At 40.6% G+C, this 71,371-nt stretch overlaps 5 protein-coding genes and 1 pseudogene across 5 annotated transcripts; 3 read left to right on the top strand and 3 right to left on the bottom strand.

The window, feature by feature from the left end:
* The first annotated feature begins 977 nt into the window (after window positions 1-977).
* On the top strand, window positions 978-2,873 carry LOC149281432 (gap junction alpha-8 protein-like). The gene is made up of 2 exons (XM_089499258.1): window positions 978-2,112; window positions 2,743-2,873. The coding sequence occupies exons 1-2, from the start codon at window positions 978-980 to the stop codon at window positions 2,871-2,873; spliced, it is 1,266 nt and encodes a 421-aa protein (XP_089355384.1).
* A 3,256-nt stretch (window positions 2,874-6,129) lies between these two features.
* LOC149281431 (large ribosomal subunit protein eL8 pseudogene) lies at window positions 6,130-6,820 on the bottom strand (annotated as a pseudogene).
* Window positions 6,821-10,832: 4,012 nt separating this feature from the next.
* LOC149281430 (aquaporin-3-like) lies at window positions 10,833-13,497 on the top strand. The gene is made up of 6 exons (XM_089499290.1): window positions 10,833-10,940; window positions 11,560-11,686; window positions 12,075-12,212; window positions 12,766-12,884; window positions 12,953-13,170; window positions 13,314-13,497. Exons 1-6 carry the CDS (start codon window positions 10,833-10,835, stop codon window positions 13,495-13,497), a joined length of 894 nt encoding a protein of 297 aa, XP_089355416.1.
* Window positions 13,498-14,926: 1,429 nt separating this feature from the next.
* LOC149281429 (GTP-binding protein 8-like) lies at window positions 14,927-19,382 on the bottom strand. The gene is made up of 6 exons (XM_089499289.1): window positions 19,059-19,382; window positions 17,986-18,084; window positions 17,282-17,412; window positions 16,264-16,363; window positions 15,672-15,790; window positions 14,927-14,999 (listed from the first exon to the last, which is right to left on the bottom strand). The coding sequence occupies exons 1-6, from the start codon at window positions 19,380-19,382 to the stop codon at window positions 14,927-14,929; spliced, it is 846 nt and encodes a 281-aa protein (XP_089355415.1).
* Window positions 19,383-21,850: 2,468 nt separating this feature from the next.
* LOC149281428 (Golgi pH regulator) lies at window positions 21,851-32,727 on the top strand. The gene is made up of 14 exons (XM_089499275.1): window positions 21,851-21,892; window positions 22,612-22,671; window positions 23,262-23,365; window positions 23,890-23,996; window positions 25,324-25,425; window positions 25,832-25,952; window positions 26,457-26,537; window positions 28,165-28,274; window positions 29,486-29,574; window positions 29,786-29,878; window positions 30,685-30,780; window positions 31,185-31,274; window positions 31,633-31,698; window positions 32,521-32,727. The coding sequence occupies exons 1-14, from the start codon at window positions 21,851-21,853 to the stop codon at window positions 32,725-32,727; spliced, it is 1,368 nt and encodes a 455-aa protein (XP_089355401.1).
* Window positions 32,728-34,086: 1,359 nt separating this feature from the next.
* On the bottom strand, window positions 34,087-41,196 carry LOC149281427 (Na(+)/H(+) exchange regulatory cofactor NHE-RF3-like). The gene is made up of 10 exons (XM_089499288.1): window positions 41,187-41,196; window positions 39,064-39,275; window positions 37,778-38,044; window positions 37,421-37,546; window positions 36,672-36,867; window positions 36,236-36,432; window positions 35,623-35,880; window positions 35,185-35,472; window positions 34,743-34,849; window positions 34,087-34,237 (listed from the first exon to the last, which is right to left on the bottom strand). Exons 1-10 carry the CDS (start codon window positions 41,194-41,196, stop codon window positions 34,087-34,089), a joined length of 1,812 nt encoding a protein of 603 aa, XP_089355414.1.
* Between the last annotated feature and the right edge of the window lie 30,175 nt (window positions 41,197-71,371).

The following is a 71,371-nucleotide window of genomic DNA, read 5'->3' as shown; positions in this document are numbered from 1 at the left end:
ACAATATTTTTTTCTTTCTGGAATTAATTTTTCCTTCTTGAATTTACTATTTAAATTTAGCACCAAATTCCATGGATTTTTTTTCCTTCTGGAAAGTTTTTTTCCTTCTAGAATTTACTGGTCAAAAAAGACAAAAATAGTTTAACCAACATCTGATCATTGTTTGTCTGTAGAGATGTGTTTTTCTTTGTCTTTTTAACGTCATGATGGCAAGAGATATTTGATTTTTTTTAATTTTAATATTTACGTATTTTATTGTTTTTTTTGCCTGTGATTTGAAGTTTCTTGACTATTTAATTTGTATGAAAATTTTACAAAGCATGACTTTCCATATATATGTAATTGGCTAGACTATGTTTTTGAATAATGTAATTAATTATTCCAAACATTTATGTACTGGTTTTAAGAATTTCATGAAAACGCATGTGTTTATTTCATCTAAAAGCACTTGAAGTTGTGTGTTTAAAAAAAAGTGGAGGTGTGAGTTTTTGCAGAGTATTAAAGATGACTGTTAATACTCATATTGATGCGTGTAACTGGCAAAATCATTTTAATAATAATTTGATCATTAGTCAAATTCAACTGATGTCTTTAAATATGGTCTGGATGATTTTTTTATCTATCGAAATATCAATATCAAAAACTATCAAAATAGTAATATAATTGGTTATAAGGACATGATTAACTATAGCTTGTTGCTCAAATGAGGGGATATTTTGGACTGAAGAAGGATTTTTTGCCCTCACGGAGTGAGGTTCATATTTTTTCCCGACCTAAATTCATAATTCAGAATAATTATTTGGCTATAGAATTTTTTTCACTATTTATAAATAAGTTACGATAAGGAAAGATCCTTCTGAAAATGTCACTAAGAGGACTAAGTCTGTCATTTTGATGTTTTTACTATTTTTTTTTTCACAATTGTAAACTTGTTCTATGTGGACTGACATCACTTTTTCTGTTGCAGATTGTAAACGATGGGAGACTGGAGTTTCTTGGGGAATATTTTGGAGGAGGTGAATGAACATTCTACTGTGATCGGTAGAGTGTGGCTCACGGTCCTGTTCATCTTTCGCATCCTTATCCTAGGAACAGCCGCAGAGTTTGTTTGGGGCGATGAACAGTCCGACTTTGTATGCAACACCCAGCAGCCCGGTTGTGAAAATGTCTGCTACGATGAGGCTTTTCCTCTGTCCCACATCAGGCTGTGGGTCCTGCAGATTATCTTTGTCTCCACGCCGTCGCTGGTGTACGTGGGGCATGCCGTGCACCACGTACGAATGGAGGAGAAGCGAAAGGAAAGAGAAGAGGCGGAAATGAGTAGGCAGCAGGAAATGAATGAAGAAAGGCTGCCTCTTGCCCCTGACCAAGGGAGCATCCGAACCACGAAAGAAACCAGTACCAAGGGTACAAAGAAGTTTCGCTTGGAAGGAACACTGCTGAGAACCTACATCTGCCACATTATCTTCAAAACCCTTTTCGAAGTGGGATTTGTGGTAGGCCAGTATTTCCTGTATGGTTTCAGGATCCTTCCCCTGTACCGTTGCAGCCGGTGGCCTTGCCCAAATATAGTGGACTGCTTTGTGTCCAGACCGACTGAGAAAACTGTGTTTATCATGTTCATGTTAGCTGTGGCTGCGGTCTCGCTTTTTTTGAACGTGGTGGAGATCAGCCACTTGGGTTGGAAAAAGATCCGCCTAGCGTTCGGGCGGACAATTGATCATCAACCGCATCAGCTGCTGGGAGAAGTTACTGAAAAGCCCCTACACTCCATAGCCATCTCTTCCATTCCAAAGTCTAAAGGCTACAAGTTGTTGGAAGAAGAAAAGGCTGTCTCCCATTTCTATCCAATGACTGAGGTGGGATTAGAAGCAAGCCCGCTCCCTACCCACTTTAATGGTTATGAGAAAAGCAGCACTGGCTTCTTGGAAGACATCTCCAAGGCTTACGATGAAACCCTGCCATCCTATCGGCAAGCTGAAGAACAAGAGGTGGTGAAAGTGCAAGTGGCTGAGACCCTAGAACAAGCTCCTTCTGAGCGTGCCCCCTCAGTGAGGGCTCCTTCGGTGCGTGCACCCTCTGACCGTGCACTTTCTGAAAGAGCAATGTCTCGTGCTGTTTCTGACCATGCAGCTTCAGAAAGAGCTCCCTCTGAGCGTGCGCCTTCCCTCAGAGCACCTTCGAATAATGCCCTCTCTGAAAGAGCGCCTTCTGAGCGGGCACTCTCCCGTGCTGTGTCTGAACATGCCCCTTCAGAGCGAGCGCTCTCTGAGCGAGCTCCCTCTCGTGCTGCCTCTGAGCAAGTGCCCTCTGAGCGAGCTCCTTCTCGTGCTGCCTCTGAGCATGCACCCACAGAGCGAGCTCCTTCTCGTGCTGCCTCTGAGCATGCGCCTTCTGAGCGAGCAGTTTCTCGTGCTGCCTCTGAGCATGCACCCTCAGAGCGAGCAGTTTCCCGTGCTGCCTCTGATCATGCACCCTCAGAACGAGCAGCCTCACGGGCAACCTCTGAACATGCACCATTTGACCCAATACCATCTCAAACGCAGTCAGTTCCTGAGCAGTTAGACAGTTCTTCTGACCTTCCACCACCAGAAATTATTCCTACTGAACACGTGTCCTCACCATCAGCCCCATTTCAGCCCATTTCTGAGCAGACCCCATGCGAGCATGCTCCATTCAGGGCTTTCTCTGATCACACTGGCCCTGAGCATGGTTTTCCAGAACCTATGCCCTTAGAATCAGGTGTTTCCGATCCAGAGCCTCCAGGCCCTGACGTCCCACTTCTATGTGTTGAATTAATTCCAGATTCCAGATCTTTGAGTAGATTAAGTAAAGCAAGTAGCAGAGCCCGGTCGGATGATTTAACAGTATGAAGCAATTAATTAACATCTTGATGACTATAAGGAGGTGCGAGGCACACAAAACAGGCTAAACCATATTGGATATTGAGTTGAGGAGAGGTCTACACAGGTACATTCGTACAGGCTATTCTTCAGGACCCCTGTACTTGGATAAAATCATGTAAAAAAATTTACACTACAGTTACATATATGATTTGTAGGGAACAAAAAGGGTTAATTCTTATCATGTTTAATATATCAAAACTACAGTTGTTTGTTGTTTTAAATAATAAAATTGAGAAGCAGCTTCACTCAATCCCTTGGACTTTGGAAGAAAATATCCATATTAGTTATTGCGATGGGCTTTAAATAGTCCTTTTAACACATATTATTATTTTTTTTAAATGTAGTTTTGGGGTCCCCAGTAACGCAGGATACCTGGATCTCCTCACTGGGGTACAAAATTGGAATGGGCAGTTTCAGAGTTCATGAATGATTTGTTGCTTGTGTGAGCGGATCTCGATAACCTGGATGGTTTGAGGGTCCACCCTCTGGAACGATTTAGATAAACAAGATGATAAACATTTATTACAGATCAATGGAAAGATAATCATAAGCTTTACTGTTAATTAGCTAATGTTTACAGTACGACATTTTACAGGATTTCTTATTGATCTAGCTCTAAAAATCAGATCTATTCTAGGACCAACTACAAAGACCGGAAAATTAAACTAATCAGTTGATAAACTTCATTTTTAGCAAATATTTTTATTTTAAGAAAAGCCATCTTTGTCATTTAGATCCTCTAAATTAATGTTGGAAATTAATGATCATTTTGTAATAACTCCAAGCCCCCCCCCCCAAAAAAATGTTCTTAATCCAAAGAAGTTTGTGTTCTTCTCCGTCGGAGAAGAGTGTGTTGTTTTTGTAAAATATTATTGTTACCAAAACATTTTTTTCTTCTCAGTGGCTGTAATTGTCCTCCGGAATCCTGATGTTACTTCCAGTTGAGTTCACTGTCAATGTAATGCAGCCCAAAAGGAAAAAAAGAAATATAGAAACAAAAAAAGGTATAGGCAGACAAACGCCATACTTTTTCGTGTTAAAAAAAAAATAAAATAAGAAAAAAAATAATTAAGTGTAGAGTTTACACTAGTTGTGGGTAGACCCCATTTACAATATTTCTTTTACAAGTTGCAGAAGGTTTAAAAACCCTAAATGTGTCTTCTCATCGAAAACAATAAGGTGAACAAATATATCTGTTTGTATTGTGAAGCCTGTTGCTATACTCGGATTTAGGGAGATGGCTATTTGATTGCGGATTTAGAAATGTTTACAAAAAAAAAAAAAAGCAACAGGCGTGGGTGCTGGCAGAATTTTATGTTTACATTGAGTTAGAAAAGGGCAGAAAGGCATACATGCCAGCCAATGAGTAGGTAAGAACCTTAAAGACACTTCCGTTGAATGTCGTAATGTATTGGGAAAAACTGCGTAATCTTTTAATTTTTTTTAATTTTTGGAAGGTACATTGAAATCCATGGTAGAAAATACAAAAAGGATTTGAGGGCATACAAGTAGAATTACCCTACTAAGTAGAATAAGGTTAGGTGATCCCCATAATATGACGACCATACATACATGTATATGCGTGTAATGATACTTAACATTTTTCGATACCAGCCTAGATGCCCAGGTTATACCATGAGACTTCGCTGTGTGCAGGAGAAGCAAAGAACCCAGTATTGGTGTAATGTGTTGGGAAACCTACAATCCTTTTTTATTATTGAATCTGTTATTGAATGGCAGTAGATGACGGGAACTATAGTCCAGCCACAGCTGAAAGCTTAGTCCTAGTAGACTCTAAGGATTTAAAAGAGGGTTAAACGTCTAAATTTACCCCTAAAACATGACTTGTTTACCAGATAAACTCCATGTTCTGCCCTCGGCCAGGTAGGAAAGGCCATTTTTGTGTAAGAGTGTCACGGCAGACATTGAGTTACATGTTGTCTCTAATCACTCTGTCTTTCCTTGTCTTTTTGGCTCCATCTGGGGAAATCTTTCATCCTTCCTATGGATGGCTGTGAGCTTTTAACTTAAGGTAAGTAAAACTATCCATTGTAATTAATACAAGACTAGCTACTTACTGTATTAGTTGTATTTTTAAATATTAAATCATAAGAAATAGGGTTTTTCAAGTAGGGCGCACCGGAAGGCTACCTATGACCCAATATCATTTGGTTTTTGTTGTTGTTGTAAATATTGGTTTGCGTTGAGCTTTGTTTTTTTTTTATTTTACTTTTAATATGGATAGTTTTAACCCTTTGTGTCTTCAGAGCTCTTCATGCCATCATGAGGATAGTGGGTTTGATTTAACTTCTACTATGGCGGCATGGAACATAAAGTAATGCACGTTCCAGTGCAAAACGCTAAATGCAGGTACCCAAGGAACCAATGGGAGTAGGCCATAGTCATGTGATTCCGTCATCACCAATCACAGAGATCACATGCAATTATGTCACAGAAGCATGATTGTCATTAGTGTAGAAACTGCCCACACCGTTAAAGAGTCAGGCGTCTACTATTAAAAGTCTTGCCCACTACCCACCAGGGCGAGTACCATGGCTGCCTCCACTCAAATCTTCTTCGGCTAATGGGGTGAATTATACTATGTGTTATGTGGCAGAATACATCACTTCATTCATTCATACAATACAATACATTCATTCATAATTTTTCAGGGAAAGTTTAATTATCATGTGACACAAACACAGGCTCTGATAGGTTGTTGCAATAGAATGTTTAAACGGACCTTTTTTATTTTATATATTTTATAATTTCTTTCCCAAATGCAAATCCAAAAACCAAAACTCTCAGAGAGAACTGAGAGAGAACTGTAGACAATTATCTTTTTTTTTTCATTACGGAGTGCTGGTACATGGCAAGCAGATGTCAACATGCGCATCATTCAACAGATGTTATTGATAGGAAGCGACAAGATTAAACAGTAACAAGGCTTTCGTAATCTGGTTATATACAACCCAATTGTGTCCCGGCTTTCTCTAGGATTGTAACGTGCATCCCCCTAGAGCTGTTCAGAAAGAAGGAAGGTATTTGCTGTGGTCAGCGTATTGGGGAAGCCAGGCTTCAGGGTGCGTCTGCACTGTCATTTCAGCCGGTACATTTCAGATATAAAGTTCAGAGATCATTTGGTGACTAAATTGCGTGTTATGCTTAAGGCCAATTATTAATTTTTTTAGTTCTTTTTTTGGTTTTTGAAAGTTTTTATTATTTATGTACAGAACAAAGAGGACATTTGACCCAGGTTTGTGGCAAGCTTCTCAAGCTTGGCAGTGCGGGCAACTGATTTGGGAACCAAGATCCCACCACCCCATTGATCTCATCGTACCTGTCATTGTAGTTGGTTTTGACAGCTTCCGCCAGGTTAACGAGGGCTCCCTTGTTCTCACGGTTGACTTGTGTGAATGCAATACTGGTGCAGGTCTTCCAGTGCAACAGATGGCCCAGTTTAGTCTTGTCCTCGATGATGCCCATTTTATGGCACAAAGGAGGCAAGAAGACAACCGGCTCAATGGGACCCACATCTTGTGCAGTCACAACAAGTTGGGCCTTCTTGTTCTCCACCAGAGTGGTGACACTGTTGACACCTGCACTGTGGACACCTACAAACAGCTTTTTCTATTTCTCCTGCTTGGTTTCAGGTCTGTGGTTGTGACCCAGCTTAAAGAGCTGAGTGACTGTCTGGTGGTCTAGAGCCTGGGTGATCTAGTTGATTGAAGGTGGAATCTTAAGACATTCAGATGTCAGAGTCAGATCCCTCTTGGGCTGAGGTCTTGGCCAATGCCATGGTTGTTTGGCCCCTTCTCAAGAAGATGGTTCACCACTTTCTTGGCCTGTGCCTTCTTCAGTATGGAAAGGGCCAGTGCCACCTTCTTACCCTTGGTCTTCTTTACTTCAGGCATGGTGGACAGGGGCAGAGAAAAATAAGTCTATCATGTTCCCTAATTATTCTTATGTCTTTTGGTGTTCCCTTTTTTTTCTCTTTGAGATTTAAATGACTTTTCATCAATTTAACTATGTATTATACAGGATCAACTTGGCCCTTCTGGTTGAAAAAGAAACCTCGCAGGTCGGCCCCTTAGAATGTTTCAATACTTACGCAATCTCATGGTTTACCAAAGAACTAACAGAGCGGATATTGCCATATTTGTGCCGGATTGGTGCAAAAATAGAAGATGGTTTGGGTCAGTGGTCTAAAATGCCTGCTGCACATACTTTTTTTATAGCATCATCATATTGTGCAGCGCTGTACAATATGGAAAGAGTACATAAGTAGTGCATAACATTACAATTTTGACTTACAGACTCAAAAGGTAAGGGGGGCGCTGGTCAAAGGAGCTTACAATCTAGGACGCGGCAGAAAAACTAATAAATATTGCGTTCTATGAATAAATATGGGTTCTTAACTAAAGTGCTCATTGTCCGGAAAATAATATATAATTTGTGGCTACACTAAACGAGAAAGAAAGAAAATCAGGTCGGAGGAAAAAAAATGAAAATATCCCTGATCATTAAGGGTTTTACATGAAATTAAGAATACCTTAAAATGTTACATGTCTATATATATATATATAAAAAATTGAATCCATAGATAAACATTATTATTATTTTATATAGCGCCATCAAATTCCGTAGCGCTGTACATTTTAAGCTTTATTGATGAATGATATTGCCGAGGACAAAATTCTAAATGTAATCTTCTATTCAGAATGTCTTCAAAATATAACTATTTTCTCATTTAGTTTTTTTTTTCCCCCCAACAGATTGTCTCTTCTGTACCCTGGTTCTGCTAGCGTTCTTCTAGTTGTGGTCAGCCTCTCACCCCGAGAAGCCCGAGTCGTGATCACCGGGCAATGCCCTTCTCCAGGAGCTTGTCCAGAGTAGCGAGACATGTTTAGACGCTCGTTTCCCGGTTCGGTCTGGACTCTGCGTTCTCTAGGTCTCCCATCAGCAAATTCAAGAGACTTATCTTATTGGAAAAAAATCAGTAAAACATTTATAAAATATTCACAGTGTCAAATGGGTCGCTATTGTTTTCTAGAATTGAATATGTATATGGGACCGATATGCTAATCAGGGCTGGCCCTTGGATTAAAACTCCTCTATGGATCAACAAGGCTCCATCCAACAGGAAGCCAAGCCAACAGCTGCCTTAGCAAATTAATCCTTACTATTTTATGACATCATCAGAGCACACTCTCAATTAAGTATATGATGTCACTTCCTTGTGTCGGAAAGCTTTCAGCTAATATTACCTATTCCCTCAAATTTACCCAAGGCCAGTCCTGATGCTAATTTTTTTAAATTTTTGGCTGTTTTATAAAGAAATATTTTAAGAATGTGGGTATCAGGCAACATGGTATTTATTTAATAAATGTTAATATACGCATTTGCCGACTAAGGTATTCCAAAGCCCACAGAATTAGCTTTATAATATTTAATGCTATTTGGGATCTTGAAGGTTACAATGAAGAATTTAAATCTAGAGAAACGGGGAGACTAGATGAGCTCACTTTATATGTTTAAAGTTGGGGTATTCTAACCAAAGATGAAAAATTTAATTTGTAATTAAATGCAATTTTAATGCATTGGAGAAATCCCCTAAAGTTTATTCCAATTCTGCAGTTATTTTATGTTATGCCTTATAATATTAATTTGATGCCTGAAGTTTTTTTTATATTAATGAATTAAAATACACTGAAATGTGTAGTCTTCATGGAACAGCCTTGTTAACTTGAATATACACCAAAGATAACCTCTGTTTCTGTATGTTTATTAATAAAAGTCAATGTTTCTGAAATAATCACGAATTATGAAGCATTTCATTCGCCAATTACATTTTACAAGTTTGTAAGGGGCCAGTCCCTTTAATTAAACCACTAAACAGCCAATGCAGACGTGAGGACCCCTTTACCGGAAGCAATACACGAAATATATGCGTATATATGTCCTCTATTGTTAAGTTGCTGATTGTTGTTGATTGGATCTGGCAGCCTTTGTAAGAATAGATGAGGAAAAAGTAAAGAATGTCAGGACAGGAAATTGATTAGATTATGCTAATTATGCCACATTAAGACACAGAGCTCAACTTTGATAAAGTGAATTTTTAACCTAAATATCTCCTAAGTGATTAAACTGATTGAGAAACAAAGAGCTCAATCTGCATGTAACGACTGATGCTGTGATACTCGATACTTCCTCCCTTGGACATTTTTGTTTGATGTAACCAAAATGATATAACCATCCTCATCAATAACAATACCAATTGTCCACAGAAATGAACCCCAAGAACAAGTATATAAAGGGGACATCTAAAAATGTCACCTTCTAATCTCTCCCTGCCTAAACACACACTAAAACTGAATGGAGGATTATAAAGTTCCGTGAATAGTTTTCAATGCCGAGAAGATGGAGGATTAAGAACAGAGTGCTCTGCCAATCACAGCTGGACACTAAACAAGCAAGCAAGCAAGCAACAGTCACTCTATTGCCTGAGACACAGACACACGCTGTTTGAGGAAGCACTCCCTGCTCAGGCAGGAAATGCACCTGGAGCAGACCAATTTAGGGATCGTGGAACAAACCATTCCTAACAAGGGGAGGTGAAATTTAACTAACCGGCATACTTAGAAGCATCCAGGAATCCCAACGCATCTAAGGGCACACTTCATTGTGATATAAGCCTGGTTATCAGGACTTTGCACCGCAAATGCAAGGCCACAAATCTATCATTAAAAGGCAAATACCGGGCAGTTTCACACCCCCAAACTTTGACGTCTGTACACTGTCCTAAAAAACTCCTTTTTTTCAGGGGCAGAGGTGGCACAGGCAGGCCTACCACGTCAATGTCTGGCTTAGCGTATAGCGATAGAGGTTATGAGGCACTACCGTCAATGTCTGGCTCAGTTTATAGTGATAGGAGTTATACTGTACCATACCTGATCACTAAATGTTATTTATTTAAGCTTATTTAATTTATTTATAAGTTTATTTGTTTTTTTCAGATTCCTAGTTTTTTCCAGTTGACATACAGTTTGCAAATGTGTGAAATTATTTATTTTGTGTGTGTGTGGGGGGTGCCACATAAAGGACCCACCCCTGGTGCCAAATAGTCTAGGTACGCCCCTGTGGGTATCACTGTAACTGCATGAGCATACGCAGAGAGATGAATAAACTCCACTGCCGCTCATACCCACCCAACACACACACAAAAAAAAAATAGAATAAAAACATTGCAGAAACAGAAAGAAAAATGATGTAGCAAAAAAGTGTTAAAATACCTCTCTTCCCTGCCCCCAACCCCAAAGTTTTAAAAATAAGTATTGATGTAGTATGTAAGGAGGTGTTTTGATCCCCCAAAACATAAAGATAATCATGCATTTGGGGGATTGCTAAACTTGTGTTAGCGTTTGCCCTGCAATAGTACATAAGTCCTAGCTAAAATAGGCCAAAAAATGTTTTTTTTTAGTATTTTATCATTAGTAAATAGGATATATTGGATATAAATATTATATTGATAGATATAGAGGCAAAAAAATAAATAAATATATATTTAACTTGTGTGGGTAAAAAAAAAAAAACATGAAAAAGTGAAATAATGGTCAAACATAGAACGTGAAATACCCTTGGCCATGAAGTGGTTAATAATTTAATTTAGTTTTTAAAGCTGTGACGTCAATGGTTTCTGGAGCATGAATGTCCTGGAATTAAATAGTTAAATGAACGTCTCTCCCATATTTGGGGAAATGAAACATCTCCCATCAGTACCCAGTTGATTGAATCAGGTTCTGTGTATAATGCTAATCAGCAGTCCCAGCAATAAAATGCAGCGGCTGGCGGGGAGCTCGATGTGGCTTTGCTGGGCTCATTGTGTTTGGGAGGCTGTGGCCAGTGGATTAGAGGCTCTCGGTCGGTATGGAGGCTCGTGTCATGCTGCTGAAAAAGTTGAAGCTTAAGTTGCGGACTGAAAACCTTTACGTGCGATGCGGGCTGGCTGAGTTCCTGGGAACGCTTATTTTAATTGTAGGTGTTTTATTTTTGGTACTCTCTATGGAAGTATTTATTGTTTTTTTTTTTTTGTTTTTTTTTGTATAAGAATCACTAAATTTTTTGTGCACCCGGGGTTGTGTTAAAACTTTGCATCTTAAATAATTGCAATGTATTTGTATCAAGCCTTTTTGCAACATTTAAAGGCAGATTTATCTGAAATGCTTCCCTTACTTTTTTATGTGGTGTGTGTGGGTTTTTTTTTTTTTTTTTTAAAAAGCTGTAAGTATATTGCCCTGATAAACCTGTTCTAGTATCCCTGTGTATGTGGATCAGAACAGGTGTGTATGTTGGGGAATGGACTGGTGACCATGAGGTGCTGCTGACACTAGCTGCTTGCATTTAAATCGGGTGAAGCTCCAGGAGTCTATTTTGCTTCGGTGCAACGTATTTTGTTGTGATGGAATCCTACTTAACGTGGCGGAAGCGTGCCATTAAAGTCTCAGAAGCTGGGTTAGAGTCAACATGGTGGCTACTGTATGGACTGGGGCCAGTTACTGACCAGTAATACTGGCCAGCACTGCCGCGGGTCTGTTTAGAGGGCAATGCTGTGTGTTAATGTGCATAAACTCAGAATAACGCTGTTTGCTTCTAGCTGTTTGGCTGTGGGTCTGTGGCTCAGATGGAGTTGAGTGGTTTCGCTAAAGCCCAGTTCCTGAGTGTGAATATGGCATTCGGCTTCGCTGTCACTGCTGGAGCCTATGTGTGTGCTGGAGTATCGGGTAAGTTTGTTTTTTTTTACTACATGCTACCTTCTGCCCTAATAATATTACTTATTTATTACATCTGCATGTTGTAATTAACACCTTAATCTGGTGATGTCTTGGGATATGGAGGTTGGTCCTGGCTTTCATGGAACCTCATGTCTGTCACCAGCAGACAAGTCTCCCTTATAGGTCACTGAAGGTTGCTAATGTTCTGCCAGAAAATAGAGCCCCACATTTAACATTCTTACCCCTGTGGCATGCAGAGGTTGACCGTGTGACTGGTTGGGTTCCTTGGGGATAGCACCTACTGTAGCTGCTTATTCATGTGGAGCTCTTACCTTTGCGTGTTGGCTCTGCTACTAACTATACCGCATCGATACTCTATGCGTGTTCTGCCTTACAGGTGCCCACCTGAACCCTGCTGTGTCTCTCTCAATGTACTGTCTGAGGAAGCTGAGTGGGAGACTTATGTTGGTCTACTGGTTGGCTCAGTTCCTCGGAGCATTCTTTGGAGCCGCATTGGTCTTTGCCTTGTACTACGGTAAGGTCTTTAGTTTGAAGCTGGTGCCAGATCCACACACTGGTCAACACTGCAAGGTGTTTGTGTTTTGCCATGTAAGTGAAATTTGTCTACAAAACAGAATATATTCCATGATCTTAGAAGAAATGGCCAACAGTTCTCATGTTGGAAGCTACATCTGTGAAGTCCAACTTTGAGGCCATTGGGTTTCCCACACTGAAATACAAGAAACCTTAACGTTTGGGCTGGATTTGCATCCCAAGTGTATTAAGTGACCATCCTAAACTTGGATCGTGGAGGGGGAGATCCAATTCTTTAATGCATTGTAATCGTTCTACAAACTTACAAGGTGGCTTCAATGACTTGTATTGTCAACTTGCGTGAGTGGATCAATCCTTATCCACAAATTTGCAAACATTGAGTTAATGAAACTTCAAGCATAACAACTTGTTGCAGTAGACTTCTAAATGTGAATCAAAATATGGCGACAGGAGTTTAAATCTAACGGCACATGTAGCTGACTTGCTTTAGTGAATCGGCCGTAATCAACTCTCCCGAAACGTCTGGTTTTTAGATGCCCTGTGTGTGTACAGCGGTGGGAATTTCACAGTGACTGGATCTCAGGCCACAGCTGGTATATTTGCTTCATACCCTTCAGAACATCTGAGTGCGATAAATGGATTTACGGACCAGGTAAGGACAGAGTTTAAACCTTTGCACAGATTGTATAAACGCAGATACAACTTGTCGTCTGTCCACAGGTGATTGCTACAGCAGCCCTGATGATTGCTATCCTGGCCATACTGGATGAAGAAAACAACGCACCTCCTCGTAGTATTCAGCCCTTTATTATTGGAATATCTGTGTTACTGGTCGGTCTGTCAATGGGCTTCAACTGTGGTTACCCCATAAATCCTGCCCGGGACCTATCTCCTCGCATCTTCACAGCTATGGCTGGTTGGGGTCTTGATGTGTTCAGGTAAAGAATATACGGTAGTGGATGGCAAGCTTGCTTGGGCTCTCCCTTCCATGACGCATAGATACCGTTATAATGGTGAGATCAACATGCTTAGATTATATCTGCTCCCTCAGGGTATTCACTAATGACTGGTGTTTTTCCAGGGCTGGAGATAACTGGTGGTGGGTGCCGGTGATTGGACCTCTAGTAGGAGCACTGGTTGGAGTGCTGATCTATGAACTTTTTATTGAAATCCATCACCCGGCGAGCAAACAGAAAGATGACCAAGAGGAGGAAGAAGAGCAGACCCATCCACCTCAGTATGAGCTGGTTCAATCGACCGCATAGCCCTTAGTTTCTGTACTGCTGGTTTTTTTTGTTTTTTTTTGTCAAACACTGAGGTTTTGGTCCTTGTTTAAAATGTCTAGTTATTTGAGAGAGAGACTAGTCTTATCTTCCATTGTCTCCACAGCAGTATTACTGTATCGAGTCATGGTCAACATCTGATGGGGAGTTGTATGCCAAAACATTTTAATATGGTTTGTTGTAGCTGCTTTTTTTTTTTTTAACCAATAAGTTTCAGTGCATCTCTAACCCATCTAGGTTTTTTTGCACCTGTATAATTTTTATATGAAATAAAACCAAATCAACCCTAATGGTGTGCGATTCAATGTTGCCTACAGATGGTGGAAAGAAGCTTCAATAAGATCTTTACTGAATATTAAATGTTTCCGTGGGATTTACCCTCTGTTTTGTCTTATTATTTTTTTTTTCCCTTAACCGCAATGCATGTTGGCATTGACAAACCTGGTTTTATCTAAGTTTGCTCCAATAGATGCCCTTTATCTGAAGGCTGCCATTAACAGCCATGTGATGTTTTGAGGTATGCTAATGAAGTCCAATCTTCCATAGAATTTAATTAAGTAGAGTGTCTGGGTGTGATTAGAACAGAGCAATTCTATAGCTTGCCACCACAGGCAGTATAAGGAATCTGTGACTGTCTAGTAAATTGGAGCTCAGATAACAAATCGAGATCTCATACAAACGGCTAATATACAGCTGCCTTAAAACTGAGCCAATCACTCCATTGCTTCCCTAAACCCCCACCCCATGTCTATACCCATGAAACTATGCTTCCACATTGCATAGTCTCGTCTACTGCTGTCACCCATTCCCATACTGGTATTGTGCCATACCGCTTGTCAGTACTTCTCTACCCTGTTCCGTTAGACTTTTTCCCTCTTATTCTAATTTCAAATGCCCACTTATTCATTGCCTCATATGACCTTCCCTCTTAAAGCCCACCATCTGTCATGCCCACCACACACTCCTCCATCACCCTTGCTATAAGCGACTTGTTCTCAGCCAAGCAGTTCTCTCCTGTCTTCCCCCCTCAACCACCAAATGGATTATAAGGCTGTAAGAGCAGAGCCCTCTTCTGTACCAGTATGTTTAACGTCTTCAGTTACAAAAGGGATTGCACATTGTAACAGCGCCACAGAATCTGCAGGTGCTATATAAATGTATTTTTTAAAAAAAAACTGGTCCCCTCACACGCCACAACTTTCTAGCCATACTTGTGAACATCTGTTTCTGGGCTTTCCAGCAAACCACCTTGATATTTCAGCATCCTCTCGGCTCCTGTTAATTGCCCCTCAAAGAGGGGTTCTTAGGGCAGTTAAGCAAAAAATGCACAAGACAGCCAGGTGGCCCCAATCTTACAGTTTGATCGGAAGGGTGCCATAGGGACGTATTCAAGTCTACAATAGCAGTTTATTCAGCCGGTTCGGGTCCCCGTAACGTGAGCAATGAAGCATCTGAGCAAGTGGACCCCAGCAAACTGGACAGAGCTAAAAAGGGGAGGAAAAAAAAAATATTCACTTTGACAAGAACTCTTCCAACATAACTTGTCAAGGACCTGGCTTTTGGGTAGTTTACCTTATGTTTAATCATTTCCCCTTTTCTATGGCACATAAGGCTTTTATTTGACACAATTTGTATTGAATGTTTATATACAAAATAAGTTTCTAGTTAAGATGTCTTCCACAGGTTGACACTGCTGCATTATTTAAACTTATTAAAAAAAAATATATATATATATGTCCAGCAGGATCCCCCAAATACTGTCCAAGTACTCCCTTGCATGCATTAAGGTTTTAAAACCTGTCATTTGCTTTTTGTTTCTTTATTCACTATAGAGGGAGTCTGCAGTTTCAGCTCCCTGATTCTACTGTAAATTATAAAGAACCAAACCCAGGAAGCTTCTCCTGAAAACCGGGTTGAACTGGCCCTTCACAATGTATAGTAAAGCATACGAGAGCTTTAAGACATTGCCCTCGTTACTTACGTATTATACAAGGCCGACCCATACCTTGCAGAGGCAGCTCACTTCTTAATGCATAACAATCTGCAGGAGACAGAACACTCACCTCTCCCGTAAAGTCTCTATTTAGTGAATAAAGCCCAAGGTTACATTGCTCTAGTTTTATCTTGATCCGTGTTCCCCACCCCCGGTGTTTTACCTGACCAGGAAGGGTTGGGGGTAACATCCATGGGTTTTCTTGGCAATAAATTCTTGGGTCTCTAGCAGTCTTGTCAGCAAGACTCCGACCGGGGCTCTGTCTATCTTCGTCATCACGAGCTCCAGAGAAAGTGAAACGTAGAGAAACAAGATTACTTAAACAAATATTTGATGGGAACAGTTAAACGGTCATGTGATGCAAATGCAGACACTGATAGGCTGTGAACATTAAAACTCAAAAGAACTCTTAAAAAAAGATTTTGGTTTTTTTGTGAATAATACACACATGGGTCACAAAGTTCTCCATGCTTGTGTTGTGTTTGTAAACTGGCAGCTTGTTCTAAATCAGTATAAGATGTTTATATCAGTGGTTACACATGCATGGGATCGGCATACGGCTCCTGAATCCAAGACAGGACCAACGACTGATTAAGGTCTTTACAGCAGGAGAAAAGGTGGCCGGATGGGGCCGATCTGCCGGCAAATTTTGTTTCCATGTTTCTAACATATGTTTTTGTTACGTGTATATAAGTAACTACTCAGCTTTGCTAAAGTAAAACCAGTATTGATTAATTTAGTCGTTTCAAACTTACAACGTACGGTTTTCCAAATTCTTCACACATTTCCACGGCTATCAAATCTGCCTTCTGAATTCCAATTGATCCGTCTAGCAGCAGAAATATTCTTTTTAAACTGTTCGGTACAAAAAGATCCACGAGATAATAATCGTTAACTAATCTGAAGAATATTGGTTGTTTTTTTTTTCTTCAATAAACTGAAATATATAATATTTTTTTCCAAAAAACATAAATGAATAATATTACTGAAAAACTACGATGTGAAACTGAACGCAAACATTTTCATGCAATACAAGGATTTATTATTACTTTCTTAGATGGAGATACACAATGCAGCCAACGCACAGACCAGAGCGTGCCTTCAGCATCTCCTCACAATGAAGCAGACGACAGAGGTGGACTCGCCTGTTGTCCACGTGGGGAACTCCTGAAAGTCTGCACTGCTTGTGGAGCGTAAGCTACGGTTATGCATCCGTATAACACGTAAGGAGTTATAGTGAGGTGGCGTTGGGACACAAAGAGAAGAAACCACCATATACCATCTCTACATATCGCTGTCCAGCGTGTGGAGGCTCAACATGATGTCTTCCAGCAGACTAAGCAATCAAAGCGCATGCTTTATAATAAGAGCCATGGTAGTTTTGTGTGATGAAATCAAAGATTGGACAACCTATAGATTTCAGGGTCCCCTACACACGTGCGCACATACACAAATCTGATTACCTGCCTGGCACATGGGTCTACACCCCCCCTTGCATGCAGCAGTAGGGGATGGGTTATCCATTAAAGCACTGGGGTCTCCTAGGCAGGTGCCTAGTGTACCTAACTGATAATCCACCACTGGCTGCACTTTATTAAAGCAGACCACTAATATTAGATAGGATGCTTTGAAACCCAGTTGCCCCGTGGCGATGGGAGGGTAACCTGACACGGGCAGTTTGTAGTCCCTAGTCCCTAGTCCCTAAAAGCTTCTCAGTCCCGGGTACAGCTTTCTAAAGGAACAACGTGAACCTTCCTCCGCGACTGGACCTACCTCTGCCTGTGTAGGAGATATCCCTCCACCATTTCAGTGAAGTCTGCTGGAGCGTGATAACCATAACCTGGCATATCCACCAAGGTAAATGCTTTCCCTACATTGAAAAAGTTCAGTTTCTTTGTGTGACCCTGTGGAGGAGAAAAATCAAAGTCATCTATGTCATTGGTGTAGTCTAATGACCGTCTATGCATATTCTATTTATTTACTTAGCACCTAACAGATCTACTTAGCATTCTAGATATGCGGAGGTATAGCGAGTTCTGTAATTGTGCATAAAGGTGCAGCAGGAATATGTAACATTAGTGGTCCTTTAAATTAGCTTGATATGGATGCATTACTACATGGCACAACTAACGTAAAACATATAGATCCAGTGGATCCCGCAAGAATTACCGGATTAGCGGATTACCCTTATAAAACTGGTAAATGTACCCGCCATGGCAGCACTAGGCTAGAATAACAATGTATGGCAGCGGAACGCACGTCCCTTCCCGAGAGGAGATTCTATAGGAACCCTCATGCGCAAACTCACTAGGCGGTTTGTTCCATGTGATCTCTTTTTATCCTCGAAGCAAAGTCCAGACAGATAAATGAATGCTCACACTAAGAGAAATTTGAAACACACATCTAGAACTCTTTGTGAGTAATTCACGGTGCAGGAATATAAAGTGGTCTCGGAACCGATGTATGGCGTAACTTACAGGATTTTTGGACACTCTGACTTCAATTTCGGGCACCAGTGAAAATAAAGCCTTTATCAAAGACGACTTGCCGACGTTACTTCTTCCTATGAAGCAAACCTGCAAACATAATACAGAGCGTTTTGTAAAGTCATGGTGACCGATTTAAATTCTAAAACGTAAGGGACAGCTATGTACGGAATAGTCTGCTTTGAGCAGGGCAGTCCCAATTTTGCCACTCTAGGCCGCCGAGGTCTTTGTCCTGCTTTTTGGGACAGCGGGATTTGGGACCTCGATGGAGAATGCACACTGAATGGAGAATTAAATCAGGACTGGGGGGATTGTGATCACCATTCCCGAAAAGCCTGACAGAGTTTGGGAGGTACAGTGTCACTCACACCGGAACATGAGCAAATACACAGTAGCGCTGCCAGTATGAGCGACACTCTACCTCCTATATAAAAAAATACATATAAAAAAGATAATAATAGTAAAAAATAAAAGACTCTTACATCCCATTGCCCTAACACAACATCCAAAAAGTATACCCCTCCTGCCCCCGTTCACAACCCCCAAACCCATTAAGCCATAAGCATAAAAATTCTAATGTACATCTTATTGTATGTTCCCTATAAGTGCTGGGAAAGTATGGGGAATCTATATAAACTAGGTATTTCCGAAAACAGGACACCTAAATTGGAGGGGATTTTCCCATCACTTTACCTAATTTCAGAGGGAAAATTTATATATATAAAAAAAAAAAAAAAAAAAAAAAGTGGTTTTTTTTTCTAATTTTCGCTAGTTTTTACAAAATTTCTCATTCTAAACTTTCAACGACTCATCCAACTATGGTATCCAAAGAAAGCTATCCCTCCTTGAAAAAACAATATATAGTTTTACACGGGTACGCCATTCACAGGAAAAGAGAATCATCGCTGAACTGACATAGCGCAAAAATGGCAAAATTGCTCCGGGACTTGAGGCACCAAAAACCCCTGGGATTGAAGGGGTTAATGCCTATTTCCCCCCCCCCCCCCCCAGTATGTAATAATATACACTGAATCGATAAATATTTATACCGGATCGCCGCTTACCTCTGGCTGCATAAGGGCCGGTGTATGATCCATCCTGACAGCCGAGGTGTAATAATCAATAACGTGTTTGCCGGACGGCCTGAACACCTCCTCGGCTTTCATTATCTGCTCGAGGCTGGGATCAAAGAGTCTGTAGTTTGCCCGGTCGACGTCGTGGCTCAGATACTTCTCCAGGTCCTTGATGGGGTAGAGCAGCTTTCGTAACTTTTTCTCCTGCAGCTTGGCTGCCCCGTGAACGGACGCGTAGCTCGCAGCGCTCCTCAATCTCATGCAGGTAGAACAGTGGCCGGTAAGCAGCAGCCGGATCCTCGGTGTGGTCCACATGATCGACCGGCGGTTAAATAATCTGAGGAGGGGGAAAAATCCTTTAAATCAGTTATAAAGATTTATGTGACAGCATGAACCCCAAGACACCTTTTAACACATGGGCCCGGCTGCATGGCGAGGTTCCTCCAAAACCAGCCCCAGACAATAAAAACTTACTCAACATTAAAGTCTGCACTTACAAAGAGATTTTGGGGGAAACATTACATTGGATGCAAGGAGGTTTTACTTTACAGAGAGGATGGTAGATATGTGGAACAGCCTTCCAGCAGAAGTGGTAGAGGCTAATTCAGCGAGGGTATTAAACATGCATGGGATAGACATATGACTCCTGAATCTAAGACAAGACCAACGACTCATACGATATCCTACATGCCAGATGCTCTTACTGTGTCCTTACGCTAAAGCACTTTAAGGTTTTACAGCAGGAAAAACGGGCGACTAGATGGGGGCCGAATGGGGCCGATTCTATGTTTCAATCTGAATTTACTACCAATTGAAATACAGCAATACAGAAACATACGCGCTGAATGGATATATATATATTGCTATAAACACATACATGGGGTAGGACCTTGCAAACCACAGCCACTGTTACAACCTGCGGCTGTAATTAACATAGAAATTAATATAAAAAAACAGCATTATGAATATTTATAGTATACAAAAAATATAATAATTACAACAACAATAGATTGTAAGCTCAAAAGAGCAGGACCCTCTCCTGCTTCGGTTACCGGTAATTTTACGTTGTCTTTATTAATACGTTTCACAGGGTGCTGTTGTAACAACACCACGGAATCTGCTGGCGCTATATAAATAACTAACTCTATATTACATATATATTATTAGATTGCATCGGGGGTAACGAAAGGAGCAAGGAGGTAAAATGTGTTCGCTGCCCCTTTTTACAAGGAGAACACAACTCCCAAAGTAAAGCAAAGGGGCGGGTACCGAATCAGACCCCCCCAAAACCGCTTTCAATCAGAAATTAAATGCCCCCCCCATATCCAACTCAAGAGGGGTAACTTCACCAGCCGGAGGCTACAACTTCCACATCATGGCACAGCTTGCTGGGAGTTGTAGTCCCAAGAAACCAGCATTATGGACGCCCCCATGCCGTCACCTTCAGTGAAAATATTTATTTTAATATACTTCCATTAGTAGAGGGGGCAATTAATTCCACCCCTTCACCCAATGGCAGGTTTACAGCCCCGTGTAAGATTATTACCCTGTCAGGCTCTGTCACCCAGGGGCATAAACCGCTTCTCACATGTAGGGGGAAACTCACTATCCAACCCGGCGGCCGGTTGCGTTGCAACCCTCGTTTCTGCAACAAGCCCCGCCCCTACACCTGCTTTGACCAATTAAATTGCCCTTGAAGACATACAGGTGTCTGGATTAGCCGCTCATTCCGCCAGCACTCTAAACAGGATTATGATGACGTGTCTCCACCTACAACCAATCGGATTGCTCGTAGTTGCTCGACGAAGCGCAAGATGTCATCAGCGCGCGACTGCTGTGTGTGACTGATGTGAAGTGTCTGCCGGATGGAGGTATACACAGTAAGGGGTGTGTGGAGAAGGGGTCCCGGGAGACGGAAGGGAAGCGGGAAGCGAGAACCGAGAACCGAGAACGTTAAAACGGGGTTTTAACGGCAACCGCCTTTTATTAAATTATTAGCATCAGATTTAAAATATTAACAATATTGAGCTGTTTTCTTTTTTTTTTTTAAACCAGTTCTGGTTTTTGCCCCATAATATAATGTTTTCGGGCAGCTGCTGACACCCTGACTGCTGGTGGGAAATCACGGAATGATACTCTGCTAATGAAAGTCTATGGAGGGACGGACTTCATTAGCATCGCCATAAAGCATCAGCTCAGTGTGGTGTTTGAGCTGGGAAAACCACCCAAAATATCATATGACTGACACACAATGGCAGCTCCAGTTCTGCAGATAAAGGGATTTGTTTAGAACAAAATGAGATAAAACCAGGTTTTTGTCAACAACCAACATTACTGTATACAGTGCTGCGGGGGGGGGGGCGCTTTATTGCTGTATACAGTTTTTTATGTGCAAGTTTTTCTTTATTATTCCATGGGACTTCCTAGTTAAAATGTTAGTGATATATAGCGGGTTAGTAAAACATGCGTGTTTAAATTCCCGCACCTCTACCACTTCTGCTGGGGGGCTGTTTTACACCCTGTCAGTAAAATATAAATGCTGCTTTGGGTCACCCTGCCGTGAAACCATTTCTGTGCTTGCTTTGTAGGATCAGGACTGATGTGTAATAACATATGTTTCTAACATGCATAACGGTGATTTATTTCAGTTTATCATCTAAGCAGCGCACGGAACAGATGTGAGAAGCGTCGCCCCGGGTGAAAGTCCTTGCAGATGTCGCTGTGACTGCCGAAGCCGTTATCTATTAAGCTTCCCATTTTCTATCGGGAAACAACCTGCAATCATGAGCTTCCTCGTTGACTCCGTCTTCATGGTTATTTCTCAGGTATGAGAGAGAGAGGACAGTCGTTTATTTGGATGCAACTGATGAAGTCTTGTGGGGTTTCAGGCCTCCGTTATAAGGCTGCAATTCCAGATAAGGCTCGTTGTAACTTAGTTACTTAACAAGCCCAGAAACGGCAAAGAATTTACAAATCCTCAGCTGTTTTTGTGTATTTTATGTAAAGATCTACGCTGATAAACCCAGGAGTCCACTGGAGGCATGACTGATTTGAAATTGTGAATTATGAAGGGTTAATGCCTGACCGCAACTCCTTCACGTACGCTTCACTGGACCCTGTATAATACCCACGCTGCCGTTCAAAAGTTTGGGGTCACTTTGCTGTTTTCATGGAAAAGAAGGACATTTCTGGCAGTTGCATAATTACAAAAGTATAAAGGGCCATTGGAGCATAGGAGTGATGGGAGTGATAAAGGGCCATTGGAGCACAGCAGTGATGAGAGGGATTATTAACGCCAGTAGTTATTAAAAATACCTTTTCTCTGCAGCCTTAGGGTCGCCAATGGGCGTCCATTCTTTAGGATCTAAATCATCTAATCAATATATTTGCTCAACATTATTTACTACAAAATAACTAAAAAAAACAACTAACCGTCATGTGCCTGGTAGATCACAATGACCTTCATTTCAATTTTCTGCAAGCTGGGATGTTAATTTATTATTAAGTTCTTGGTTTTTCATCTTTTATTTTTTCCTCCTTCCAGCTGCTGTTCTTCGGCTTCGGTTGGCTGTTTTTCATGCGCCGGCTGTTTAAAGACTATGAGGTCAGTGATTAAAATACGGAGTGATCTGTCATTATGAGTATTCAAGCTACAGCACTTTGGCTAAAAAAACAATAGAATGTTTTAATCAAACTTGCTGTTTTTAGTTTAGGATGGGTCCAAAATTAACATGTAGGTCCATTTTATTAGAAAATACATTGCGTGTATGTTGCCTCCGTTTAATTTATGGCTGAATCGGTCAGGCAGCAAATCGTTTTCATTTCACAAGAGCCTGTAAGAGGGAAGGGTGCAGCTCACCCCGCTGCAAAGGTCTGTACTAAAGTTTTTCATATAAGTTAATAACACAGGGTCATCCTGTTCCAGTTTAACCCCTTAATGACAAAGCCCGTACATGTACGGGCTCAAAATGCATTGTTTTCAATGGGTTTAGGGACGCTCTAAGTAACAGTAATAAGGCTGAAGACTCTGCAAAGAAACTTTTTAATGTATAAACCCACAAGTTTGATATGTGGACTTATTGCCATGGTAGCCAGTGGTTGTCATGGTGACAGGACCACCTTTCAGACAGAATGACTTCTTACATAGCCCCATTGTCGTAAGATTAACCTAAGCTTATGTGTTTTTTTTTCCAGGTCCGGCAGTATGTCGTACAAGTTGTATTTTCCATAACATTTGCTTTCTCTTGCACTATGTTCGAACTTATTATCTTTGAGATTCTGGGCCTTTTAAACAGCAGGTAGGTGAGATTTGTCTCCAAGGCATCCGCCTGCATATCATATAATTACTACGACGAAGCATGTCGTGTGAATATAACATCGGTGCTCTGACTCTGAAGTCTGATCAGAGGTCGCATACAATCTTAGTCAAACTTAAAGGCCACGGCTAATATCCCCGTGCCTGCCTTTTCACTTTATTCATCCTAAATGGAGCAAAAGTAGCATCGGTACATTCATATGTAACCATTACAAGGTGTTAACAACACATTTGAAAGCTTGAAAGTATAAAACAGCTGCCTGAATTGTTGCTTTTTTTTTTTTCTTTCTTAGTACAAAAATGATATATATTTAATTTTATTGATATTTACACGCATAAAAGATTTAAAGTAGAAACGCGTATATCTTTGTGTGGTGAATTCCCCGTTAGATACAATGTTACCGGCCACATGGAAATAAATAGGATATGTGCGTTTTGCTCCTTCAAATCATTTGCTGAATAAATAGTTTTAATTTTATTTGTAATTTTTTTTTAATTTATTTATAGCTCGCGCTACTTTCACTGGAAGCTGAACCTGTGTGTGATTTTGCTGGTTCTCGTCTTCGTGGTTCCTTTTTACATTGGCTACTTTGTGGTGAGCAATATTCGACTGTGTGAGTACAAATCTATCACTGTAGGCCTGATCTAGGTCATTCTAGAAAGACTGTATGCTCAGCCTGTGTCTGAATAAGCCTCCGTCTAGTCGTATAGAATAATACAGAGGCTGGGGTTTTGTTCATTGTCCCCCAGACAATGCTTTTTGTGTATTTTATTTTTGTTAGTCTTGGACCTGTCACCTTCTCAAATCCACATTCCCATGGAGGGGAGGTATCCATCGTGACCTCAAAACCGATGAATCCTTACATATACATCAGTGTTGGCAAAAATATTTGGTTCTGGGCAGGGTAGTTGGTAGTAGTGCAGTAACCTAGACAACAGATCAATGCAGGGGTAAAACGGTAGCCCGTTTAATTATTTGTTCAAAAAAGTTGATGATGGATGTACTGAGGCAAGACGCCCGAGCGCTGATATAAAACAGGCGGCGAGGCTTGTCGGAGAGGTCAAAGGTCTCTTATTCCCATAGTAAAAGTGTAAGGTATGTGTCTTCATCTCCCCAGACCCGCACGTTCCTCCATACTACCTCTACAAGCTGTCCATGAGGGTCACACGCTTGGAAAGGAGACAAGAGTTTATGGTTATTGTCATTTGCCCTGTGCTTAATGTGACCAAAAAAGCCTTGCCTGTTGTCGGTAGGAGAAATAATAAAAAAATAATAGATGGGCAATGTTGGCAAGACGAGGGGGCTAAAAAGACGGTATGTTTTCGGAGGAGAGATATACTAAATGCTGCCCTCTAGTACATTGGCTCGTTGGTGATTCCCAAAGCATTATCCATTTTTGGGCTCAATATAATTTTTGATAACTACGAAGCTATCATGGAAATGAATTTAGCGAGAGGGGAAAAAAAACCCCAAAGTTGGCAGGTCCATGCGAAAATAATCAAACGGGAGATTATTGGAGTGGCTGTAAAGATTTCATGTCGTGTTCTTCATCGGGGTTATAGAACCATTTGATACTAGCTGTGGAAAGAAAATACACATAATAAGTACATTTATTGTTATAATGAGTACATTTGTTGTAGAGGGTGCCTTTATTGGTTAACTGAATTGCATTAGACTGCACGCTTTCAAGACTGCTTAGGTCCCTTCTTCAAGTGTTTAAGGAGCGTCATTAGACTGCTGTCTTGTGCATCGCAGTTAGCTGAAAAAGGTATTTATTGGTATTAAAAAACTCAATAAAATTTGCAGCTAACTACCTTCTAACTGTACTACTTCACCATAAAACGATCATATTATTTAGTATAAATGTTCTTTACCCGCTTGAACGTGTATAATGATTTAACCCTTACTGTTTAGTGTATGACGTGATCTGTCGTTCCCAGTGCATCGCCAGAGGCTACTCTTTGCCTGCGTCGTGTGGTTGACCTTCATGTATTTTTTCTGGAAGCTGGGGGATCCGTTTCCAATACTCAGCCCGAAGCACGGTATGTTCTTAGCAACCGTATTTAATGCCAGTCAGCTGCCGCAAAAGGCCAGTATTATGTTGGCATGTACAAAACGGGATATTTATTTATACGGGAGGAGCATAGCATCTGCCTATTTACAAGTCAATGGTATGACCTCACCTTTAATATGCCGTACTGGTCCTTAAAAATAAAAACATAAAAAATAATAAATTTTTACAATGCTGCAGTTTCCAGCACTTTAAAAGAAAATTAATTTCTCTTTACTTTTTATTCATTCATGAGATTAGGTTAGTGACCGTCAGCCGTAGAGGTTATAAAATGTAGTAGGGGTTTAGTATGTAGTATGTTTATAGAAAAATAAACATACAGTCTGCACGTGGCTTTTTTAATTGTTCTTAAAACTTTACCGTTTTCCCCCCCGCAGGTATCCTTTCTATAGAGCAGTTGATTAGCAGGGTGGGAGTAATTGGAGTGACCCTCATGGCCTTACTGTCGGGATTTGGTGCTGTGAATTGTCCTTACACGTATATGTCCTACTTCTTGAGGTAGGTTGGTGTTTTATCACGCAGTGCTAAGAAAGGTTATCTCTGGGCAGTGGAGGAAGCTGTAAAGCATAGGGTTAAATGTGATCGGTTGGCGTCCATGTTGGTCGAATGGCGTTAGTGTGTGTGTGTGTGTGTGTGTATATATATATATATATATATATATATATATATATATATATATATATATATATATATATATATATATATATATATATATATAAAAATTAGTTGGATGATCTGAAACATTTAAATGTGACAGGCAAGCATAAACATGTCTGTACATACTATGTGGACAGATACATACAGAACACACAAAGTTTTGTTCTACATACTGTTGTGTTCTGTATAGTTAGATGTACGTATTAACATTTCTTGAGCTGATACTTTGTGTTCGCATTATGAATAGATAATGCTCTCTTTATATATAGATAATAGATGCTTATGGTAGGTTTACTATGTTTCTAGTTCTTTTTCTTTGGGTTTTTAAATCGTGATCTCTTCCAGGAACGTGACTGAGACAGATATCCTGGCCCTGGAGAGGAGACTCCTGCAAACAATGGACATGATTGTCAGCAAAAAGAAGAGGTAAACATCAGCCGGGGCAGATTGGTCGGTTGGTCTGGATTACGTTTATTCTAAGATCCTGCTTATTTTTATTTTAGAAGAAAGACTGTATGCTCTGTGTTCCGCACGTGGAACCTTTTCACATAGACTGATAAGCAGTGTGTAGTATATATTGTTTAAAGGGACAGTCGTGTCCTATTTTTGGGGGAGAATTTTTGTCCCTCGTATGTTTAATGTACTAGTGGCTTAGCTCTGCCTCCTCTAAGTTGCCAGCCTGTTGGCCCGATGGGTGCTGGCAAAGTTCATTCCTGCTCCCGTTGCTGCTCCATACCGTCGACTGTCGAGGCTGCAGGCCATATTTATATCTGGCTGAGGAGAAATAATTGGTTCTTACTGTCCTTTTAATATAAAGCTTCCTGCTACTTAATATATCAAGGGCCATCCCAAAAGGAGAGCACATCTTCAAGTAACTCCTGTGAGCTACCTTTTTAAAATGATTTGCAGCTACCATGTGTTGCCTAACTTGGTAGAAGTTCCCTCGACCTGCATGTTCCTATCAATGATGTATTTATTAAGATACAGTGTGTGTGTCTGATGCAGGGACAAACATTAAAGCAGTCCCAAGCCATGAAAGCATCTGAACACTACACCTTTCCGGCCACTAGAGGGCACCGCCTCCCACATCTTCCAAAGTTCTATAATGTAGTTCTTTAAGTTTCATTAACTGCTTTAAACATGTAGAATGTAGCCTTTTAAGATTGACTAAAAATCATTGTATTATTATCAACAAATGTTATGGAACCAGAGTTCTCACGGCGATCAGCAATTGGCTGAGAATCTCAGGAGTTTTAGTTTTTACTGGTAACTACCTTTTGGCAATCCCTGAGCTAATGAGTGATGGAAAGCCAGGTATTAATGATTTGGTGAATGGCAACTCCCACAGTCTGACAGAGGATCATGGGAGTTGTAATTCTCTACGTGATGCACAGGGCAGCATTAATAGGCCCTTATTTGAGACTTTGATGTGCAGGGTATACAACGCTGGGGGTATATTACTGTATGCAGCGCTGGGGTTAAAATATTTTTCAATCGGGGTTTACTTTTACATCTGTTATCCGTTAACACTTCGGTCTCAAAGCTCTTATCTAGTTGCCGTTTTGGCTGTCTCGCAGTTCAAGAGTTAAACTTTTTTTATTATGCTGTGGATAGTAAGGGTTTCACTTCTCACGGCCTCACAATCGGAACCTTTTCCTTCTGCCAGTTAAAACAACCGTTTTGAGTGCATTTTCCAGTCCTGCAGTTTCATTTCCAAATGTTTACATTAGGCAATTGCTGATTTTCCCAATCCTTTAAATAGGACCCATTACATGACAATGGAGCTTGTTTTAGGTTCATTGTGTACCTGATCACCTTTCACGTGTAAAGTGCTGCCCCTTACGGTGTCTGGGATGTAAAGCTGTTGCTCTGTTATACATCCCACATACTGCAGGGGGCAGCACTGTACATGTGTGTGAGCCGTACCAGTCGTCTGGAAAAAATGGACAATGTGTTGAGCCTAAACTAAGCCCCTGTTCCCCCTTACAAGAAATGGTTACGCACGTGATCGAGAACTATGCTCTAACGCCCTGCTGTTGTATTCTATCGACAGGATAGCCATGGTGAGGAGAAACCTGTTCCAACGAGGAGAGGTTCACAGCAAGCCCAGTGGATTCTGGGGAATGATTAAAAGTGTGACCTCTTCAGCACCCGGCAGCGAAAGTATCCTTTACAATTATCAAAGATCAAATATATAATTTTGGGTTATATATTTTTTTTTAATTTTTTGGGGGGGAAAATGTGGAAAACGGTACTTTAATAGATCAATAAATAATAAATCAATATTTCTGAATGTTCAGGAGAACACGTTTGAGAAGGGAAGTAGAATTAATGGGTAAAGGGTTGGGGATTATAGGAGACTTTAAAACAAAAAAAACCCTTATCTTAAATGCTGGCAGTCACTTGACTTCTGCCTGGCACCATGCCGGGGCTCCCCATTCTCTTTAAAAATGCTCTTTAAAATGGGGAAGTTCTCATCCACATCACCCTGCAGTTGTTCTCTTTATTATTAACTACTTAATCAAGCCTTTCACGTGAGAATCAGTGCTATAGAACACTTAATTAAAGGCTGTATCTGTGAGTCGGTCCTGTGAAACACTTAATCTAATATTTCATAGGAGAATCAATACCGCGTTGATTTATATCCCGAATCCCGTGTGATTTGACTCGAAAAAAGGGAACATAACTTTCAACCATTTAAGATTTTGCATAAAATTGGAGGAAAAAGTAACTGGAATACTCGCCAATTCTAAAGCAATTATTGACTCATTGCTTGGGATATAGCTTCTTTTCGCTCATTGATTTGAGAAGTTTATATCCAATTGAACGCGATTTTATGGATCCTGCTAGTACCTTCCTTGCCCTGCCGAAATCCTTTCACTTCAGGCTTCCTTTCTTCCCATCATAAAATTCTTTCCGCTGTTCCGTAAGGAAAGAAACTCCCGAGGACGTTGTGTTCACTGCAGTGGTCATATCCCTGTGTACTTCTTTCTAAAAAAATAAATAAATATATATATATATATATATATATATATATATATATGCATTACCATTCAAAAGTTTGAGATCATGTAAACATTTTCTTATTTTTGTTATAGAAATATTCATGTTTTCCATAAAAACTTTTGTGTGTGTATGTATGTGTGTGTATATATATATATATATATATATATATATATATATATATATATATATATATATATATATACATGTGTGTAAATGGTTCCAGGTCTCTTGGTACCGTGTTCACATAATATATATTTCTTTTCTTTTGGGACACATTGTCTTAGTGACATTATAATGAAAATAAATATGGAATTTCATTGATCTTATGTGTGTTGATTTGTTACATTATTCCTAAACCTCGCCATCAGACCTGTCTCAGATTCAGCAGGAGGTGGATGCACTGGAAGAGCTCAGTCGGCAGCTCTTTCTGGAGACGGCTGACCTTCATGCCACTAAGGTAATAGAGTGGAACTGCCCAGCTAGAAGCAGCCTCCAGTAGTAGTCGTAGTAGAAGTTTTCTATGCCGGTTGAGTCCAAGAAGTGAGTTAAAGCTTCTTGTTTGGGCCAGCGGGTGGCTTTCTATCATAGTCTGCCCTGAGAGATCCGACTTCCACTGATGTTTAAAAACGTGTCCTATGACATCACTTATTTTTCTATGTATATTTTAGGAGCGCATTGAATATTCTAAAACCTTCCAAGGGAAATACTTCAATTTTCTGGGTTACTTTTTCTCCATCTACTGCGTGTGGAAGATTTTTATGGTAAGAATGCTGACCGTTTACTTTAAGATCCGGTCATCCCTCGAGTCAGCAGCCAAACGTTGCTACGAGTGAACTTTGCTTCTGCTCTATCAGAGTTTGCCTTCAATCTTTGTATTACCTGATAAAGAAAATACCTGTAATAATGTTTGAATATCATATGACCTCGTGCGTCTTAATGGCAGTAGGCTTGTGTCCTTAACATTTTAATAGATAATTTGTTTGGCACGTACTTTAATGCATGCAAGTTGGTGCCAACATTCTTAATTATTGGAATAAAAGCAAACTTCTGTCTCGCTTTCCTCCTCCTCCTCCCCCCTGAATGTCTCTGAGAGCAGGAAGCATACTTAAGTACACTTCCTGGGTGTGTCCAATAAATCAGTGGACGTGGCAACGACCATTCGCATGCGTGCAACACATCAGTCTAAAACTAGACAAATGACTGCCTACAGGGCGGATTAGAACAGGGTGTCCAACCTGCGGCCCTCCAGCCGCTGCAGGACTACATCTCCCATACTCCTTAGCCAGCCCCTTAGCTAAAAGAGCATTATGGGAGATGTAGTCCCGCAGCAGCTGCAGGGCCAAAGGTTGGACACCCCTGGCTTAGATTATGATATAAGCAAAAAAATAGGGCTGAGCTTTTTTATGACATTTCTCAATGAAACATTCTTTAGAGCTGCTGAAATCATGGGAATTGGGAATGAAATACCCCTTTTATAAAGGTGATGAGAGTTGTAGTCCCAGTAGCAGAGTGAGTACAGTTGGTTGGGGGTGTATTTATTTATTTATTTATTCCCCTTTGTTCATAGGCAACCATCAACATTGTTTTTGATAGAGTTGGGAAGACAGACCCAGTAACCAGAGGTATCGAGATCACCGTGAATTATCTGGGCATCCAGTTTGATGTAAGTTTATTCATACGTTACGTTGTTCTATTTCTGTGCTCCCGTGTAACACATGTGATGTTCCGTGTAAACGTACAGTAAAAAAAAAAGCACCCTGCTTCATGAACTGGAGATAAATGTGGAGAAAATACTGAATTCTGGGTGTACTCACTAACAGTTACCATTATGTCAGGCCCAATATGATCCAAATACTTTTTCACAGCACCGTCCAATAAAACGTATCTGTCCCTCCCCATTTCTTATATTTTTGCATATTAGTCTCTCTTAAATGTTTTTTAGATGATCAACCTCGTTTTACTATTGGACAAGATTACCAGAGTAAACCCAAAATGCAGTTCCCAGGGGTGGCCGGCTCTGGCTACATTTTTAGGGTCATTATGTCCACGTTTGTTACTTCCCTGCAGGTAAAGTTCTGGTCTCAGCACATTTCTTTCATCCTCGTTGGCATCATCATTGTCACGTCCATCAGAGGCTTACTGATCACGCTCACAAAGGTAGGTAAACAGATCGGCGCTGAATATGTAGTCCAGGGCATTGATGAAATTCGAGTGTTATGGGAAACATTGCCAGTCTCTCTGTTATGTTAAAAAAAAAACAACTAATAATAATATTATTAAAGAAAAATATAGTTTTAAGAGTCATATGGAACTTTGAGAAAGCAGTTTGATTTTATGCCGCATCTTATCAGAAGGAAAGCCAGGTGGGGGCCACCTATATAAAGCAATTCTTATGCAAGGTGGTAAAAGTGGTTGCCATATTTACTGCCTTGCATCAAAATGAACCTTTTTATTTTAATTTCACCCGTTTCCGTAAATCCTAATATTTAATTGCGCTTTTGTTGTCGGCTTTTAGTTTTTCTATGCCATCTCGAGCAGCAAATCTTCCAATGTGATCGTCCTCCTCCTGGCTCAGATTATGGTGAGTGATTTATGTTATGTTTTTATTTCTGCGTGTGTACTCCTGGGAGACGCAAGCAAACCATGGCCCCTCTCTTTGTATGGAAATAAATAATAATCAGTTTTTTTTCAGAGGTTGTTCCAATAACTTTCATATAGGTCTAATCAGTAAATTTGTTAAAATATTAAATAAGCTTTGTGAAGGGAAAAAAAACCGGGAGGTCCTTTTTTTTTTTTTTTTTTTTTAATTTTTTTTTTTTTTACCCTGCAAGAAAAGCCAAGTTGGTCCCAGCTGATAAACATTTTTAATGACATCAGCAACTCATGTTTTAGTGAGCTCATATGACGATGCAGACTTTGCAACTGCTCAGTAAACATGTTTGTTGTTATCGTAGTTTTCCCTTCTACTGGATGGCTGCCAAACCGTGCAATGGGCCGTGCTAAATTCTTTCACTGTTAAATGGTGGTGCTCTTTTATTATTTATAGAATATAAATTCATTGATCACTAGAATGCCCTTTTGAAATTGTTACAGCTAGAAATTTCTTGTGACCCCAAACTTTTTTAAACAGTAGTGTGTGTCTGTATATATGATATATATCATATATATATATATATATATATCTATATCTATCTATATCTCATATACAAGCACAAAAGGCTAGACTAACCTTTTGAGGGTGTTCCTGTACTTCTGCCTCTGGCAGGGTTGTCCTTCTGGTGGGTAACTATATCTCATGACATCAATGCACCTATAAGCCCAAGGAGTAAGCCATTCCCATTAGCCCCTAGAAGTCTAGTAGTTAACCCATTGAGTGTTCCCCAAATCTATTCTCTCGTTGCAGGGAATGTACTTTGTATCCTCTGTGCTGCTGATTCGGATGAGCATGCCCCTGGAGTACCGCACCATCATTACAGAAGTTTTGGGGGAGCTCCAGTTCAACTTCTACCACCGCTGGTTCGACGTGATCTTCTTGGTCAGCGCTTTGTCCAGCATCCTCTTCTTGTACCTGGCCCACAAGCAGGCCCCGGAAAAACACATGGCCTTGTAACAAAAGCCGCACATGGACACTGAGCGGTGGTAGAGACTCCTCAATCGTTCTGAGAGTACGGCTCACCAGAGCCTCAGGATAATGAATCTACAGACTGTACTGCGGATCAGCATGAACACTCGGCCCCTCTATTGTGACATTTTCTCCTTCCTGCACAAGAACTATAGATTTATGGTCTCCATTTCAACCTAAATACGTTAAAATCCATATATCTGATAAATCAAGCCTGCCTTATACTGATTTAAGCTCTATACACATCAAAAGCTCATAGTATCAACTGCTTTACCATTCACATAAAAAAAAAAAAAGCCTATTATTTCTGCATGGGGTATATTCCACAATGTGAGAAGTTTTTTTTCCTTTTTTAACAGAGGACCAGTCACCTTCCATTAAAAAAAAAAAATAAAAAAAAAAAAAGCCTTTTTTTTTTTCTTCAATCGTATTACGCATTCTCAAATTAATTAATCTAAAAACTTGGGTTGAAATCTGGGAGAAGGATTGTTTTACTGGTACAATACAATAGTTTTTTTTTGTTTTTTTTTAAAACAAATATATTGTAAATATTGTTACAATAAAACAATATCCATATATACTATTATTAATCTCTTATGATTTTACGCAACAACGCAGGGAATAAAATATTAATGATTAATTCCAAATTATTACAAATGCATATGAAAAGGATGGTTCCCTTATATATATAATGTTCTATTTTTCTGTACATTGGACATTATACTTTAAACTTGGAGGGCTATGCGGTGGAGAGGGTACCATGGCAATTCCTGTAGCAGTGTGCCTCATATTGCTGGCGGGTATGGACAACTTCATGGTGTGTTGCTTCAGGACACCTAGATCTCATTCCACCGCAAAAGTGTTATGCACAGCCATCGAGAAGACATGGCAGATACACTGCAGCACCACCTTCTAGATGCCAAGCGGTGAAGGTGAGTGGAAGGGTAACCTTATACCTGCATCATGTGCTATTCAGAGTGAACATAACATATATTCTCCCTCTTCTGTCCTTTATTATTTTTATTGTTTTATATAGCGCCACCAAATTCCATAGCGCTGTACAATGGGTAGAAAGGACAAGTAGTATATAACATAACAAATTGACTTACAGAGACGACAGGTGAGGACGTCCCGGCTCAAAGGAGCTTCTTGTCCAATGGGTTATTGGGACAAATCCACGTAATAAACCTAAAGCTAAAGTTGATCTTTCACTTTTCCCAAATTCTCCGCTTTTGTCCACAAAATAATCTTGTGTGTGCTGATGGTGGGATGATGTTTACAGATTGTAAACCACAATGTATACAACGGGGTAAAGTAGCTTTTACTCTATTCGTTAAGCCCATTTAGCTACCTCTCCCCTACTGTTAAGTTGCTGATGGCTGTTGATTGGTTCAGGCAGCCTTCGCAGTGATTGGGCGCAGAGAATAGTAATTTGGTGAAAAAATTCTCAGGATCCCGGAGATGAATTTTTAAACTAAATACTCGCAAAGGAATTATCCTGAAACAAACAAAAAAACACACAAGTTACGGTTTCAATAAATGGTTTTTATTTATACCAAAATCTGTGATGTCAGCAGTTAGAAGATCGCAGTGGGGCTCGTTGTGACGCCCCTGTCTTCTGGGTGACTAGCTGGTGGGCAAGCCGAAGATCTGCGAATGGAATTAACTTTTGGGCATTATAACGGCTTCTTCTAGAATTTCTGCTGGTTTACATATTAACGTGATATTACGGTTGCCTTGAATTGAACAAATACCGTGACAAAAACATTCAGTCTTGAGTTTTTTCCCCCATGACCAAGCCCTTCTCGTGCACAGAATAGTCAGCTGGACCGTCGAGAGTGTTTGGATGGTCTAAGAAACGTCTTGGACTGGAACTTGGCAGAGATTAATGGGAGTTGAAGTCCTGTGACAGCTGGCCTCTGTCGTATGTAATTCGGTGCGTCCCTGAGGATGCTGGGTGTTATATTCCGCTACGGATGATAGTCTCTGACTCGGATGTTTACAGTTGGGTGTCATCATCGCTTTCGTTGTCGCTGTCGCTGTCGCTATCGCTGTGATCTTTATCCTCCGTTTTGCTCTGCGGTTTATCCTTGGCGGTTGGAGTTTCCGCCTGTCGAAGAGAAAAGGGGGATTTTAATATTTATTGTTGTTTGTGTAAAAAAGTATAGTTGTTTGGGGCAAAGTTCTAAATTTTGGCACGGAGAGATAATAATCGTACAGGTCCCAAAAAAACAGCAAAGATTCAAATCATCTTTCTTAATGTGATCTGTAAACACCTTTTTAGAAGCTTAATTTATATTCAGAATTTTATATTTGGGAAATTAGCGTTTTTTGTAAATAAAAAAATCCTTAATAAGGCGAAGTATCCACCACCTTGATCGGAAGCCGCCTTTAGGTATTGCGTACGATGGAGAACATTCCGGAAATAAATGAAATATTGCTTACCTTTTCTTCTTTTTTCTCCGGGCTTGACTTGACTACCTCCCCGTAGCTCGGAGGACTCTCCTTTTCGGGCAGAGGGTCGGCCATGGAAGCTGCGATAGGGATTTTCTGCGCCTTGTAGTATTCGTAACCCTCTTGGGAAATGACCAGTATTGTCAGCTTGCTTCCGCCGCTCTTGATTTTCGTTACAACGTCCACATAGCTTTCCTTCTCCACGTTCTCGCCGTTTACTTCTAGCAGCACATCATCCTCTTTTACCCCCGCCACCTCAGCTGGTCCCCCCTTCGCCACCTGTGGGGGGGGGGGATACATAAAATGAGTGGCAACCTTTGTATTCGGCCACACTGGAGAGCTTCTTGTAACTTTCCTACATGGAGTTTTCTACTACCCCCAAGAAATGAGGATGCTCGGCAGCTGTTTAATGTTACATGTTTGAGTTACCTGTTTAATAAACTGTCCAGGAACCTCCTTGATTGCATTTAAGTGGAAACCATACCCGCCGGTGCCCTTCTGTAATCGGCATAGCCTGGGCTTGTGCTTTGGGTCTGGAGATGGGGCTGGTTTCGCGGCTGTTGCGGACGGGACCGGGCTGATGGAGGGTGCCGGTGTAGAAGAGACCACTGGAGCCGTCACATTTTGAACCTCGCTCTTCTTTTCTTCCTTTAGTTCTTGCAAATATAAATAAGGTGATACACCGGCCTGAAATAACAAGAAATAGAATATTTACTGGACATCAGAATAAACATTGATGCAAATATGATTGACTGGACACCTTGTTTGTGTCTTCCTTTGAGCACACAACTTCTCATTACTTATCTCGCAAAAGAGAGAGCTCAATATACTTCCAGTTTCTAACATTCTGGGGGTAAAAAAACAGCTTCTGGTACAGAGACAGTCTGGTGACCCATGCAGCGCCACAAATGTAGACTTCATACTAAAGTACTTTGTAAGTACCACTGCCCCACCACTCTCATCTTCTATGGCTTCACCCAACGCAAGTTCGTAGAAACAACCATCATGACTGGCATGACTATCATGATTGTTTACTTCTCACCATTGTGTACAGGTCATCCGTCTTCTTATCCACGATCAGTAGCGTGGTCTTTTCTCCTCCCATGCGAATGGCTTCCACCACTTGCTCATGGTCAAAGCTTTCCACGGACTGTCCGTTGACAGCGACAACTCGGTCGTAGTCTTTCAGCTTGGCCTTTTCCGCTGGGCTGCCTGCGTCAATATCCAAAACGAAGTGACCTGCGACAGAAGAATCGGATCCATTCAAAGGGGGATGTATACAAGAAGACAAAGAATTAAGGGCGACACAAGGATCTGCTCTCCTTTATTATAAAATAACCTTTAATGCAATTATTGAGTGCTGGCTTGGGGTTCCATTTACGTATCCTTGTTTATCTTTCATAGTCATCCCGCACTTCATTATGTATATTGCATATAACACAGTCATTACACGCAATGCTTGAGCTCACGCTTCTAACCTCTCTGATTTTTTTCTTGTCTCAGATAGAACCCGTAACCACTCGGCTCCTTTTTCAGCTCCACAATTCTAGGTTTGTGCGGCAGGAGTTCTAGAGTAGCCACTTCTCCTGTGATCTTCATCTTCCGTTTGGAGAAGTATTCGATGGTTTCCTTGTCTGACACCAGGAAAACAACACTTGTTCCGGATTCCTTTACCTAAACATGATAACGCAATAAATAAAGATGTTGACCACTTCCCAGACCACCAAAGTAGAGTATCCGATTTATTCTCAGGGGAGCACGGCTCAGAAGCTCAGTTTATGTCAGGATATGTATTGAGTTAGGGGTTTAGTTTTCTCCAGAAACCAGTAATGTGTTAACGTTGGGTGCTTGATTAGGTGTTTCCTCAAGGTGACCCAATGTACCATCCAACACAGGCCAGAAACAAAAACAAAAATGGGTTAATACCATGGATATTTTAGATGGTGCAAAGACCATAGTCCATAGACCACTAATGTCCAATGGCAGGTAGCTAGAGAACCATCTTTAGAACCAAGTGGGAACATCAATGATCACTTGAGTCTTCTCTCCCTCTCTCTTCTATTTTGTTTAGGCTAAGGCTCTAGAGATGAACCTCCCAATGTTATCCTATAAAAATCTGGTTCCCTTATCATCCAAGTCTTCAATCCCCACCTCTTCTACTATACATATAAAGCTGTCCGGGATAACGGTCTAGACCCATACTTAAAAGATTTTTGTCTCAAAGAACCTTTGATGCTATCTGATCATGTGTGTCTTCCTCGACATTCTTTCCGTTCAATTCAATGATACGGTCTCCATCGCGTATTCCGGCTTTGGCCGCGATGCCGTTCGGCAACAGCGAGGTCAGGATCAGGTCATTCTCTGGAACACGATACATTCAATGTCAAATATTTCAACAAATCACTAATAATTCAGCTCGTTTTCCGAAAATTCCACCAGAGAATCCTCAAAGTTTTGTCTTTAAGGATGTTTTTTGCAATTCACAATTTTATAATATAGTGCCATCCTATTCTGCGGCTTTGCATAAACAGTTGTTTGTAACCTTCTTGCGTATAGTTTCAGTATAGTTACATAGAAGCCAAATAGATTTCTCACCTTTCGTAGTTTTTAGGGCAAATCCAAAACTGACACCGTCTTTATTCAGGTAGCAGATCCGTGGTTTTGGGGTGGACTCTCCATTTATCGCGGCTTGGCTCATTGGCTGGTTGACCTCTGGCTGCTTTGCAGGTTGTGATGGCGCTTGGTCGAGTTTAGACAAATCTTCTCCTTTTCTCTTGGCGCTCTTGTAGGATTCCCCGTCCCAAATTAAAAGACTTACAGAGTTTCCGCTGCCCTTGATGAGCTCTACCACCTGTCGAAAAAAACCATTAATGAGGTCTTTTAATTCTGCTCCAGATATCCTATTTAGACATGGGGGAAATGGCGATACTTGGGAAATGCCCTAGGAAAAAAAGGCAGAATGAGCAGAAAGTGGATAGATTCAGGACGAGTCGGTGTCACCCAAAAATTAAAAGGTTGCCCTGTCCTTGTCTCCTCTTTCACTCATGACCACCCATAACCCCCCAACTATGCCTGCTTTCCCTGGCCTGCTTCCACTTCTAAATTTAATTTAATATATATATATTTATTTTTTTTTACACATTTTCTTATGAGCTACAATACAGATAGAGCAGTCAGTAAAATGTATACTATTTTTATGATACATCTGTTGCTGGTAGAGAACAGAAAGATATTTAGCTGTTGGCAGGAAAAGACAACATGTAGCGTTTCTCTCTGAAATGCTTCACCAACTTAAAGGAAATGGCATTCGAATTGAACCCCCCCCCAAAAAAAACAGACTTTTATGTGGTTTTAAGTACCGGCTTGATATGATCCCTAAAGAAGGTGAGGTCGGCCATTCTGTAAAAGTTCCATGACAGGTGAACGATGAGCAGCTCTTGCAACATTTTCAAGCATGGCCAACAGATGATTAAGCACTTTGTGTGCGAAACGCGTCAGACAGTTCCTGAAAACTTTTACCTTTGCAATGTTATTTGCTACCAATAAATCTTCAATAAGAAGCCTTGTCGGATCCTGAGGCTATATATCAGTCCAGCGCGTGTGCAGTAATTGTCTACAAGTCTGAGCTTGGCCAACAGGTCAAACACCAGGGTTTGATAAGCTCACACTTCACTCCCTCGCCTTTTAAACATAAAATAGAACAAAGTGGTTCCAAGTTGTATACCCATTATTTTTAGTATAATGGTGTTAAAATTAATAAAAATGATGGGGCTGACTGAAGGCTAAGATTTCTGTACCCTCTATTTAATGCAAATCATTCCATGTATTAAATAAAGAAACCAAAACAACAGCTCTGAATTTCTCTGTTACCTCTTTGTGCTCCTTTTCATCCACAAACGTCCCATTGACCCTTAGGACTCTGTCTCCATCCTTTAAACCGGCTTTGTCGGCCGAGCTGCCCTTTTCGATTGACCGGACGAGATGACCGGCTTCGTCCCTCTCGATACGCAGGAAAAATCCATAGCCTTTGCCGTCTTGTTTAGTCACGGTGCATTCGCGAGGCTGGGAAGGAGACACCATGTCTACAACAGAGCAATATGGATCATTATTATTTTTTCTCGTATGACACAACATTTTGCAATTTTTGGCAGGGATTCCGATGATTTTGTTTTGTGTAATGTTACTATCAATGACTGCAGACGTCATGAAGTATTCCAGTCAGTCTAGGCCTAGGGCAGCCGGTCCGTACCTGGGCCAGATGGTCAGATTTGGTGATGAGGCTCATGCTACTGTCCCATGGGTTGGTTTGCAAAAATTTAGAAATCTCCTTTGAAACTGGTCTACTGACTCCTCAGCGCAACCTCCATAGAAACTACACTTGGTGACTCAACATAAAAGATGGCGGCCATAGAGGCAGTGATGTATTTACCTTTGGGGTTTTATCCACAGTCTATTTTGGTTGCTGTGTATTGGGCAGGATGAATTCATTTGCATCAAGTTTCTGTTCTGGGGCTGTTATATAACAAGGGCATTTGGCTGACCTTGACTGACCTTGACTTTTGGCTCTCTCCCCCTGGGTGGACAATTTTTGCGCGGTGGCCCTGTGGTTTCTAGTTACACCCTTGGCATACGCGCTTGCTGATGGAAAAAATGGACGTTTCTTCATTTTCACCCAGAAGGAATATCAACAGAGCATGAGGAGGACCTGAATCATGGACGTGGTGCCTCAGCCTCAATAGAGTTAGTAGGCCCTAGATGGTAGATATACCATCTATGACTATATACACGACATATTTCTATAATATCCAGATGGCCATCGGGCAATCCTGCAAATACTCGATGGGCTGGTTATCGGGATCTTGAAGTCCGTGGGTCACCTGCCCTAATTCTGAACAGTCGTCAGATTTTGAATATAGCATTAAAAAGCCATTTATAGCCAATTCTATCGGATTAAGATCCAAACCATTTGATTTTGTTGTCCCGACTATATATTAAGAGGGTCAGTCTTGCGTAAACCATAGTTATATTGGTGAGGTTTCTGCATTATATAACTATGCATTATGCAGGGCCAGCATGTTCCTTCCAAGGGTTAACCCTATATAATGCATACTAAACACAGCGAGATTAAATGTTTCCTCTCACCTCAATTTACCTGCGACTCACAGCCACAGGAATTGCATTTAATCTAAAGATCAGGTCGATTTAGCGTTGAGTGGCTTCTTGAGTGCAGGACGAGGAAGCAATTAATTACAAGGAGCTTTTATCGCCTGGATCCCCAAGAAATCAGAAAAAGCAGGTATGTGAGATACCATGTCGTTGGTCTCGTCTTAGATTCAGAAGCCATATACCTATCCCATGATGTTTAAATCCCCTCACTGTATTACCCTCTACCACTTCTGCTGGGAGGCTGGTCCACTTATCTACCACCCTCTCAGTAAAGTAAAACTTCCTTCCATCCCATCTAAGCCTCCGACTCTCTAGTGTTAGATTATAACTTATTTTTCTAACATTTCTCCTCCTTTGAAATAATCTTCTCTCCTGTACTTTGTCAGATCCCTTTTATGTATTTAAATGTCTCCCCCCCCCTCTCTTCTCTCCCCCAAGTCATACATATCGAAATCCTTTAGTCTTTCCTGATAATTCATAGAGCATTTGGTGAAATGGATTGTCCATCTTACACTCCTTGTTCTAAATTTTGGACCTACGGCAACGGTAAACCGTTGAGGACATCCACTATAGTTATATAAATAAATAAATTAAAATAAATAAATAAATTAAAACAAATAAATAAAGAAAGAATGAGAGATATATATATATATATATATACACACGCAAACATATTAGATTTCTACTATGGCTTGCAACCATTCTCCAGCGGGATGTAAAACATTTAAAGCCCAGAAACGTCATCGATATATCGTGCAGAGCATCTGTTGCAATTTCTTAATCCCTGAATACCCCCCGGATTCCTAACCCAGGGCAAGCTGCCTTACCTTTAAGCATGTTACCGAGAAGGCAGGCTCAGAGTCCTCTAGGTGAGGATGGAGTCTTAGCTAGAGCTGGCGCTACACAGCTGGACTTTGGTTGGACAAAGGTTGAAGTAAAAGATGATCTATTTACCAGCGACTCCTCTCCTCCGTATCACGGAACCTTGGTTATATTTTTACTACGCCCATTAGATTTCTGTATTTATTATACTCCAAGCACATCAACAACTCACTGACTCATAGTATCCAAAGCACAAAATTCACTAAAATGTACCTGTTGAAAGAAAACAAAAAGTAGTTTTTTTGGAGAGGGGGAGGAAATGTTTCGAGCCCATCTAATTTTATGCATTAGAAAAATGTTTTGCTTGCTTTCCAAAATTCCCTTCCATAGCATAGGTTAACGGGGTTAATTCCCAGCTCTGATAATAACAATAAACTCAAAGGACTAAAGGTCAAAACACAACGTGACACATTTAGATTTCCAATAATTCTCTAAATATCTGTATTTTTTTTTTGCAATTGTAAAATTTTTACCGAAAGGATCGAGGAAGATATAAATATATGCGCACCTACATAAACATGTATATGATTCGCTAATCTCATCGGGTTTTTAAAGGGACACACGGCCATCGTATGCACTTAAATGTGGTCCCTTGAAATTTTGTGCTCATTGCAACTGTATGGGCTATTTAGCCAAATCTCCTGCGTTAACTCGAGAAGCATTCTTAGGGTCTAGAAAGACCCTCCATACACATGTCCAGAAAGTGTTCCCATTAATTTGAAGGGGACCACTTTCCTGCCAGTGATCTGATGCTTCCAGCAGCCAATCAGTGGAGTGAACCATCAGATCACGGAAGAAATTTTCTCCCCAAGGGAGCTTCTTCCTTTTATTTTTTTGGCAGGTTTGAAGAATAAATATTAACAGAGGGAATTTGCCCCTTCACCCTGAGAATAAGGCAAAAAGACTTCCCAGGTATACCCCTGTATCGGCACCATAGAAATTTAAAGGGACCTCTTAGCTACCATGTGGCTGGAGTGTCCCTTTAAATAAAGCATAAACAGAACTTGTGATTGCTACCTCATCTAAATATGTACTTATTATCCATGCAGAGTGACTGATATGACAATATTGGGTACTGTATACCAAAAAAGTTACTTTTGGAAATATAATTCACCCAGGGGAGGTGGGGGAGGGGGCAATTGCCCCCCCCCCGGGCTGCTCTTGTTTAAACATCTAAGGCCACTGCCAGTAGTCTTTTTATGTTTTATAAGTATTCTATGCAGCATTTAGACTATGTCTGGATCCTGTACATGATCCCATTATAGGATCCATATTCTATGGATTCTCTCCTCTGATACCGTCCCAGGGCTTTGCAAAGTAGTATGCAACTCTATGGCAATGAGGAGGTTAACTACTCATTTTTTGTGTTTTTTTTCTTTATTTGTGGGTAATTTGGTTGAGTGACAACAAAAGATAACCAACAAGAGTTCCTCATACCAGTTTAGAAATAACCTAAGGGGAATATTATTATTATTATTTATTTTTTTGAATAGCGCCATCAAATTCCGTAGCGCTAATATACTGGCCCATACATGCTGGTAAACACTGGTGGCAGAGGATAACATAGTATCACCATCGTTTCCTAAAACAGATACACTTTTATTACATTTAAGACCAAGAAACTGTTGTCTGTGAAAATTATATATATATATATATATATATATATATATAAATATCTAAAAGGGGAAGTTTGCCATAAAATTGCAGATTATATTTTTTGTAGCGTCGACTCTCCTGGCAGCCTTCAGATCTGAAGATAAATTAAGAGGAAATGCAAATTTTCAATGTTTCTGTGACCCGGTGTGAACAGCAGGACTCAGAAGAGCAGTCAAGACGGACCAAGAGTTGGTACACGGTTCTGGAAAGTAGTGCAGAAAGGCCGACTCTTAGTCTTTGACGAGGGACGTCAGTCCAAAAGGAGGAAGGAAAGTAAAGGCAAGCAGGATTCTGGTACAGGGTTCAGAACCCAATGGCGATGGAACGGCAGGATAAGACAAACTCATAGGCAAGGAACTGGAAACTGGTACAGGACTCGGGACAAGGCAATTACACCCAGATATTAAAGGGCTACACGGTAATTGAGGGTATATCTAGGTATGAAGGGAGAGAAGTGCTGGGATTTAACAAGTACAATTGTCTTGGCCAACGCTGGATAAACTGGGAGGGTTTGGGGGAGCAGTCAATGTACCCCTCATACCACCAATGAAGATCATCACGTGCCCGGCCAGTGTTCCTTCTCATTTCTAGAGGCCATCAGTCGCTTCATCTCCTCAGAGGACAATTAGAAGCTGTCTAGCTTGTCCTTCATCAGTTCAATAATGAGAGCTTCAAGCTCCCCACCGATCTCTGACCATCAGAGGACCTTTAGCTACCATGTATCTAGTATCTGCGCATGTCCTCGCTCCGCAGCGCTCTAATACTGCGGAGCCTCAGATTTTATCCCGTGTTGTATTGTGATTCCTTCCAGGCTCAGAATAAAGGCCTTGACACAACATCTCCTTATGCTTTTCCCTCAAAGCATTCGGTATTCGGCTTTGACCCCAATCCTAATGTCCTACGCAGCCTCGTTTATGAAGAATACATATTGAGCTCAAATGAACGCACCGACATTCTCGCGATTCGGCTGATACCAGTTAATAAAAAAGGACCATTTCACACTTTTTTTTTTGTGGTGTTATGCCTCCAGCGGCCAGAAATTGATTTTTTTAAGTTCTTCTTTGGAGTTTTTTTTTCTACCTTATTTGTGGCTCACAAAGTGAATTTCAATTCCTCTGTGGGTTTTTAGTAGAGAAAGAGACGTAATCTACCTAAATTGCTGACGCTCGTGCTGTGGCCATTAAGATCTGGGAGTTTAACTTTGGTGATTTTCCCCTAGGGAAAGCCGCATGAATATATTTTTCTCATCGAGCATTAACCCCAGCGCTGTATACAGTAATAACCTCCTCAGCACTGTATACAGTAATAATAATAACCCCCAGCGTTGTATACAGTAATAATAATAACCCCCAGCGCTGTATACAGTAATAATAATAACACCCAGCGCTGTATACAGTAATATAACCCCCCAGAACTGTATACAGTAATATAACCCCTAGCGCTGTATACAGTAATATAACCCCCAGCGCTGTATACAGTAATATAACCCCCAGCGCTGTATACAGTAATATAACCCCCCCAGTGCTGTATACAGTAATATAACCCCCCAGCGCTGTATACAGTAATATAACCCCCCAGCGCTGTATACAGTAATATAACCCCCAGCACTGTATACAGTAATATAACCCCCCAGCGCTGTATACAGTAATAACCCCCAGCACTGTATACAGTAATATAACCCCCCAGCGCTGTATACAGTAATATAACCCCCAGCGCTGTATACAGTAATATAACCCCCAGCGCTGTATACAGTAATATAACCCCCCAGCGCTGTATACAGTAATATAACCCCCAGCGCTGTATACAGTAATATAACCCCCAACACTGTATACAGTAATATAACCCCCAGCGTTGTATACAGAAATATAACCCCCCCAGTGCTGTATACAGTAATATAACCCCCCAGCGCTGTATACAGTAATATAACCCCCAGCACTGTATACAATAATATAACCCCCCAGCGCTGTATACAGTAATAACCCCCAGCACTGTATACAGTAATATAACCCCCAGCACTGTATACAGTAATATAACCCCCCAGCGCTGTATACAGTAATAACCCCCAGCACTGTATACAGTAATATAACCCCCAGCGCTGTATACAGTAATATAACCCCAGAGCTGTATACAGTAATAACCCCCAGCGCTGCATACAGTAGCATTTTCCTCATTGAAACTATGACTGGTTAGGATAGTCTAAATGAAGTCACCTGCATTCAAGCGGGGATTTTAGCTGTGATACAGCAGGGAGAAAAGCACCAAAAATCAGGACTGTTGGGAGTTATGGAAGCCCCACTCTTTAGTCACAACAACACTTGTGAACCTTTTATCATGGAATCCAAGACATAATAATAATAATAATAATAATGTACTCATTTGTGTAACGTGATACATATACATGGCTAGTCAATTTTATATTTAATGTTAGTAAAGTTACCCAAAGTTATATCTATTATAATGAATTGTGGAATTTGACAAGTTAAAGCTCGCACAAGTGACGTCTGTTGGCCGGGGGGCTTCAATTGAATCGGACTGGAATAAAAATGTATGGTTTGGTTTACAAAAGTTTGGTAGACTGCATATCTAAAAATAGTTTAAGGCGCCGGATCTCCAATTCCAAAAAGCAGAAGCGTTCCTCTAACACCTGAAAGTGAAATTCTTTTTTTGAGTGGCCGAGTTCGATAATTTTTACCGTTAGATTCCATTTTAACCAGAACGGAAGTGTAATATTTGTCGCGCTAAACAAAGTCAGCAGCTCGGAGCCCCTCCCCACCGATCAGAATGGATCTCGTTATTCGGAGGAAAGAAGTCATTCTAATGATGATTTCAGCCGTCAATCTGCTGATCAATCCTGTGACTGGTAAGCACTCCGAATCAGGGATCGCCTGGATTCAGAGAACGCAAGAAAGCGTCCGGAAAAGTGAGCAGGGTGCTGGCTTGTATAGCAAGAGGCATTAATACCCGGAGGAGGGAGGTGGTTCTAACACGTTCTAGATCCCTGGTCAGACTTCAACTCCCGCATTGGAGAGACCATCTTAGGAATGATATTTCTTCCGAGAAATTAGAAGATGAACGATTTGCAGGATAAAAATACTTTGAGGAAAGGCTAAGGGATCTCAATATGTTTTTTTTCTCAATGAGATAGCTGCTGTGTCCAACTATTGTAGACCCCATTCAGGTGATCAAGCCAACAAGTCTCCAACATAAATACTTCCAAGTGTAAGAACACATACACTTTGTTTTTTCTCTTTTCATCCTTTCGTTCCCAGGAGAAGAGTCTTGTAGAAATCATGTACTCATTCCCAGAAGCACTCAGTATAATAGATCTGCAGGAGAGCCTCTCACCGTAGAGTGTCCCGTCCAGTTCTGTTCTCAACGACCACCCCATATGACTTGGTGCAAGGTTTCTGGAGACACAATATGCCAAGCTATAGCAGGAGGTCCGGGGATCTCCGTTCAATGGGAAGAACGTAGAAGGAACGATGGGGTTTATCTGCTAAAGTTTGTATCGGTTCATGAAAACGATACTGGATTCTATAAATGTTGGGCAGACTTCGGCACTCAGCAAGGAGAAGGACATGTGATAAAGATCAATGTGTTTGGTAAGTTTCACAGAATCTTCTTTGTTTTAGGATAAGACACTGACAGCCAAAGGCGATTGGCTACCAATATTCCCCATTGCCAAACTTTGCAGCCCCCCTTTGTTCTTCATCATCTCCAAAACACCAGAGAAGCCACCATTATCGATAATAAATGGGTCTGGTAGAATAAATTCATGTTCCGGACCTGATGTGATGAATTTCCCTGGAATTTTAGCAGGCAGGAAGCTAAAAATGTCAAAAGCTGGCGTATCAGGTTATAATACGGAAAAAACCCACAAATTATGTTTTAATAAAAGTTAATATTTCTTTTTCCTGATATTGTTCCTGATATTGGTATTAGGGAGGAAACACGTTCTATATGGGGTGCTAACCGAAATCATTTTATAATATTATAACAATTCATAATATGGGTCCTCTCCCAGTTTCTGCCCTTCTCCGCTTCCTATATTAATACTCTGGCTGGGGAGGGGAGGAGCTGTAAAATGGGCGGGGAATAAGCAAGCGGAGGAGTGGGTGTGCATTTCCAAGAAATGGGTGGAGCTAAATGCCACTCTGCATACAAAGAATGGCCTGGAGGTCCAATAAACCTGGGAGCTTCTTATGGCAGGTTACCATTCTGTGGGAATGGCTTTGTAAGGGGCAGGACTAGCAGGAAAGTGGGTGTTGAGTGGGCGTGGCTAAACCTCACCCCTCCAGTCTGGGGAAAGAGAGAAGTAAGCCTGAGACCCAGTGACGCAGGACTTCACTCGGAGACTCTGGGTCAAACCCAGAGAGTTCCCAACAGGCGGTTGAGACGAGAGGTTCAAAGTTTGGATCGTATGTGATTTTTATGTTTCATACTACTTTTTGGCTAATTTCAGGCATTATAGACACTCTGAAGAAAAATGCAGCAAATCATGGAAACAGGAGCAAGTCCTGGATAACGTACCTTTCCATATCACTGAGATTCCTAATGGTCTTGGCAGCTTCAACCTTGTTATTTAAGTATCTTAGGAAAATCAAAGGTAAAGTATTCTTGATTGTTCCCTTACAACCAATGATATTCAAACAACAGAGAGAAATGTAAAATATGAAGTACCTGTAAAAACTGAATTAAAAAAAAAAATACATTTTGATTTCCGCAACAACCTTTAAGACCTTTCACCTTTTTTGCTCATGCATTTTTTGTAGCTTATTTTAAAAAAATGTATATTTTTTTTTCATTTTCCAGCAAATCCTCTTGTGGTCCAGGCGGCCATGATCAACGGCAGGGTACGTATCGTCGTAGATGATTTTTGAGCACCTGGAGCTTTTCAAATCCCAGGTTGAGAAATGGCAAAAGAAATATTTTTTGTATTTTATTTATTTTTACACGAATAGCTATCAGTTATTTTTGGTAAATCTGGGTTATTCAGCATTTGGTGGGGAAATAGTTCATGTTAGTCCATCTTGCAATTCTAGGGATTTCACCCAGAGGCTCCAGATATTAGAACAGTTTTTTAGGCTTCTGGGCCGGTGTGTTTAATCGCTGGGTGGGAGAGCGGCATTTGGCTCAATCCTTTCCCTGCTCTAATGCTGCCAGCCCTCCAGAAAACTTGGGCACCTTCCTCACCTATATTCCGGAAAGTTTACCTATGGTCGGCTTTACTCTTCGGTTTGTAGGTAACTTGTGTCTTCCCAATGCCTCCCCCCTAAACAGCTAAGGTTAGCTTTGAAGCCTTTGTATAGTAAGTTCTATATTAAGTTGCGTTTCATTTTGCAGGTTCGATATTTAGCTTCACCTAAATTATTCCAAAAGAGACGAACGAGGATACATACGCGGGCCGTATCCGGTAGCCGTATTGATATAGAGCCTCCTACGGGGTCATTTGAAATTATTTGTGATGACCCGGCCACTTGCGATGATGAAATGGCGACAGGACAATCTCCTGTAGAACAAGGAGCTATTGAGAAAGAAGAGCAGGTGGCGTGAAATATCCAAAGAAGCTTTTATAAAGAGCGGTGAGAACTTGAACCCACATTCTTGTGGCAGAATAGCCATATTAAGGAGAAGAATAAGCAAAACTTCCACATATTAAAGGTACAGAATCATAAGAGTTTAGAGGGAAAAGGCCAGTTGACTTCGATGGTGATTTCCACCTCCAGTCTTGCCCCTGGTTACCACCGCAGATGCCGGCCAACCATCAGCTATTTGTGTTAAAAAAACATGCTAATCTCTTCGCTATTTAAAAAACTATGGATGACCCATACATTTTATATTTTAAATCCTTACAAGGTGATTATTATCCATCACGGGGTCAACAAACCCTTAAGAATGTGGCTCGGTGAAACCTGGTTGCTAGAATCAGCCGCCGGGCAAACGCCTGGCCGGCCAATGGTCAACAGAGCCCCATACGTACCCTCTCTGCCACGCCAGTGTCGTCGGCCCCTGCAAAGTGTGGCCACCAACTGGGTATGCAATATGCACTGGAGAATCCCCTTAAATGTGGTGTAAAAACATTTAATGTCCATTTTCTTGTACTGATGGGAATTACCGTAAATATCAACAAATTGTGGTTTTTGTAAATATAAATAAATAAATAAAGTAAATATAAACTCCTGGCAGGCATTATTTATAAACCCAGCATCTGTATTGTTACGTGTTTCTGCTTGTGTTTTCATTTAATTAAATATTCTGTTGACATTAATACACCTGATTTTTATAATTTTTATTTATGAACGCCGCTGCCAAACTTTATATTACTGTCTCTCCCAAAATCATGTAATCCTACAATGCTATAATCTACTAAATTCTACTGGCTAGAGGTGGGGGAAAACTTTTCCCCTTTAGCGTCAAGTACATTTCTTCAGAATGGGGCAAATACTGGAGGATTCTCCGCTAAGAATAAATTCAAACTTTTCTAGCCCCTGGTTTAAAATACATTGATAAGTGTATATTTGGATCATCTGCTACCCTCAAATTCTCTATTGAGGACCACTCATACCCATCATCCATGTAAGAAAACTGTAAGACAAAATCTAAAGTAGATTAGAACCACAGCTCAAATCATGACAATTTCCATAGTATTATTGTGGAACAGGACAGGCAACATTTTGATCTACATTGGTCTTGGTCAAGCCTGGGCAATGCTTCGACCTGCATTAGTCTAAGTCACTTCTGGGTAACATAACAACCTACTTTGGTCTTTGTCGAGTCTGGCCAATGCTTCAACCTACATTGGTCTTGGTCAAGCCTGGGCAATGCTTCGACCTGCATCAGTCTACGTCACTTCTGGGCTACAATTCAAACCACTTTGGTCTTTCTGCCGACCCTGGGCAACATTTCTACATTGGTCTTGTTCAAGCCTGGGCAATGCTTCAACCTACATTGGGCTCAGCCAAGCCTGGGCAACGTTTTGCTCTTGACTTGACTGTTTCTTTAACAAGATTCACGCCGCATTTGTTTCCCAAGGCATAGTCTGTATTGTAGAAAACTGCATAGCGATCCTACTCTCAGACCAAGTTGTATGTTATAAAAAGGATCATAAATGATTTCGGCATATATTATTATTATTGCAGATTGCCTATGAACCGATAGCACTGGAGGTTTTTTAAGAAATATGAGGTTATTTTGTAATGATAAAGCTATTTCCATGATCTAGCTGAGGGAGTAACAGTAACAATTTAAAGCATTTGATATGGCAACAAGATAGCAGCTGCCGTATATAGCACAACAGGAAACAAAGTTTAAGAAGATCAGGTTAGTACCTGTGAGAAAGGGAAAGCTTGGTCTGCTTAAAGCTGAGCAGATTTATAAAGCTCAATGTGCATTTTGGAGCCCCTTGGCTTAGTTCCCCAGGGGACCCAACATGTGCTTCGGTTGGTAAGCAGATCAGATGCTTCTGGACCATTCTACCTGCACCTTTTTTATATTATTCCTCACTTAAATATTTTTATATTGTTTTTTTTTTATTCTATTGGGTTTTTTTGCACTGAAAAATGCAACCGTGGAGGCAGTTTCCTAAAGACTCTTCTTTTAAAGGATGGGATGGGTCCTGCCTTTTGGCCGTCACCAGTCATTCAAGAGTTCAGAAAGTCCCCTCTTTGTGGGGGCGAACCTAGAAGATCTGATCCTCCATTGGTTTCAGGCAGGGAGGGAAGGAATGGACCGTATATCCCCTTGTTGGGGAGTAAAGCCCCAGAAGAAGAAGATGAACTGGGCACCTAGTTTCCACCGTGGTCCTAAGCACCGGTTCACTTTTTTTGCTTGACGATGGGAACCATGAGGCACCTTACGTTTCAAAAAAAAAGAATGTTGTTTTTTTTTAAAAAAAAACTAGTTAAAACTGAGCTCATAATAATAAAAAAAAATAAACAATCATTAAAAAAATGGAATGAAATGGAATCTTACACAATAATGTAATGTAAAGTAATGTAAAAAAACCAAACATTGCGGTAGGAATCAGGTACTTTACAGAAAGACAGTTCTGATTACTTGTAAGTTTTCATCTCTTGGAAGGAAGAAGTACATCATCTGGCGCTAAAGAACAAAGATTGTGAAAGAGAAAGCAGAGCTTGTTAACCACACATATCCCAGTCGATGCACAACAGAAACACAGCTGCAACATGTGTCCTCCTCATGTGTGTGTTTGTGGTCTGTAACTTCTGATGATAGCTTTAATTTCCCGAGGACATCTCGGTTAGGTCCATCATGTCATCAAGTCGCCATAGGTCTGACGATCACAGATGAAGACATTGGGAAGAATGGATAGCTGTGTTAAGGAGAGGACTTATGTATTGCTGGTTGCAGTTTCAGCTCTGGTCCTACATCTCCACCACGCTTATGGTAAGTGCTACCATCATTTGTTTTGCCTCCTGCTCAAGGGTCAGATGTGTATTCCGTGCAGCCGCAGAGGCATTCACAGTGACCTGCCCCACTCAAGTTATTTTCCCAAAACCAGGGGTGTGAGAACAAGGTCAGCTAATGAGTTCCAAAGAACCAAGGAGTTTTTGTTTTATTCATTTGAGCCTAAAGCCTCTGTGAATGGATCGTCGCAAACAGCTGTCTAGTTCCATGATCTTCGTTACCTGTTCATGAGTTGAGGGACTTTCTGGGGTTTATTCACTAAAGGGAGAGTTTACAGGACAGTTGTCAAAGCTAGGAGGTTTCCTCTGGAAGAAGGGTTGAGCTGGCCCTGTATAATGCATATTGCTGGGGATACTTAGAAGAAACCTTGCTGATTTAAGTATGCATTATGCAGGGCTAGCCAAGCTCCTCGTGCAGAATAAGCTTACTGGGAATGGATCCTCATAATGTATAAGTTTGTCCAGGAGCTGAAGACAATTTTCGCTTTAGAGAACCCCAAAAGACTTTACGTCACACCGTCAATACAATTACTCTTACACGGGCACATAGTATGGGGTAGCTTATAACACCTAAAGTGCCTGCCAAATGCTACATTTCATACAAACACTCTAAAGAAATCAGTGGTTTGCATTTCCCTCTGTGATCACTAATTAAATATCAAGTCACAATCTCTGCTTCTTGCTGTGTCTGTCTACATTTTTCTGTAGTAAATCAGGGCCAGGCTGGGGATGACTAGGTGGTCCTGGGACATTAAGGCCGGCCGCTACCAAAACACGTATGTGCATGTTACGTTTTTGTACCCACGCAGCATGCGGCCACGCATATTCACCCCATGGCCGCACACTGCAGGACCTGATCTGACTCTGAAGCAGTGGCCCTACCGGCTACTGGTCCACCTGGGATCTGCCCGGAGAGTCAGATGGTTAGTCCGGACCTGTAGTAAATTTATAAGCAATTCCAGTTTTTTTACATATAACATACTTCAAAAAGTGACCTTAGGTATAGGTAATAAACCTAGACTTGAAATGGGTCAATCTCTACACGTCTACAAACCCGTATCATTCCTTTCAAGACCAAAGCCACGTGTACTACGTATTAATGGATAATATCTATGGTCCTAGGCATTGTAGCTTCGGCTATATGAGGGAGAGCTGAAAATCATGATTTGGAGGGGATACATGGATGAAAAAAATAATGGCGGGAGAGTTTATACCAATCCTCGCCACGTTTCTACATAGATTCAACATTTGGCGGATGTTCTACAGGAAGGAAGCCAAGAAGTTCATGTATACCTTAGAACAATTTACTGGATGTGTTTGGTTTAATGATTCACACAATGAAGCGTTGAAAATTGAAAGTTTACTTTCGTGTTCATGGGGCTGGCTTCAGCCCATAGGCGAACAAGGCCAACGCTAAGAGTGCTGAGATGGCGCGGTAACAACATAAGGTTCCTTCCTTGAACCTGCATGCTGGTTCAAAAAAAAAAAAAAATATATATATATGTTAAAAAAAAGAAGACGTACCGCTTTAAAATCAGTGCTGCCGTGCATAAGGCATTTTTTATAATCATCATGGAATAAAGGAGCCAAGAGGTCGCCCTACTTACGGAACTAATTCACAATTGATTGATAATTTCTCAATTGCAAATCACTGATACTTTATTAACTTATTACTTATTTTTCATTTGGAGTTCAGTTGTTTGGTTTCTTTGTTTCATTGCCAATGGTTTTTAATACACTCTCCTATGGTTTATTGGGGGTAATGTGTTTGTAGGTACATACTGTGTGTATGAGATAAGGAAGCAAAAAGCCTTTAACCCCTTAGACGGGTATTTTCACACCTTAGCTTGGTGTAAATTCGGACACAGCTAGTCCAAATGAGAAGCACCTCACATATCTAGGATTTCCATTTATTTTGGCAGTTTTTCCCCCAAAAAATTTTAACATATTTCCAAATTTGGTATTTTGAAGCTCTGTCTTCAAAAGTGCAATCCTGATTTGGATTTCATGCTTAAGATATAAACAACTACAGAAAGAAACATAATTTCAACCATTTAAATATATTTTTTTAATTAGATTTTTTTTTTTTTTTAAATAGCACTACATCTTTCTCAGACCCCAGGAATCTCTTCAAAAGCAGGGAAAATCCTAGCGATGACGGGTCTCTCACTCTCTCCATCTCTCTCTCTCTCCATCTCTCTCTCTCCCTCCCTCTTTCTTTTTTTTATAAGAGGAATACAGTTTATGTTTCTCCCTCTCCCCATACTCCTGCAAGCTATTGTGTTTCTCTATTCTCCTGATCACACGGAAAAGTGGGATCAACAGCAGGGAAACCTGCTAGAAGACCTAAATAAGGTCTCCGTTGGAGTAAGGTGATCCCTCTGTGACTTTAGCAATGATATCTCTGGAAAGGGAATACCCAAATGAAAGTTTGCACATTTAAACCCTGTCAATATGAAAGCTCTCACTCTGCAATCACTCAGTTTGGGGCCATAAATGTTGCCCCCAGCCAGTAGGAGATAGAAAAGGCCTGCCAATGAGTTTTTGGAGAAGCCCCAGACACAGGCATACAGTAATTCAGGTTTCCCGATGATGTATATATACTTATTTTTAGAGCATTAATAAAATTATTTTTTAAATATGTTTTTATTTCACGGATCACAAATCTATTTTTCTTATTAGTTTTGACAAACGCTGAGATTGATACATCAACATGTCCACAATTGGGATGAACGGGATACCATACTGTACATAACGCTGCATACAGAAAATCCTGCTTTAGATTTCATTCCTACGATATAAGAAACTACAGAAAAAATATTATCTTGGATTCGGTAACATTTCCGGAGTAAAGCAAATCCTCCCACAAGCATAGGGTCAAAAACTGGAACAAGTGCATTTTTTTTGCAATTTTAGCAGTAAGTATTTTTTTATTTTATTTTTTACACATTTTTATTTTTATTTTTTTACTTATTTTAGCATTTTAAATTTTTTTTTAAACATTTTTTTAATTTAATAATACTGAAAATATATACAAAAAGTATACGGACATTCCATCCGCCTACATGACATTGTACGACAAAGAGCAGGTTCATTATACACTTCTCGACCACAATGCGCATCCTATCCTGTTTATTTCACAAAAGTTACACAAAGAGTGTGTTACAATTAACGCATTTTGCGCTTCCTGTTGTGTAGCCCTTTTTTGAATTGTAACCAAACAAACGTTAAAATAAAAATAAAGCCATAAACCAACTTGGGTCGACCTCGTTTAATCTTTGATGTCTAGCGTTGATACATGATTCCCCCTTCCCCTCAACATTCTTTTTAGGTATTAATCGGGTACTTTCCCTGCGACGTTTGTGGACTGTAACACTCTGTGTGTAATGTGTGAATGACTTGAGTTCCGTCTAGTGTAATTTTATGTAATTAATTCTTTTGAATTGTCCTCCTTTAGATTTAATGAGATTTTTCAATCCATTCTAAACAGAAAATACTATTTGATTCGGAGAAGCTCGCAGATCTGTGCCCCTATTAGGAAATATTTAAATTATCTTCCAAAAAACTTTGATTTTCGGGCACGACCAAAGTCTGTGGATGATATGGTCATTCCCATTTTATAGAGTTCGGGGAAATGTAGGCATGGAGTTCCATTTTTTTTTTATGTCATCTCAGCATATACCGCCATTGGCAGAATTTAGAAATTCTTTCAGAATAACCAGAATATTTCAGAATATCTCCGGACAAAAGGTTTGGAAATTTCATAGCTCGGTTTTGAATTCCTCATCATAATATTTTTAATTGCTGCTTTGTTTTAATTTCTGGATGGATATTGTATTCCTACTTCCCACCCGCCCTGTGTTGGCACCAAACAGTAGCATTTACGGCAAACCCGGAGACCTCCCTATTTGGGTAGCCCGATGATGTTGGGGGCGGGCAACATGATTGGTGGGCAGGGCTGACATTGTTAGTGGGTGGGGCCGACAACATCCATGGGCAGGAACGGTGACCTTGTGGGTGGGGCTAGCCCAAATCACTTTATATTCCTAATGGTGTGTGTGTGTGGGGGGATGAATGGCCATGGTCAGGGAGTGGGGCTTGTCTAAATGTCACTTCCCCGACCTGGAGATTTCAGGCCATGACCTAGAGAAGCGATGCTTCACCTGGAATCTCCCGGAGAAACCCAGACAGTTCCCCGGTATGATATCTACTGATTTACTTTGCATTTGTAGCAACTGAAGGTGATGTTTTTTGTTCTTCTATCTGCAGGAAACAGCAATTGTGTAAATAATATAAGCATTCCAAGAAGCACAGAATATAACAGGTCCACAGGAGAGCCTCTCACCGTAGAGTGTCCCGTCCATTTCTGTTCTCAACAACCACCCAATGTGACTTGGTGCAAGGTTTCTGGAGACACAATATGCCAACCTATAGCAGGAGGTCCGGGGATCTCCCTTCAATGGGAAGAACGTAGAAGGAACGATGGGGTTTATCTGCTAAAATTTGTATCAGTTCATGTAAACGATACTGGATTCTATAAATGTTGGGCAGAGTTCGGCACTCAGCAAACAGTAGGACATGTGATAAAGATCAATATATTGGGTAAGTTAAATATCTTTTTTTTCTGTTTTTAGAATAACAGCTTTAGAAGCAAAGTGTCAACTTTGACCCCAAAACACAGAGTAAAAAAACATCAGAGAAACGGGACGATATAAAGAGGCCCAAAAACATATATTTGGCACATAGTACTATGATATATGTAATATGTATAGTGACCAGTCCTGTACAAAACACATCATCGGAAGGGACTGTATTGAAAAGCTGGAGACAAATACAGCCAAGAGCCCAGCTACATTGTGACATAAACCCGATAAACAGCCGACAATACGTTTCCTAGACCTGTCCCATACAGTTTGATTGAGAAGGCAGAAATAAATGTAACATAGAAAGGATCCAGTCAGGGTGTAAACGCTGTCCAACGTCTTTATTTCTTGAGACACCCAGTGGCTATAAATGGAACTGCAGGTAGAATATGAACAGCCACTGGGGCAATTTCCCTCCTGTACATATTGCCCGCCATCACATGCATTTTTGAAAGCTCACTTCCGAACACCTGATTGTTGATTGTTGACCTCATAAAGTATCTTTTATTCCCTGCACATCATAAAGTTAAAGGTTGTTTTTCTTACACGAGCAAGTAGATTTTTAACCCATCACACAAACAATCATAAATTGTTTTCGTCATAAAAATCTGTATACCGACCTTATCTCATAGAGAACTACTGTATATCTTGTGTTGACGGTTCGGCAGATTGCTGAAATGTTTTGAAAATATTTGTAATGGTTTTTTTTCTTGTGTATTTGTGTATTCACATGGTATAAATTACCCAGATAAGTACATATAACAGTAATTCATGTTAGGTTATTATTTGGGTTTTTCTTTGGAAATACCAAAGACCACAATTTCTCTGTAATATTTGCATATAAAAAATTCATCGCTTTTAATGTATTTTCCCAGAATATTACTAAAACAGAAACGCGGGGCCAGATTCAAGGACCCATCTAGTTTCCGGACTTCTGCTTGAATTTTTAAAAACAAAATTTTAACAGTGATTCAACTCCCAAGGTGCACTGCCAACCGCAAACCGTTCAATCTCCTTTACCCCTTTAGTGCCTGCTCATTCGTATCTCCTCAAAATTGTATTATTTACATATTTTGTCAAGTGGTTTGACACTTTGGAAACAGACTTGGCGATGGTGTTGTGACTGGGGTGACTTGGGGTTTAATGAGGGATTGTAGAGGCAAGTGGGCCAGAAGGCGAGTGGGAGTAGTCCACAAGAGAGTAGCCCTCAGCAGGGTGTAGATGAGCCTACAGCACCCTTGGACTGAAATTTGCCCCCACCTCAATGCCAGATGGTTCCTGACAAACCATAAAGCATCCTTTACCCAGCATGTTGGGCGCCAAGCATCGTCAATGGCGTCCGTTGTGCGTGTGTCTGTAAAGTACAGAGTGGTAGGACAGGTAATTTTTTTCTCGATAGAGTCCTTGACTTCCAGCTCCAGTGCTCCTAACAAAGCCTGGGCAAAAGGGGACTACTAGAAAAAGTGAAGATCTGTTTCCACCTTCACAATGCACTGTGGGCAGCGTCTACGTCTGCACAGCCCCCTGGCATCCATATATTTCTTGTCCATTTTGGGGCTCTTGATGAAGAAGGAGACTAGCTTAAAGATTATGAGCTGAGCCACATAATGCAGAATGGGAAGGATGTTGTTTTACAGCACCAGGACCCTTCCACGGTGAGATGTCCATGGAACACAGGAGTGGGTCAGGAGCAGGCCCGGACTGGCCATCGGGCACACCGGGCGTTTGCCCGGTGGGCCGGGCCACGGCAGGGCCGCATTGACTTAGGGGCTGATGGAGCTGCAGCTCCAGGCCCCTACCCTACCTACTGCCGCATTAACGCAGGGCATAAGGGGCACCTGCCCCTTAAGCCCGCCGCAACTGCGACCGGGTCCGCCACTCTAAGGGGCCGGGAAGTCCCCACCAAGGCCGACCTTACGGGTCTGCGGCCGCACAGGGTTTAAATTAAAACATCGGGGTTTTTTTAACTTTATTTAACATCCTCCATGTTAAATAAAGTTTTTTTTAACTTTATTTAACATGGAGGATGTTAAATAAAGTTGAAAAAACCCCCCGATGTTTTAATTTAAACCCTGTGCGGCCGCAAACCCCTAAGGCCGGCCCTGGTGGGGGCTTCCCGGCCCCTTAGAGCAGGACCGGCCTTTGGGGTGTGCGACCACACAGGGCGTCACACTCTAGGGGGCGGTCCGCACCGGGTGCCGCTCATCAGGCGGTGCCAACTTGCGGCACCCGGCACCCCTCCAGAGACGGACAGTAATGTCTGCCGCTGGAGGAGCAGGCTCGCAAGGGAGCGGTATCGGAGGTCTTTAACAGACCTCCGGTTCCCTTGAGTGATTTTAAGCCGGGCGGTACATATTGAGAAGTGGGGAAGGGGGTTACATAGTGAAAAGGGGGAACATAGTGAGAAGGGGCAGATAAGATGATGAGAGGGGGTAGTGTGAATGCATAGGAGAATGAATGAATAAATGTGTGGATGAATTGTGTGAATGCGTATGACAATTAATGAATTCATGTGTGGATGAATTGCTTGAATGATTTGTGAGACTGCATTAATGAATGTGTTAATGATTTGTGTGAATGATTAAATGCAAAGATGGTACATGAAGGGTGGGCTTTAACAATAAATAAATAAATAAATAAATATGGGCTGCTCAGGCTTAAATGCCCGGGCCTATTTTTTGTCCCAGTCCGGGCCTGGTCAGGAGTCAGGTCCCACTGGCCGAACAGCATGGTCTTCAACTTCCCCCAGTTGACATTTTCCCCAAAGCTCTGCTGAGGTCCTCACACATCTGAACGAGCGCTCTCATGGACAGGTGGTCTAAATCTAAAACTAGAGGGTCAGAGTTTTAGATATAATGTAAGGATGTTTTACTTTACTAAGAGGATGGTAGATAAGTGGAACTCCCTCCCAGCAGAAGTGGTAGAGGGTAATACAGTGAGAGTATTAAACATGCATGGGATTGGCATTTGGCTCTCAAATCTAAGACAAGACCAACGACTGATTAAGGTTTAAGTCTTTGCACCATGGGCCAAATGTCACTTTTTGTTTACAAATGTGCATCTTTTATGCCATAAATGCAGTGCATTTACTAATTTGTATTTGAGGCAACAAGACAATGGCGATGATTATATACAATAAACACCTGAACGGAAGTTTAACTTTAAACATAATAAACACATTTACAATGTTTCTGCAAATTCCACGTAAATCGACATAAACATTGAAAGAAAATATAACCGAGTAAAAATAAAGAAGTGAAATTACGAAAGGAAACTGAACGACCACATCATTTATTTTCCGAGATTTACTTGAGAAATACATTTGCTATAAAAATATGTTGTTTTTTTTATAGTTATCATAATTTAGGGCTCACAGGCAAGCAAAAGAAAGAGCTGAGTTGTACTCAACCGCCACTGGAATGGAGGAGGACTTTGACTAATCTTCTTTAAATAGCTTAAAACCCTTTTTTACAAAACATTCTCACCATTAATAAAACTCTTGTTTACTTTATTACTCTTAGTGTGAAATAAAATATATTCTAAAAATCCATTGTCTTCATTTTAGTTAGGCTTTAATATACTTGCACTGTATCTTCACATCGGTGGCCTTTTCCTAATGCAGGAGAAGAGGGTATGGTGTAAGACCACTGATAGCTGGGCCAGACTGGCGATCATGGGGGGCTCCGGCACTTTAAGGCCAGCGGGCAACGGGAAGGAGGAAAGGAAGGAAACGGCTACATGTATCCATCCATTGACCGCACCTACTTTATCCGGTGGCCGCTGGCTTCTACTTTTTTTATGGGAAACCAGATTTCCCAGAGAGAGTAGTTGCCCCCCTTTCTGGAGGACTAATTGAAGCTAATTCGCCAGCTCCTTGAGGGGTTGGGCGTCTGCTGGTTGCCCCAATTCTTTCTCGTTTGATAGAAGAACAGCTTTGTTGCAATTTTCAATACAAATAGAATAATAAAACCATTCCCAGAACCTTCTAAGATTTATTACACCTTAAGTAAGACCATTAAGGATAGTGGAATAACTGGAAAAAAATTGGATGAAAAAATAATTGGAAAAAAATAAGTATTGAAGTAAATTGTTTTTATTTAGAAAGTGTTTTTACCAGGAAGAGTTCATTGACATTTTCCATTCTGTTTTAAGAAGTTGGTGGACACTCATTTTCAGAGATTTTAGGCTATTGGGTGATTTGATAGAGTCTGGGAGGCTATTCTACATGTGAGGAGCTCTGAAGGAGAAGGCATCTCAACCTGCTTCCTTTTTGAAGCGAGGGACAGCTAGTAAGGGGCTGGTGCTGGATCTGAGATTGTAGGACATTTGCAGCAAATCACATTTCCTTAGAGGGGGGATCCAGGCCAGATTTGTTCTGATATAAAGATCCAGTCCTAGGAGAAAGCTTTGATGATGATGGGAGTTGATGGGAGAGTGTGCAGGAGAGTTGTGGTTCCAGCTCCCTGGCTTCACTATACATTATGAAGGTCCAGGCCCTGAAGAGCTTCAGGGAGAGCTTGGTTGTCCCTGCAAAAGGGCCCTGTATAGTCAAATCAGCAATATTTCTCCTTAAACATTAAATTATGCAGTATGCGGGGCCAGCTCTGTCCTTCAAGTTTGAGAAACCTACCAGTGTTGGCCCTTCATAATGAATAGAGAAAGGAGAGAGTGAAAACCACAACTATCCAGTGAATTCTCCCTTACAACGCTCACTTTAGTGAATAATCCCAAAAGAGAATATGACACCTAAAAGCTTGTCCAAGAAGCTAATCGTAAGTATAATAACATTTTACAACAGCGGTCAGTCTCCCTAATCAATGAAAATATTTAAAGTACTCTTCTATAGTACAGATCTCATGGGTGTTAAAATGTCCATTTAAAGGGATACCTTTGTGATTCAGGCAACGCAGGTTTTTATGTACATACTGTTAGAACAATGCGGTTAGGTGAAGATATTGCATGCATTCTATGTATGTTGTAAAGTAAAATTAATTTTAAAATGAATTACCACATACTGGATATTTAACCAGAAAAGGGAAGTTATGGAACTTACTAAGCCTAAGTAGCTACAAGTAACGGCCCCATAAACGCACACACATATTGGAAACTCTATAAAGAACAGACAGAGGTGTTGGCATTGAACAAAGGAAAGTATCGGGAACATACAAAAGGTAAGAGCGGATGATGACTTCATAGTCACCACCAGTGGTCTAATCGTTGTCATTTAGTAATTTGTTATACCCATGGTAATGCGTATTTAATAGATTAGGTTACAATTCTAAGATAAATATCTTCCCATCGTATATTCTATTTTTTTTTCCAGCTGCTGTTGTGAAAGGAAACACGACCATGGATAAATGTATGTAGGACATTTTTTTTAAATTGCTTGTGTTATGAAATGCAAATCGGTAATTAGCCGCGTGCGCCTGTTAGGAATGGCAGGATGGGTGCACTTGAGTCATAAAAATGTTTCTTTCTTTCTCTCTATCTCTTTGTTCTTTCTTTCCTTCCTTCTTTCTTTCCTTCTTTCACTCTCTTGATTCCTTTCTCCCTTTCTTTTTCTTTCTCTCTCTCTCTCTCTCTGTTATTTCTAGTTATTTCTCTCTCTCTTTGCCTTTCTTTCCTTTCTCACTTTCTTTCTTTCTTTCTTTCTTTCTCTCTTTTCTCTGGTTCTCCTTCTTTGTTTCCAATGGGTTTATTCACCAACACAGGGGTTTGTCGGAGAGATTCCATGTCGACTCACTCACTTACTGATAAATTATGAAGGGAAAACCCTGGCAAGAAAACCCTGCAGCAAGGGAAGGATCTCACGCTTTAATTGGTGATGTGACTAAAGACGTTCTACTCATTTTAAGAGACACTAAGGTTCATTAAAAAATAAATGTTGGTATGATGGACGTCAAAATTATTCTTTTAATGCCCACTGGAATTTTCATATCACGACACAAAGCTATTGAGATATACCTTGTTTCCTTTTGCGGAGTGATTGACAACTGAGGGCCTAAGGCCAGATGCTCAAAGGTTCTTCTAAAACTTTTGCAGTAAGGAAACTTTTTTAAGATCCAGTTAAGATCCTCTTTGCCGATCTGGGTTACAAGCGATAGGTTTACTACAGGAGAAGTTAGTAGGTGGTAGGTGTCAGAAACCAAATCCTTGTAAACTGTGCTGTTCAGCCCGAGAAAGCAGCATCCAATTTCTGAAGGACATGCTGGGTTTTTTTTAGCCAAATATACTTTTTAAAGGTTGTAGATGCTCTGCTGAACTTTTGAAACTAAGAATAAAATGACAAATCTGAGTTTTCTTGCTTAACATACTAGAGAGTGCCATAACTGTTTGTCTAGGTGGAACAGCACCTTTAAAATATAGTTTTTAAATACTTATTGGGAAAATTTAATTCTTTCGAACTCCATATTTAGTGAAAAACCCGTTCTGTGTCTTACTAGTTTTACAGGAGACTTACTTGACTTCACATGAATTGGACAGGTCCCTCTCTCTTTGTCTCTATCTCTCTTTTTCTCTCTCTTTATCTATCTTTGTCTGTATCTCTCTCTCTCTCTCTCTCTCTCTCTCTCTCTCTCTCTCTCTCTCTCCTTCTCTATCTTTTCAGGCACTGGTATGAGCATGCAGCTGAGATCCACACATTTTAATTGTTTTGGAAAGCTCAGTTATCCACCATTTTTTTTCTCCATGCTTAAAAAAATGGATGGAATGTGATCACAGGCAGGAGTGGACAGAGGAAATTAATCCTCTTTGGCTCCATATAAAAACATAACATTTTACTAAAATCATTTACTAAAAGCTTTGTGTTATTAAAAAATCTATAATATGAACATGCTTTTTTTTCCATTCTTTTTAGTCGACTATGCAGCAGAGAACACAACAGTCACTCCTAGTTTGAACCTTAAGAACATGGAGTGGCTGCTTTATTTGTCGTTTTCACTTCTGGGCCTCTCTGTGTTTATTTTGATAATATCTCTCCTGGTTTACTATCTCAGAAAAGGTATGTTATTTGTGAAAAAAATGATTCTTTTAAATATTATTTTACTGATTTCCTGTTTATACACCAGAGATGCATGGTCCTCCCTAAAGCAAGGACGCCATCCGCCATTGTATCTTGTAATTGATGCCCCTTGTGGCCATATTTGGAACAACAAGCAAAAATAAAATCTTACTTCATAATAATGACCCCATTGCTTTAAAATCAGACCAACCTAAAGGGCAGGGAAGTCACTAAGCATGGAAAATCACAGCCAACATCCATTATTTCTTCAAACACTTCACCATACATTTTCCAGCTATAAAACTGAGGATATCTGTGGTATGGTTTAGCTCTTTTGTAACACTTGGCACAACACAAAGGGACAGAAAACTCATCAACGCAGATTTTTGGAATGCTCACGACCTGCCCTCTACTCGTCGGCCATCCTTACTGCTGAGTGCTGTAATGTGTATCTATTTTTTAAGGCTAAGCCCATGATGTGTTATACTGTCCTTTTCTTTATAGTAAAACAGAAAGCTTCAGCCAGCCCAGAGGAGCCTGAGGATAAGGTATGTCAATTACATTGTGGTTATGTTACCTGTTCATGTATCTTTCACGATATCCCTGAATTCATTCTGTTCATTATCATTGATCATTCTGAATCATTGCATTGCATTATCCTGGCTTCGGTCAACACATTACTAGAGGTCAGGAGCCCTACTGGGTCAATTGGATGGTTGGGGGACATATATCTCTTTTTATAACAAGCCCAAGTATCTGTCATATCCAGGAGCTCTGCATGAAGGAGAAGGTCACTTGTTATGGTAGGGCTGGTGGAGCTAACCTGGATCAGCCTCGGTGCATCTACCCCCATAAAACATTACTAAATATTATATTAAAATATTTATAAAATGACAGATGTGCTGTTACTTTTAAATGGTCTTAACACATTTCTAAGACAAAGCAGGGCTAAATCTTTATATACTTTACTGTATGTGCTATAAACCTCACGCTTGGCTCTATTAGACAGAGGTGCGGACATGTTTGATTAACATGGTTAATGCAATAATGAACACAAAGGAATTAAAGAATTATTGTCACCAGTTGTATGGGCTATCAGAGACTAACAGTGTTTATAGTATCCTACCAGGTATCCTTTTTCCTCCCTTGATGCCCCTCTTTTTTTCAGGAGCTCAGAATGTTTTGCTGGGTATGAGGGTATTACAGGGTTCTACAACCCTAAAAGCCCCAATAATCTGTATATAAATTGTACATTATTAATTTTTCAGATGCCTTAGTTATGCACAAACCCACCAATAGGTCATAAAGTCACATAAAAACAGTATTAAAGTCCTACCACTAGTAATGACCCCAACCATTTCCCCTAAAGCCAAAAACATCGGAAGGTATGTTGTGTTCCACTGTGTGTCCTTTGTATTTTCTCGACCACAGTGAAACACCCTTAGAATAATTTTAGAGGAACAGTATGTTGCCTGTATCCAATCATGTTAAATGCTCATGCAATAGATACAACATATGAAGTATTTTTGGCTTGTCCTTTTTTTCTAGACGGAAATTCCTCCAGAATGTTCCAGCAATGCACAGCTACAGCCGGAAAGCGTCACCAATGGAATAGTAACCAACGAAAATGTTGCGGTGCCCGATGAGACTAGTAATGACAATAAAGAACCGACACTGGACTATGCAGAAGAACAGGACTCCATTCTTTATGCTGATTTAAAGCATGACGTCAATAGGGTTACAAATAAATGGCATGTAGATGATGGGGAGATTGAATATGCCACGGTGCGCCTAAATGTGGCATTGGATGATTCCCAATGATGGACGAAATGGTAGACTAGAAACTGAGAAGAGACAGTAACAAATTCCCCAAGCAAGATATTATAAATCAATTTCCATATTTTACCCCTACATTCGGAATTTCCATGTGGTTTCCTCCCAGGGCTCGTGTCCCCTGGTAAAACACCAACTTCTGATATGAAGACCTCCGATCAAAAAGATCTCTTTATTACTCCATAAAGTTCCATCTTTGCATTAGTAGCTAGTAATAATAATAATAAAAAAATATATATTTTTTTGTACCACATTACCCTGAAAATTTGACTATTCATACTGAAACTATGAATTGAAGTAAACCAGAGATCATCAGAGAAGCGTAGGGGGAAATCTTTATTCACTAAACACTGGGCTGTGGGTGATTGGCAGAGGGAAGAAGAACATCTGTCAGCAAACTAATCATCATGTAGGAGCATGGCGGTTTATACATGTAGTGCTATATATATAGTATAATATTTTAGCATTAAAGAGGACTTAGTTTTTTTGCATATTTTCCAGATTTATATGTTTTTTCACAATAAAATGCTTATTTTTGAATATCCGCCTGCGTTTCGTATGGGGTTTCAACAATCGCTAATATAAGAAGGTAAAATGTTTCATTGTAACGTAGTAGATTACTTCAGTGCTGTTACATATTTTATGGGCAGCAATTAAAAAATACAACAATATTGCACAAGTGATCTTAAATACATAAATATATAAATTCAGAAACTCAATCTGAAAAATAGAACAGTAAATATATTTACTATGGCTGTAAAGAAGAACTAAAACTTAGGAAGTACAAAGGCTTTTTTTGACACCAAAAAGGTCTTCTCAAATAGAAATGTTTTACCAACTATTATAAACATTAATGTTTACCCTAAAACTTACAGGAGAAGAACAGTAGATTGGCTTGGCTAATGTTTTTTCCTACAACTACCTACTTGTGTGAAGTTTCAACTTCCCTGAGCACCGAAGACTTGAGGAAGCTTGTTTACTCTGTCGCAGCTGCACTATTTAATAAGAGTAAGACGAGGGAGGGGTGAAATAGTGTTCAGACGGCTCCCTGGCTCCAGGGGGGGGACCGCATTTACATCCTCTGGCTTTGAACCTCTAGTTCTGCAAATTGATCAATGACTTCATCAACGCTTGTTTCATGTTCACTATATATTGAGCCAGACACGGCAGTAGTACAGCATAACTCCTATTACTATAAACTGAGCTAGATATTGACAGTGATACAGCATAACTCCCATCACTATATATTGAGCCAGATATTGATGGTGGTACAGCAGAACACTAACCACTATATACCGGTACAGCATACCTCCCATCACTATATACTGAGTCAATACAGGCATTGACTTATACTGAGTCAGTCACTGATGGTGGTACATCATAACTCCCATCACTTTTTCACTCATACACTTACCCATGCTTTCTCACACTCTCACAATGTCTTCCTACCTTTCCTACTCCCCTGTCTCCATTCTTCCATTCTTCTTCCTCTTACTGCTCTCCTCCTCCTCTTCTTGTTCTGCCTTCCGTCGGTAATCATATTCCTTGGGCTCAGCATCAGTAGCCAGCAGGCATCTCCCCAAACCAGCTCTGGAAGGGCATGCATGTGAGGAAAGACCACCTGGGTACACCACTGGGAGACAGCCCCCTTGACACTCATGGGCCCTCAGTCCGTGTCCGATGGGTTAGTCCGACCCTGGGTATGGTGCTGTCAGCCAGCGGAAAAACAAGGCATTTACCTGGTCTACCAAATGACCAGTCCTAGCCTTTTTCTATGAATATCTTAACCGGCCCTGATACAGGCTCTCTGACCAAACCATCACATTAAGCTAAATGTCCAACCACTTTGCACCAGAATTGTTATTCAAGCTTATCATGATATTTTTGCTCTATTTATTTATTTTTAAAATATATATGTTTTTTTTTTTTTTTTATTCAGTTTCTGTTTTATGTTAGTTCTTCCTTCACATCACTTTCAAACTGTGAAATATGGTGGTGCGTAATCATTATCTGTACAATCGATAAATTAAGATCTCAATTGCAACTTAAACCTACACCTGTGTCTAATTATAACCTAACACAGGATATTAGAACAGGAAGCCGCTGATGCCAGCAGCTATCTCTATTTCTGTGCTTTATGCTCAGAATATACGTTTATGAAAATGACAAATGTTACAAACCACTGCTACGTGCAATAATATTCTACACATTTCAAATATGCATGACCAAAGAGATTTTCTGGCTAGAATGGTTTGAGTGAAAACATTTGTAACAGTCACCAGCTAGTACGAGGTTCGTGCCCGGCTATGTGGTTTTCACAGTTCGACCATGAAAGCGAATGAAGCAGTGAAGCAGTGTCACGGAGAATCTATTTAGACCACAGGCACATCATGACAATAACAGACGGAAATATGAACACATTGATTTACTGGTAAAAAGTAGCATTACATAAGTTATGGTGGGTAAAGGTGATGGAAAACCCTTCCACTTAAAATTAAGGGGGTAGTAGAAGTAATTATTAAACACTCAACTACAGACACCAGACAAGCCAGAAGGCTTGTTTTTCTCTCAGAAATCTCATGGTGCTGCCACAACCACAAGGGATTCTGGGTAGGAGCATGTAAATAAGGTCGAAATAATCACCTTCTGCCTCTATATCCACTTTATACATGGATCCCTTGAAAGTAATTGCCCGCTGTACAAAACAGCCTTTGACAAAACTCGGGTAAGAGGTGCAGTAGCTAGATCACCGCTCATGGACAGCTGTTTCATCATTAATGGGACTTGTCAGTATGAGGTTGTGATACCGGCTTAATAATTGAGGCTTTGGGTAGCACGAGAAATACCATTACATAAGTTATGGTGGGTAAAGGTGATGGAAAACCCTTTCACTTAAAATTAAGGTAAAAGAAACCAATTTATTTTTTCTACACCATAAGCAAAAATGTATTTATTTCTCACGTATGTGTTACATGCGATCCATTGCTGTACATGAGCATGAATGTCTCTGTATAACTGTATGAATGCCTATGTATACAGTAAGTGAGTGAGCATTGATGTCTGTGCATAAGTGTATGTGAGCATGAATGTCTATGTCTACGTATACATAAATTTGAGAATGAATGTCTATATATCTAAAAAAAGTATTTTTTTTTATAAATGGTACATTTCCTGCCATTTTTGTGGAGGAGACAAAAGGCGCCAAGCATTTGATGAAAACCTTTTTATGAACGTTCAATCACTGTCGTCCTTTTACTGCTGCTTGGGTGCCATGTACCCTGTGCAATCGCCTCTGCACGGCCCTGGCAACTGGCGACACCTATGCAAAGAATATCTCAGGGTTTTTGCCCCAAACTTAGGGTGAAGGGGCATATTCTGAGGGTCACACAGTCTGCAGCTTACTTCTTCTCATTCTCCTCCCCTCTGTGATCATATATAGGACTCCCAGTTGGTGTCTTTGCCACAGTATGTTATGATAGTAACCCCTGCTTAAATGCAGGTGACTCAATTAAGTGTATCTTTAAATAATGACAAGTCAAGGTTTCCATGAGGGCCAATATTAGAGCCATTTCATTAATACATTTGGGGAGTCACTACACAGAACCTTCATGACAGGCTATTAAAAGGTTACTATTTCAGGGGTCTCTGGGCCAGCTCATTTAGAAAGTTCCTAGGTATGAGTATAAAGCTTTATGGCAGTGGTGTCCAACCTGCGGCCCACAACATCAGAAAGTGGTTCCTATCTTCATTATATTTCATTTTCCCAGTAGTTGTTTATACTGGATTTTCTGGCCTTTAGGTCCATGAAAACGCAGTCAGTCAATGTATCTTGTCCCAGCTCCACGTGTCACCGAGTTTAAGAACAGAGATACAAGCCTGCAAGTGAAGATCATCTTTTTGTTAATGCCTTACTATGTAACCCATCGCTTGGGGGTTTTATGGCCTGGTTCTGCTGCAGACTATACTTTTTCTGCTTTTCTCGGTACATTTTAAATGCTTCTACTTGTAGTTTGCTCTCCAGGAATTAATTATTAATGTGCGGGACCAAGGTCCTTATTTCCCAGCGAGACTGCTTAGAACATATAAGCTGATACACTAAGATGTCTAAAGAGCAGTATCCCATTCCTATTTTGTAACATCAAACCAATGCACTAATAAAGGGAAATCTGTGTTTAGTAGTAAAGAATGAAAGTTTTTTCTAGTGACGTCCAATTTAGAAGGAATTCCAAGTCCTGCGAGAAACCTTCTAAAGGACTGAAACTGAAGAACGAGCGTCCATGAAGAAAACTGAGCAACGCCTTTGGGCACTGGTCTACTGGGCATTTGCTTGGTTGGCCGAATGTCTCCTTTTGTCCACCATGTCCTTTGTCCTCCATCTCATTGTCCGCCGTAGTCTGCTGTGGTCCCAGAAAGAATGATCATGCATGGGTCGCAGTCTTTGAGGAAATACATTTCTCATGATGTCTCATGAGCAGTGGGCACCGCAACTTTACCCACTTTTTCATAGTTGGGCAAAAGTGTTCAACCCACTTAAATAGACATAGGCAGGGAAAAATAACAGATCTATAATACCAGGACCCAGGACCACCGGTGTGAGGATGACTAGGTAGCCAAGGCACTTTAAGGTCAGTGGCCGTCAAATAATGTGCATGTATCTGGTCATCAACCACATACTACAAGACCTGTTCTGCTGTTGGTACATCAGTTTTGGTAAGTATTAAAAGCCATCTGCCTAGTGTGCCAGATGGCCAGTCCGGGTCTGCTAGGACTTATTTCGTGAGCATAGAATTTCTTTGCCATGTTTATGATGTTGGTTTTCTTGCCCCAGTTGGGTTGACAACGACCTGATGAAATATTGATCTAAACTTTTAAGACAACCATGTCCCAGGGGCCTGTTTTTCGAAAAGGATAAAGAATAGACAAGTGAAGACGGGTGGATATCATGACAATTTTAACCCCTTTATGTTGTTAGGACGTACTATTACGTCCTAATGAGAAGTCAGAAGAAGTTCATAGCATGGAATTACTGATTAATGATTTATACTGGGTTTGTCTGATAGGCCTGCAAAAGGTGACCAATCTGTCTTGGGTGTTGTTTCACTCCTTGCTGCAGAATGACTTACACTGTTAGGTGTGTCTCTTGTGGTCTCTTATGAAATACGTAACTCTCTAAAATACTTAAAGACTCTGTGGACCATGACTGAAAGAGGAACATGATACAGTTACATATAATGATAACAATAATATGTTGTTTGGAAAGCAGTGCTTTATCTCTTCTAAACTACAGTTTGTGGAACCTTCTCTTTTTTATCGCTAGTTACAGATGACAAATATGTTTTCAAAAATATTGCGTCATTTTCTCTTTTAAACTAGTTCTAGTTTCCCCCCCATAATATAATGTTTTCAGGCAGCTGCATATTAGCCGTTTGTATGAGTTCTTGCTCTGAGCCTCAATCTACTAGACAATTTCCCGTATTCTTTATCATATCATAACGACTCTAAATCGCACAGCTAGTCTCTGTGTACAGCACTGGGGGTTATTACTGTATACAACGCTGGGGGTTACTACAGTATACAGCGCTGAGGGTACATTACTGTATACAGGGCTGGGGGTTATATTACTGTATACAGCGCTGGGGTTATATTACTGTATACAGTGCTGGGGGTTATTACTGTATACAGCACTGGGGCTATATTAATGGATACAGCTCTGGGGGTTATTACTGTATACAGCGCTGGGGGTTATATTACTGTATACAGCGCTGGGAGGTTATATCACTGTATACAGAGCTGAGGGTATATTACTGTATACAGTGCTGGGGGGTTATATTACTGTATACAGAGCTGAGGGTATATTACTGTATACAGTGCTGGGGGGTTATATTACTGTATACAGCGCTGGGGGTTATAATACTGTATACAGTGCTGGGGTTATATTACTGTATACAGCACTGGGAGTTATTACTGCATACAGCGCTGGGGGTTATATTACTGTATACAGTACTGGGGCTATATTAATGTATACAGCTCTGGGGGTTATTACTGTATACAGCGCTGGGGGTTATTACTGCATACAGCGCTGGGGGTACTTATCATTGTATACAGTCCAAATAAAGGATAAACTGCCTTTGTGCTGAAAAGTTTGTAAACTAGAGGCTGAATATTTTTCTGAAATATTTTATTTTGAACTAGAAACCAAAATAAAACCTAACTTTCCTCTCTTTGAACATTACATGTAAAAAAAGGAAAATGACACCTGTTACAGCGCTAAAAAAATCCTAGAGTGCCGCCTAGTGACAAACAATAGGAAAAGTATTTTATTTTTAAGAATGTGCTGTTTTATATCAGGGGGTCATGTCTTTATCAGATCACCTGCGAGCAGCGTTGCACCTTAATGCGGAACCCATGGCCTGATTGCTGAAATACCAGTGGACATTATAACTCCAGACAGGGCCGGACTGTCGATGTCGAGGTGAGCCTGGAAATTTAAGGCAGAGTGGAACTAGAAACCACAGGGCCCCCTTCCAACATACACACTATTTAATGTAACAAAAAACCACCCCAAGCTTACC

Source organism: Sceloporus occidentalis, unplaced genomic scaffold, assembly GCF_023333645.1.
Source record: "Sceloporus occidentalis isolate IW3139 unplaced genomic scaffold, rSceOcc1.0.p SCAF_132, whole genome shotgun sequence".
Classification (NCBI taxonomy): Eukaryota; Metazoa; Chordata; class Lepidosauria; order Squamata; family Phrynosomatidae; genus Sceloporus; species Sceloporus occidentalis.
This window is presented reverse-complemented; position numbering and strand designations above follow the sequence as displayed.

Coding starts and splice junctions, on each gene's coding strand:
- LOC149281432 (XM_089499258.1), top strand. CDS start 978: ATGGGAGACTGGAGTTTCTTGGGGAATATTTTGGAGGAGGTGAATGAA. Junction 2,113..2,742: donor TTCTGAAAGAGCAATGTCTC/GTGCTGTTTCTG, acceptor CCTTAGAATCAG/GTGTTTCCGATCCAGAGCCT.
- LOC149281427 (XM_089499288.1), bottom strand. Junction 36,868..37,420: donor ATGATCAGATAGCATCAAAG/GTTCTTTGAGAC, acceptor TATCATGTTTAG/GTAAAGGAATCCGGAACAAG. Junction 34,238..34,742: donor AGCGATGATGACACCCAACT/GTAAACATCCGA, acceptor TGTTTGTTTCAG/GATAATTCCTTTGCGAGTAT.
- LOC149281430 (XM_089499290.1), top strand. CDS start 10,833: ATGGAGGCTCGTGTCATGCTGCTGAAAAAGTTGAAGCTTAAGTTGCGG. Junction 10,941..11,559: donor TGGGAACGCTTATTTTAATT/GTAGGTGTTTTA, acceptor GTTTGCTTCTAG/CTGTTTGGCTGTGGGTCTGT. Junction 12,213..12,765: donor GGTCTTTGCCTTGTACTACG/GTAAGGTCTTTA, acceptor TCTGGTTTTTAG/ATGCCCTGTGTGTGTACAGC.
- LOC149281429 (XM_089499289.1), bottom strand. CDS start 19,382: ATGTGGACCACACCGAGGATCCGGCTGCTGCTTACCGGCCACTGTTCT. Junction 18,085..19,058: donor CGGCCCTTATGCAGCCAGAG/GTAAGCGGCGAT, acceptor TTATGTTTGCAG/GTTTGCTTCATAGGAAGAAG. Junction 17,413..17,985: donor TCAGAGTGTCCAAAAATCCT/GTAAGTTACGCC, acceptor TCTCCTCCACAG/GGTCACACAAAGAAACTGAA.
- LOC149281428 (XM_089499275.1), top strand. CDS start 21,851: ATGAGCTTCCTCGTTGACTCCGTCTTCATGGTTATTTCTCAG. Junction 31,275..31,632: donor TACTGATCACGCTCACAAAG/GTAGGTAAACAG, acceptor GTCGGCTTTTAG/TTTTTCTATGCCATCTCGAG. Junction 31,699..32,520: donor TCCTCCTGGCTCAGATTATG/GTGAGTGATTTA, acceptor CTCTCGTTGCAG/GGAATGTACTTTGTATCCTC.